Source organism: Vicia villosa, unplaced genomic scaffold (assembly GCF_029867415.1).
Source record: "Vicia villosa cultivar HV-30 ecotype Madison, WI unplaced genomic scaffold, Vvil1.0 ctg.000747F_1_1, whole genome shotgun sequence".
Lineage (NCBI taxonomy): Eukaryota > Viridiplantae > Streptophyta > Magnoliopsida > Fabales > Fabaceae > Vicia > Vicia villosa.
Genome location: NW_026705336.1, coordinates 382,439 through 454,527, shown reverse-complemented (window position 1 = coordinate 454,527; position 72,089 = coordinate 382,439). Strand labels below are relative to the sequence as shown.

The following is a 72,089-nucleotide window of genomic DNA, read 5'->3' as shown; positions in this document are numbered from 1 at the left end:
TTAATCCCCCTCCTTGTAAACGAGTATTTGGCATACAATCGTTCAAAGAAAAGGAACAGAATTGCCCTAGTCTCTACTATGTAACAGTGAGTTACAATATCGACTTAAATAGTCCCCGACAACGGCGCCAAAAACTTGATCGCGACTTTACGTGTCTATTAATCTGATGACTGCAAGTGCACAGTCGTGTCGTGTAGTTTTAAAAGATATCGAATCCACAGGGACTATGAATCGACCTACCGTTATCTAAGGTTATTACGTAAAGCTAAGGCTAAGAATACTTGGGTTGTTTCTAAGTGAAAATTAAAATATTAACTCTAAGAATATAATGATAAACGGATATCAGTATGTATTTTGTCTAACTTAGGTGATCTGAAGGTCCATTGGCTATGGTTCTTATTTAATTAAAAATCTCTATTAACTATGTTGTTTAAAAATCCTCCTCTCAAACTCTCGCTCTGTTAATTTAGACTACTATCCTAACTCATAATGTACGCTCTCGCCATCCCATTAGATTTAGAAAAGCCTTTTGAAAACATCATATTTAATAAAATGCTCACTTCATGAAGACGTTACCTACTTAAATCTCCTAGTCTCAAACTCTCGCTCTGTTGACTCGGATCATGCTAGTATTCCCTAATGTACGCTCTCCCTGTCCCGTGTCGGGTTTAAAAACACTTTTTGAAAATAAATAAATTCTAATTAGTTTTAATACGCTCTCGCCGTCCTTAAAACTAATGTCCTGTGTCTACTATCCTGTTAAAAATCTCAAACTCTCGCTCTATTGATTTTAACTTTAGTTAGTTCTAAAATCTCAAACTCTCGCTCTATTGATTTTACACCTTTAGCATAATTAATTAGACACAAAACCAGAAACGAGTGATATTTAATAAAACATATTTAAGCCAACTTATTTCGGATCCCTACGGTTAACTTACTCTACATACCGATATCTCAATTAAATTAGCCAGACATATTGATACGGTTAAACATGCATAAATTGGTTCGGTTCATAATAATAAGCATATTAGTGGGCATACAATATATCATGCAATAATAATTAAAGCAGTAAATAGAAACCTGAATAATAAAATCTGAATTAATTAAACTTGGAATCTTCGAGTACTCGAACTTCCACTACAGGTCGGTTGGATCGTTCTTCAGAAAATTATTCGGCGTAAAAATAGTAAAGCAAGGAATAAAAAAACTAAATCTAACGTAAGGTTAGATCTATTAAAAGTTCACAACAATTTTCGATGTAGAAATTGCTGTGAGAAAAGAATAGCAGGAATTAAATTGCAAAGGAAATAATGTAATCAGAAAATAAAAACGGCAGAGTTTCGTTGCAGAAATTCGGACCATTTTCAAATACTTTGCCTCTAGTATTTATAGGAATAAGTTTGCAAAGTACTTCCCACTTTTCAGTTTTCACGTTCCTCCTTTTTCTCCTTAAAGCGCGCGTCCACGTGACCAGAAAAGAGTCGTTGGTTGAAAAGGGGCTTGAGACGTGCGTCTCAAATGACTACAATCTAGGAGACGGGCGTCTCCTCTTTTTTACGTGGCAAGGTGATAAGTACCAAAATGTCGATATTTTGAGTATGTAAATAGTGGCACTTATCGATACTTTTGTTAATACCGTTTGAATAATTCCCCATTTTGTGTATAAATACGTATACTTTGTGAATAGTTGTATTTTCATATACTTTTATACCATTTGATAGTTTTTCCTTTGTTTTTATAGGTATTCATGCTTATTGGAGCCTTGAGGAATAAAGTGTCAAAGGCACGGCTTCGATTTTGCAATTTTGGTGAAAGCCCGCTTAGCCACCATCAAGCGGACTTCCATAGGCTCAAAATAAGGATGACCAAAATCATCATTTTGGGTTCCATTCATTCATTATTGGATAGAGCATTGAATAAGCTTTCCAACGTTTCGAACCGGGTGCAATTCGGAGTTACGGTTCTCGAGTTATGGCGAAAACAAAATCTGATTTTTAGCAGACTCCGCTGAGCGGAGCTCCAGCGGAGCAAATCAGCGTCTGGATGCAATTTTGAGTCCGCTGAGCGGAGGGGGTCCGCTAAGCGGACCTGCTAAGACAGCAGCTCGTTAAAAGGGGCCAAAATCACATTTTTAGGTTATGGGTTGGGTATTTTTGAGTCCCAACACCATCAACTTCATTCTTAGATCAAAATTAGCTTAGAAAACAACTTCGGAGGTTGCATAAGGATGATCGGGGGTGGATTGAGCGTCGAACGGAGCTGACAAACCGGGAGATTTTCGGTTCATTTCTCTTCTTCTTTGTGTATTTCTCTTTGGTTGGGTATGTTTGTATATTTACTTGAATCTTATGTATATTTACCGATTATAATGTTATATTTAACTTGCTTTACGAATCTGTGTTGATGTTATCCTGGATTTTTGCTCTATGCTGGGGATTTGGGGTGCTTTAGAGATAAACTTCTTGAATCCTTATCTAGGATGATTATCTGTTGGTTCTGAACTCTAGAGATAGATTTAGAGCTAGCATTCACCGATTGTATCTGTACTTAATGCTTTCGTGTTTGAGCGGCGCGCGAGAGATCGCCGATGCGAGAACACGGATGTTCTCGTGACTTCGCGTTAGAGATAACCTTAGTTGTGAGATGATCTCGTTTGTGCTCCAGAGATGGACGCTTATGTGAGAGATACGTGATAACATAGATGAGTATTGTAGGTTGAGTATAACGGGTTGGTAAGTGTATGTTTGTGAAGAGTGAATATATTTGCATTCCTGATAAGTTATTTCTCTTCTAAGAATGTGTTTATTCTTTTCCTGTTTATATCTTTGTTTACTTTTTGCTCATTCAATCCCGAGCTCGAAACCATAGAAACTATTGAATGGCATCTCTCCATCTCTGTGGACGATAATTCTTGGATCAATATTTCCAAATCTTGTTTGTTGCTTGCCCTATATTGCATTCAACAAAATGGCGCCGTTGCCGGGGATGGTTGTGAATTGCATCGCAATAGTTTTCGTGGTTTTGAGCTTTGTATATAACGTATATATTGTATAGTTTCAAGTGTATATATTTACTTGTACATGTTTACTTGTTTATGTTCACCATATAGTTTCTTGTATATGTTACATATAAGTATACTTTTATTGGTGAATGTTGGTTAAACATGTTTATCTCGGATGAGCTCTTTAATAGCAAATCTTCACTTTTCAACTTGTGAATCCAACATTCATTAACTTTTCTCTTTGTGTATGTTAATAGTTAAATGTGTTTCATGTTTGTATATATGTGTTTGTTCATGTACATATTTGTATACTTGTGTTTTCCTTTATGTTCGTTTAATCATTGTATATATTTTTACCCGTAACGTTTGTTGAGTGGTTGGTTAGGACACTTTCTTTAGGCTTGTACGGTGAGACGTCACCATGACATGACGAGAGGAAGCTACTTTCCAAACAACGAAACAATAAAGGCGTCGAGCTAACGACGTAAAACAAGCGCTTGTTGGGAGGCACCCCAACGGTTGTAAATGTTGTTTATATTTTTGTTTAAGAGGAATTTAGGTGAAGTGGTGTGTGATTGGAACAGCTGGTGCAATTCTGATTTTTCTGAGTTCTGATGTGCCCGCTAAGCGAGGTCAGCTCCGCTAAGCGAGCATAGCAGAATTTTGTTTTTCTGCTCTATACCAGTGGGGTTCCCATTCCACCTGGTTCACTCATTTTTCCCACTTTCACCAAGGCTATTAGTAGTAGATAATAGTTTTATTTTTCTAATTTTTTTTATTGTTTGTTTTTTCTCGAATTTTGTCGATAATTCGAAGATTTTTGAGGTGATTCTCCAAAGCTTGAGTGTTTCAACTTGCGGATGTATGGTAGGATATTATTTTTGAAGTTGTATCACCCAAGGTAATTATTTATCGCTTTCTATAGCATAACATGTTTAGGAAACTTTTCATTTGTACAATTACCATGCCATTCATTCTTTTTGCATTACTTGCTTATTGATTGAATCACTTTAGTTCCCAAACCATAAATGTGAGGAAGCTTTCCATTGTTTACATATGCTGGAGGCCACAATCTTTGTTTTAACTGGATTTTATTATGCTTAATCTTTTGTTTATGTTGATTTTATGAAAGCATGAAAAGGATCAAGGCATTTTGATTCATTTTGAGCACAACCACCATAACCAAATAGTCAATTCACCTTGTGAGTGTGTGATCATTTGTTAACCCTTTTGAGCCTTTTTGTCAATGTCCATGTTGTTTTTGCTAAATGCTTATCTTTGAGTGTTTAGTTGTCATTTTTGCATGGATGATTGATTCTTTGTTTTCTTGAACCCTCAACCATAATTTTTGGTATGAATTTTTACCTTGCCTTAAAAAGTAGGGAGTATTCACATGATGATGTGGTTGAATTCAAGTTGGGGAGAGAAATGGTTGTGTACTTATTTGGTTGTTGCTATGAAATTGAAAAGAAAAGAAAAAAAATGTGAAAAGAAAAGAAAAGAAAAAGAAAGAAAAAAAATGAAAAAGTTTTGAAAAACAAAAAGAAAAGAGAAGCTAATAATTGTGCTAATAAGTATTGTGATTGGTTTAGGAAACTTGTGTTTAAGGAAGAAGTTTAATCGAGATTTTGTTGTTTGAATCTTTGGTGGATTGATCACTCCCTTAGGTTTAGGCAAGTTTTTGTTTCGATTAGCCTTAGGATATATCCCTTGTTTGTTAACCAAGCCATATTACAACCTTGAAAAGCCCTTGTGATTCTTGCTTTTATATCTTCAATATGATTTTTGGATGAATGCATAATTTAATCTTTTGTTTGCAAGATTGTTGGATGAGTGTTAAAAGTCCTTCACCTTTGTGTGTTCTTCATCCATTGATGAATTTTTGCTAGGTGTGATTCATGATGTGAGCTTGTATTGTTTTAGAATGTTTTGTATGCTTTTTGTACTTAGGATTTGTTTCGTTTACATGTTGTCGTTGTAGGATAGTGGTAAGTACTTACTTTGTTTATACGTTTTTGTGTTGAACCATACATTTGTTTTTGTTTTTCAAAACTTGTTGATTCACAATTCTTTGGTTTATTACTTTCAATTCTTTGATTTATTTGACATTCATTGAGGACAAACAAAGTTTCAAGTTGGGGAGAGTTTGATAAGTGCCAAAATGTCGATATTTTGAGTATGTAAATGGTGGCACTTATCGATACTTTTGTTAATACCGTTTGAATAATTCCCCGTTTTGTGTATAAATACGTATACTTTGTGAATAGTTGTATTTTCATATACTTTTATACCATTTGATAGTTTTTCCTTTGTTTTTATAGGTATTCATGCTTATTGGAGCCTTGAGGAATAAAGTGTCAAAGGCACGGCTTCGATTTTGCAATTTTGGTGAAAGCCCGCTTAGCCACCATCAAGCGGACTTCCATAGGCTCAAAATAAGGATGACCAAAATCATCATTTTGGGTTCCATTCATTCATTATTGGATAGAGCATTGAATAAGCTTTCCAACGCTTCGAACCGGGCGCAATTCGGAGTTACGGTTCTCGAGTTATGGCGAAAACAAAATCTGATTTTTAGCAGACTCCGCTGAGCGGAGCTCCAGCGGAGCAAATCAGCGTCTGGATGCAATTTTGAGTCCGCTGAGCGGAGGGGGTCCGCTAAGCGGACCTGCTAAGACAGCAGCTCGTTAAAAGGGGCCAAAATCATATTTTTAGGTTATGGGTTGGGTATTTTTGAGTCCCAACACCATCAACTTCATTCTTAGATCAAAATTAGCTTAGAAAACAACTTCGGAGGTTGCATAAGGATGATCGGGGGTGGATTGAGCGTCGAACGGAGCTGACAAACCGGGAGATTTTCGGTTCATTTCTCTTCTTCTTTGTGTATTTCTCTTTGGTTGGGTTTGTTTGTATATTTACTTGAATCTTATGTATATTTACCGATTATAATGTTATATTTAACTTGCTTTACGAATCTGTGTTGATGTTATCCTGGATTTTTGCTCTATGCTGGGGATTTGGGGTGCTTTAGAGATAAACTTCTTGAATCCTTATCTAGGATGATTATCTGTTGGTTCTGAACTCTAGAGATAGATTTAGAGCTAGCATTCACCGATTGTATCTGTACTTAATGCTTCCGTGTTTGAGCGGCGCGCGAGAGATCGCCGATGCGAGAACACGGATGTTCTCGTGACTTCGCGTTAGAGATAACCTTAGTTGTGAGATGATCTCGTTTGTGCTCCAGAGATGGACGCTTATGTGAGAGATACGTGATAACATAGATGAGTATTGTAGGTTGAGTATAACGGGTTGGTAAGTGTATGTTTGTGAAGAGTGAATATATTTGCATTCCTGATAAGTTATTTCTCTTCTAAGAATGTGTTTATTCTTTTCCTGTTTATATCTTTGTTTACTTTTTGCTCATTCAATCCCGAGCTCGAAACCATAGAAACTATTGAATGGCATCTCTCCATCTCTGTGGACGATAATTCTTGGATCAATATTTCCAAATCTTTTTTGTTGCTTGCCCTATACTGCATTCAACACAAGGGGAGTGGGAGACGGACGTCTCCACTCCTTTGCTTGGTCTTCTTCTCAATTTGGGCCTTCTCCATGTTTTAAGCCCAAGACGGGCGTCTTCCAGGAGCATGAGACGGACGTCTCACTTCCTTGAGTGGGCTACGTGCTCACTCTTTTGGGCTGGGCCAGCTGCTCTTTGCACCTCCATCCTTTACTAATGCTTCACCTCCATCTTTTACTTGTCTTTTAAATCGATTTTTCTCTATTTCTTCTTCTTTTGACAAATAGTTTTCAGCACGAACATAATACCTGAAACATCAAAAATACCCGCATAACACCATAATAAAACAATATAAATAAATGAAAATGCTAATAATATTTATGGAATTTAAGCTAAATATATGATATAAATTTGTGTTATCAATGCTACAAACAAATGCAAACAATATACATATGAATATCCTACTCCCATTATCACTTATTAATCACCACATTTGCTTGAAGTCTTCTACACTAGAATGAGATCCTACAACACTAGTTCCTCTTTTAATCTAAAACTCAATATAAATCATCGCCAATATAAGGCCACAACTGTGGTTCCTCTCTGAATCATACATCTCAATATAACTCAATCAATTTCCTATTCATGAGGCACTCAACATAAACTTGGCATAATAATATAATTTATATAATTTCTCAACAATGCTCATCAACAGGGTCAAAACAACATCACATAACCATCAACATTCAACAAGAAATACTTATAACTCAACATAACTCACAATTAACTCTACCATTTTTTATTCAAAAGTTAGAGTCACAAGGCGTACTCTAATTTCAACTAATTTATCCCTTAACAAATCTAAAAAATCAAACTCAATTCTAAACATACCAAATAACTCAAAATCAACTCATTTATTTCTCAAGCTCAAATCTAAACATATTTACATCTTATTTAACACAAATATATCATCAGAAGATTTGGGCATGTGTCCTAAAACATTAACAACTTAACAGCCGCAAAATCATGTTTCTTGCTAGTCATACATCGGATTCGAATTATTATTTAAAATATCAAACAGAGTAGGAATCAAGCAAATGAATATATTTAATAAATCTTGGGAATTACCAAAAACATATTTACATGAAAATAGAGTGGTGTAGGTTGAGGTTTTTGCACCACTGAATGCAGCTCTATAGATGAAATCTACTACAATCAATAATGTTTTACAAGTTACAAACCTGCCTATGGACATTAATAGTGCTAATTTCTAAGACCAGTATGAGGATGAAAATATGAATGAAAATAAAAATAAAAATGAAGGAAAGAAAATTGACAATTGAGTTTGTTCCAAATGCACCTATGCACATAGAGCTTGACTCTGAAGGAAAATTATCAAACACACTAAATTTACCCCAGGCAAAACAAGTTTTTGATGTTGAGGACACTCAACATGTACCATTTCTTTTGGGAGTTCAAGAAGATTTATGTGTCATTAGTAATGCTTGGGCGGGTGATAGAGGTCATGTGGATGGTTTCATGCTAGTTGTCTAAAAGCAACAGAAAAATAAGATCAATAAAGAAGCTAAAAGTGCAGGTCCATATACCTTATCTAACGATGCCCACAACCGTACAAATTTATGAAGTTTGTTTTTCCTAGTTGTTTTCCTTTTAGGGTTTTGGTCTAGTCCCCCTTGTATATATTTTTTATTTTATTTATATTTATGAATTATGGTCTTAAGAAAGGAGTATTTAAGGGTGTCAACATAGTTAGGATATTTATTTTCTCGTTGAAGACGTGATGCTTTTAATCTTATATGAAACTTGAGTCATCAAAGTTTTGATCCCAAAATTTGAATTCCACGTCTCTCTATGTAGAGGAACGCCAGTTTTACAGACATTTCCTCCTTTCCCCCAACAAGCCACATGTTTCCTGGTCAATTGAATTCGATGTCACCTCATCAACAATAGAATTCCTCACATCCATCTTATTATTCTTTGTTGGAGGCCACTTAGGGCTTCAAAGGACGGCAATTGTCATGACAGGGACGACCATGATCATGGTTCCCTCAAACACGGGTGTCCTGTTCATGGTGACCCAGGTTTTAAGACCGCTTAGGTCACTCTGATAAACAGTCAGAGTTTCTTCCTAGCAGAATGTGGCTTGATCCATAAGTGCTTTCTTCTCAATTACAGTAACATGAATCATCCTTGTTGCATAAATAATAAAGACTAATTTAGAAGTAGGATATATCGAGAAAGTCACCCAATTTTTCTAGGTCGCCTTCATACTTAAAAAAATCGTGCACCTTCATAATGCATAATCTCTCTAAAAGATCAACTGCCTCTCTCTCAGTTGCGCTCAACTTATGTGGGTCATAACTCGTAATAAGAACGGGGTCACTAGTCCACTAAAGGGGAAAATAATTATATCATCATCCTCTTATATAACTTCTAGGCAATGGGCACTACCCTAACCCAAACAAATTTGTCTTTATAGCCCTTGTTGTTTAAGGTATATGGAGAAAATATGGCTTGATTGTCCATAACACTTACACAGACCCGACTACCTTTGTACATGCCAATGACGGGAGACCCTAACAGGTAACCTCAAATGCCCTAGAAAAGCCCAAATATTAGATGAAGTTGGGATGAGGCAACATTCAAAGCTTTGAGGAGTTTAGAGTAGAATAGAGTAAATTGGATACCCATGGCAAAGTTGTCAATCACCCCCATAATAGATATAAAATTACTCAATAGGCACGTCGCGAGGCCACCACATGCAAACATTATTTCCTTGGAAGTCGGGTTCCAAGATGATATCGGTCTCATTTTTCAGTGTTAGACAGTTCCAACCCGTCTCGAAAAGTCCTCTACCCAAGTCTCATCAAGGAAAAGTAAGTTGTAACTCAAAACCTCTTTATTCAAAGAGCTTGCGGAGAGCTATATGATGATTTCAAAAGAACCCGGGGAAGAAGACATAGAGTCAGTGTCACTATCATTAGAAGTTCTATCAAAGATGAAATTCTAGTATCAGATATGTGATGTTGAATGAGATGTCATGACACAAATATTTGTGGATAACGATTATGGAACAAGACGGCAGCAGTAATAAAACTTAGTGCAGAAAGATAAACAACACAAGGAATTGTTTACCCAGTTCTGAACAACCTTCCTACTCTGGGGGCTACCAAGCCAGGGATGAAATCAATATACGATAGTATTAATTCGAAGCTAAACTCCCCCGTTTACATCTCCTCACTTAATCACTACCCTTCGTATGACTTCTATCTAAGACTCGCCTAGGTATGAGGCCCTTCTCAAATCCCCACTGTCACAACCCGTGACAAAAAACACAAACAATAAATCGTAGAAGACACTCTTCAAAAACACATAATTCTCAATGCTTAAAAGCTTATGAGAACGACACTACTCTCCTTACTTAACAGCTTCAGAGATTAAACCAGCATTCAACACCTACAGGTTTATGAATGCACACATATGGAACTTTCAGCACAACTAACAAATACGGATTCCTGGAACCCTAAAAATACAAATATCAGTTCCACTTAAACCTAGGTATAGGCCAATCTATTTATAGAATTAGTATTGACTGAATTAGGCCTAAAACTGCAACAAGGAGGCTGCACAAAGTATGTTGCTTGATCTCCAAGAAAATAGGTTTTCCATCCAATATTTCCTAAATTGTCTCCAGTTATAGAGATTGTGAAAACTAACAAATATCTCTGATTTATCTCTGATTGAGTCAATCTTGAATACACATAAGCTAACTGAATATTCCACAATATTCTGTAGCTAACAAATCACTTGATATATCTTGACAGATCAGCTCCAACAAGCATGCCCTAGTAAACATGATGACATACATGTGATGTTGTGACATCTTGTTCAACATGTTGAAAACTGAATGATATGGCTTTTTATTCAACATGTTTTAGCTAGGTTGGTTTTACCAAAATGCATGTCAATCTTGGAGAACCTACAAAAGACGTCATACACCTCTCTCTCAAAAAACTTTTAATCCACTTTTTCCGTAACACGTCTAGATGTTGCCATGCACTATTTCCACAACATATTCCTCTCAAAGACAGATTTAGGGGAAATAACCCTCCCTACTCCTCGCACTCATGAATCAAAACCATTGAAAGTGTTAAGAAAAGAATAAAATGAAGGGAAAAAACTCAATACCTAAAGTAGAAATAAATAAGGAAACTATGTAGGAGTTGAGAGGATTTTGGATCGTGAAGTAAATACATGAAAACTCGTAAGCGAGAGTGTGAAGGGAGAGAGAACTGATTGTGAATGTTTTTGGAAAGAGATAATGAAGGGTTTGGAGTAAAGAACCACTAAGAAGCTTAGTGATTAGGTGTTGGAGTAAAGCGATAATGAAGGGTTTGGAGTAAAGAACCACTAAAGAAACACGTTAGATATAAGAAAGGCCTAATAATTAGAAACTAAGAAGCTTAGTGATTAGGTGTAATAATGAAAATAGAAGTGTTGTGATTCCTAATAAAAATCTATCATGAAACATTAAGTCACTTCCTAAAGCATAAAAGACCAAAAGTTTGTAGGCAGATAAAATATATGACTGACAAATTTAAACAATAAAGTGATCCCGTATAATCCACGCCCCAAATGATTTTCCCATTAAGCATATATCCCTACTGGTCCTCTTGATTAGGGGTTGTGTACATGATCGGTAAAATAGCAAGTGTACTACTTTTTAACCAATGTAGTAATTAAAGTGGAGATTATCCAAGTATCGATCTCGAGGACTGTTGTGACGCTATAAGAGAAAATAAGAATTTGATTGAACAAAAGGATATTGGGTATTGATTTGGGATGATTTTATTAACTTAAAATGAAAGTAATGAAATTAAGTAATAAGTAGATTGATTTGGTACGAGTGTGATGGAATATGCTAGGGTAGATGTATGAACCGCCCTGTGAATCATGTAACCGCTATTTTACGAAAGATTCGTTAAAATGCTTAAGTATCAATTCTCAATATTAGTTTACCCTAATTCCTTAGCTGCAAACCTTTTTGATATTAAAATTCAGTTTTAATTCCTTGACCACTAAATCGCATATCAGTATCTATATCAATACAACCAAGAATAGATGATCACTACGATGAAATCCTTATTCCTAAGTGGTTTACCGGAAGTGTTATAATTCAAAAAGCGTTAAGGTGGTTTGTCCGACCTAATCTTAACCGTAAAACATCACAATATTTTCCAATAAAATGAAGCATGAAACACTTTGAATAATAAACTAAATGCATAAAAACTTTCAATACGTAACTTAATGCATACTGATAAAGGAAATAACACAAGTAATTGTTGACATTACAAGAATTTATCGGTTGATATGATCTCCAATTGCGAGTGCTCTTGAAGATCTTCTTCCAAAACCCTTGCTCTCTCCTTCATTCTCTGTGAATTTCTCTCCTCAATGATCCAAGATCCTCAATCCTCATAAGAATTAGGTTTTAGTAGTGTTGATTCAAGTTCCAAACATGCGAAAAGTCCGAACTACCCTTAATGAAGTCGAGGCTATCAAAAATATAAAAATTGGACAATTTGCTCGCGCTTGCCAACACGGGCCGTGTCCTGTGACACTGGCACCCGTGTTGGCCCTCTGCCAATGCTGCTAATGAAATTTCCCCCAGGCTCCTGACACGGGTCGTGTCCAATGACACGGGCACCCGTGTCAGGCCAATGACTTGCCACATTCCCTGTTTTTCTCCTGCTTCCTGACACGGGCCGTGTCAGGTGACACTGGTTTTTTATTTTTAACTTTGATTCGCATTTGTTTGGCTCTGCATTCTTCTTACGGGTTTTACCACATAAACCTGAAACATAATTACTACCAAAACAAGCATCAAAGCACCTTAAATAGAATGAGTTTTAAACATCAAAGCAAAACACACAACTTCAACGAAACATTAAAAAATAACAACGAAAACTATAAAAGACGGACAATTGTGTTACTGAGCTGATGAGATTGTTGCTAAAAGATTGATGAAAACACAATACAAATGGTGACCGATCAGTACACCCCAAGAAATTGCAATAGTTAGATTTGGAGTCTTGGTCCATATGTAATGATCAGATTACCCAAATGACATTTCGCTTAAGCATCTTTCCCCATTAGACCGTATGCTTGGGAGACTGTGTAGATCCCAGATAATTAAGAGGACGCATTTCCTCACAATGATTGAGAATGAAAAAGAAATGATATAGAAAATTGTGAGTCAGAGGCTACCTTAGGCTAGTTGTCAGCAGACAAGCGTTTAAGGATCATTATCACTTGGCATTAAAACATCCAAGAATATATTTAGAATGTAGTAATTATCATTTATGGACCATACTAATGACTTTAATAGAATCAATCTTTTTTATTGATTACTTCTCTCATTCTTCACTCTTCACTTGAGTGTTTCAATCACTCCTTGATTATAAGATGATTCCACTATGCAAAGATTATGAGAGAAGATAATTAAGAGAGAAAAAGAAAAAGATAGAAATATGAAAATTAGGGTTTAGGGAGAAGAGAAGAGGATTTTATTGAATATCAATTCTAATTGAATTGCTTTTACTCTATACTTTACAATAATGGGGTACCTCCCTATTTATAGCTGAGTTTTCTTGTTCACCAAGCAAACTCTAACTAACTCAACTAATACATAAAACAACTGCTAAGTCCAAATCTTTCAAAGTACACTCCTTCGACAACTACATACTTAGGCAACTGACAAATACATACTTTTACACAAAGAATTACATTTAATACACCGCCTAAATAATTGTGTCTAAGCTATCTACATTCATCATAGTTCTCAATCTCTTGAAGAGTTCGACCTGCACAACCTTTGTCGTGATGTCTACAATCTGATTCTTAGTTCTGCAGTGTTCCAAGTTCAACTTCCCATTTTCTACTTGGTCTCGAAGATAATGGAACCTCATATCAATGTGTTTGCTTCTTCCATGTGTTATTAGATTCTTCGCCAAATTGATATCAGACATGTTGTTGATCTTCATAATCATCGATCCATGGTTTTTCCTAAAATCTCCTCGATCAGGTTCACCATCCATGTTTCTTGACATGCACAAAGATAAGTAGCTATGCACTCTGTTTCACACAATGATAGTGCTACCACTGGTTCTTTTCTTAAGTTCCAAACAATTGGTGCACCACCTAGCATAAACACATAAACAATTATGGATTTCATATCCTTAGAATTACCACACCAAATCAAGATGGTGTATCCCACGAGTTTGCATTCTTTTCCTTCATCAACTTCAAGAAATAAAATACCATAGTCTAGAGATCCTTAGAGATACCTTAGTATCCTCTTTATGGCTTCCAAGTGTGATACCTTTGGCTTTTGCATGAATCTACTCACCATACCCACATTGTATGCTAGCTCAGGCCTTACAAATGTATGTTAGTGATCCTATAATTCTTTTATAATGTGTTGGGATCAACATCATCTTCATTTGAGTCCTTCGATAATTACAATCTTGGTTTAGTAGGTGTCGAAGTTGCATTATAGTCTTCCATCTCAAATCTTTTGAGTATCCCACTTGCATATCTTCTTTGATGCATCATCAGGCCTATACTAATCTTGTACAATTCTAACCAAGGAATTGTGAAATTTTTCCAAGGTCAGACATTTTGAACTCCTTGTTAAGATGACCTTTGAAGTCTTTGATCTCTTTCTTGCAGCTACCTTTTATCAACATGTCATCGACATAAAGATATAGTATAAGAAGTTTACTCATGCTTCTAATGACATATACTCCATGCTTAGTTGTACACTTCACAAATTCATTCTCCCTTAGAAAGTCATCTATCTTCCTATTCCAAGCTCTTAGAGCTTGTTTAAGTCCATACATGGCTTTATGCAGTATACCTTGCTTTCTTGGCTTTTCTTCACAAACGTAACGGGTTGTGCAACATAAACTTCTTCATCTAAGAAACCATTCAGGAATGCGTATTTCACATCCATCTAACACATATACTAGTTGTTCATGTTTGCTAGACCAACAAAAAACTTAACTTTTTTCGATCATATCAACTAGTGCAAAAATTTCATCAAAGTCGATTCCTTCCTTTTGAAGAAATCCTTTGGCTACAAGTCTTTCCCTGTGTCTGGTAACTTCTCCTTTTGTATTCAACTTCACCTTGTATACCCATTTTACATCAATTTCCTTCTTGCCTTGTGGCAATTTGACTAGTGACCAGGTGTTGTTAACTTTGATGGATTTCATTTCCCCATTCACTCACTGCACCCACTTTGAGTTCTTCAATGCCTCAGTCACATTGACTGGTTTAGTATCTGCACAGAAGGCATGGTGTGCCAACTCACCTTCATCATCGACCACATCACCTGATGTAATTTCGCACTCTTGCAACCTCATAGGCAAGTTTCTTGTTCTTTGAGGTCTGCTTGTGCCTACTTGACCTATGACTTCTTGTTGTTGAATTCCTCTGTCAGCTTCACTAGTTGGTTCATCACATAATATTTTCACTGAATATTTCTTGACATTGTCTTTCCAATCCGACTCCTTCAGCCCGTCTGTGATCACATCTTTACTGATCACAACTTGTTTGTTCAAAGCATCAAATAGTTTGTATCCACCAGTAGAATGATATTATATCAATATCATTTGGCTCAACTATCTGTGTGCTATAGATCTAAACACCTTCAGATGACTTAAGTTAGGCTTGACACGATACCAACATTCTTCTAGCATGATTCCTTCTAACTTCTTAGTCAAACATTTGTTCAAGATTGTCATACCCTAAAATTTGTCCTCATATATCTACGAACGCCACTTTATTACGTATAAAAGTAATGACACGTTTGGTAAGAGTGTAAGGTTTGTGGGTGCAAGGTCCCAGGTTCAAATCCCACGTCTAACATTTTCTCTCTATATGTTACTAACTTTATTTCTGTTTTAAATTATTTTCATAAAAAATCACAAAATTGTATTTTTCTATTTTTTTTAATTAATTTTCGTATTTAATTAATTATACATTTTAAAATATTTTTTTTACTTTTTCCATTTTTAATCATAGAAATTGTCAAAAACAATCATATAATAAAAAGATTTGAAAAGATTTGTTTTTTTCTTTTAAAATATTGCAATTTAAGATAGTTTTTTATTTTATTGTTATTTCTAGGAAAATTAGCTAAATATGTCAATAATTAAAATCAAATCAAATTTGATTTAAATATTTGATTATATTGGTTAATAGATTGATGGTTACTTTTTATTTGACCTAACTCTTATATTATAAATAGGACCAACAATTACCAAATTTTCAATTCACTCCCTCACAACTAAACCCTTATTTTTTTTAACACCTTCCACCCCATTCTTCATTCCTAATTCCTACATACAAAACAATTCACCGAGTTTCTTCAATATCTTTTGTTCTTTTTTTTGCTTGGTTCTTGGCCAATGATTTCCTATGAGGCCTCCTCTTCTTCTTCTTCTTCTTCTTCTTCTTTTTTTAAATAAAACTTTTTCTAAAACTTTTTATCAAAACTAAAAATAAACTTTTTGTTTTCAAAACCTTTTGGCCGATGATTAACATATGAGGCCCCTGATGTATGTTTTTATACTAACTTTAGTTTTTGGCCTTTGGCCATTGGCCAATGATGATACTTGAGGGCACCTTTTATCAAAATTCTTATGTTTTTGACATCCTCTTTATTTTCCGAAACACTATCTTTCAACTCCCCTTTTTAAAAACCTTTTTCAAATACTTTATCTAGAATTACAATATTTTTTACCAATGATGATACCTGAGGCCTGTTTTTTTAAAATCATTGTTTTGGCCATTGTTGATACATTTTAGTTTAAATTTATGTTTTTACGTTCATAGTTTTTTTTTAAAAACCCTTGGGAATTTTTGCCCTGTTAGCCATGATCTAACTTTCTGAACCTTTCTTTATTTTTTGGGAAAATTATAAATTATATGAGGCCAACCCTTTTTTATAATATTTTTTTTATTGTAACTATTATCATTACTAATCTTCTTTTATTATAATTATCATTATTACTAACCATTTTTGTTAATTAATTCTATTATTATTATAATATTATTGTTATTATTACTATTATACTATTATTATTTTTATTATATTATTACTATATTATTATTATTATTATTATTATTATCCTATTTTTGCAGGTACTACCTTTGGCCAAAGAGGAGCGGGTTGTAGGAATACCAGTTTATCATTGTTAGGGCATAAAGCTTTTGCATCTTCGAAAACTCCATTGGTCTACCATGGACTCCTCAGACCTTGCCACACTGGATTATACGCTAAGTTTTTTTAGTTTTTTTTTAATTCTCTTTTGTTTTAATTATTTTCTTATTTTCTCTTTTTTAACTAAAACTTTTTAAATTAATTATTTTTTTTAGAAACAACAAAACTCTTTTAATTAATAAAATTAATTTTTTTATTTTAGTAATTAATTTAAATTAATTAGAATAATTAGTTAATAATTTTAATTAGGTTTATGATTTAAATTAGGTTTAGTTTTAAATTAATTTTAGGATCAATAGTTAAATAATTTAATTTAGGATTAATTAATTAATTAGGTAAATTAGGTTAAATAATTAGGCTAATTAGGTTTATTTAACTGTTTCGTTATTTTAATTTAGTGCAATTAGGCTTAGTAATTAACCTCAACTTCAAAAATCATGGATAACCTTAGAAGCCCTCAAGAGGTAGGTGTTGCCCAATAACTATAACCATTAGGTTTTTTAACCCTTAGATTTTACCATTAGGTTTCACCCTTTAGGTTTTTTTTAACCATTAGGTTTTTACCTTTAGGTTTTTTAGCCACTAAGTTAACCTTTAAAATTTAAGGTTTATCACCATGAAAATCATAAATTATCTTCAAACATTGAATTTCTTAAATGCGCAATTTCTTTCCTCATCTAATATTCTGTGATTGTCAAATGCCTTCTATTTTGCCTTTTATTTTTCCTTTTGATTTTGCGTGTTAATTTCTGCCTTTTATTTAAACTATTGCCTTTATCTCAATTATTTAATTTTTCTGTCATTTAAATTCTAGAAGGTGTATAGGTTGCAATTTTTTGTGATGTAATAGTAATTAGGGCTCTTTAATTTCCGCCTTTAATTTCCCGCATTTTAATTTCTCTTCCCCGGGTTTTTGGCTATGTAATCCCCATCCCAAAGCCTTGTAAATAGCGTAGGATATTTATTTTCCGTAATTTATTTTCTGTAAATATATTAACTGCGTGGTTAGTAAAATAGGGAGTGATAACAATTAACTGAATATAGCTCACCTAATGAAAGATAAATATTTGAATCAATCACTATTGTTTCACACACACACACCTTTAAGATAATTCCTCTTAATGTTGCCTTTCGATTAAAAAATAGTCAAGTCCCTCGAATACGAGGATGCCTTAGCAAATGTTGTCCTCAGTTCATTATCATCATCAAAAGATCATAAGTCCCTTCGATGTTGCCTACGAACATATGATCTTGTCCCTCGAGGTTGCCTACAATTAATGATGATAGTCCCTTTCGATTACTAAGGTATCCTCACTGGTTGCCTAAAATGACTATTATATCCTTCCCTAAAGACTACCTGCCCTCTTTATGGTAGGGATAGTCTTATGGCGAACGATAATCCTCGATGACCCTTTTCAAATCCAATGAAAGGACTACCTACCCTCTTTATGGTATGGATAGCCCTTTCAAACAAAAGCCTTAAAGAACAGAAAAATTAAACTTAGGGTAGTTGATTTTGATTGCTTGCTCTATTCAAAAATTTCAAAATTACTTCTCCCACTTCTTTTCAAAATCAATTTCAAAAAGGCTACGCTTATTTAAAAGCTAAATTCCTTATTCAAATCTTTTCCAATTCACACACTACACTTACTTTCAAACAATTCAAACATTCAAAAGTGAGCTAAGCAATTAAGAGCACATGGATAACCATGGATACAAAGGGTGCTTACAACTTCCCTTTGTATAACCTACCCCCGAACTCAAAGTCTTTTTAAAAGGTCTTTCCTGTTCTTTTTGCCTTTCCTAATTAGATAAAATAAAAGTCGGTGGCGACTCTTGCTATCTGCAACATTTTCAAAAAAGTCAGTTATCCCACTGTATTACAAAGATGTATGTTGCAGTCGACACAGTCTCACCCCATAACTCATTAGGTAAATGCTTGCATATCAACATACTCCACACCATGTTCATGATGGTTCTATTCCTCCTCTCTTCAATTCCATTTTGATGTGGAGTGTAGGGTAGCACCACCTCATGCACAATCCCTTCTTTCTCACATAATTAATCAAAATCTTTAGACACATAATCTCCATCACCAACAGTTCTCAGAATCTTGAGCTTTTGACCACTTTGTCTATCCACCATATATTTAAATTTTGTGAATACCTCAAACACATCACTTTTCTTCTTGATCATTTATGTCCACGGTTTTTGGTTGAAATCATCTATAAATGTGACAAAGTATATGTTTCCTCCAATCGAATCTACCTGGATAAGACCAAGCACATCTGAGTGTATCATTTCAAGGATAGACTTTAACTTACTTCCTAAATATTTATTGGATTTATTCTTGTGTTGCTTAACTTGAACACATTCTTCACACACTTCATTTGGAATGACGTTTCTAGTAAACCTAAAACCATGTTTCTTCTTTTTACATCTCTAATGTTTTTAAGTTGAGATGGCCAAGTCTGTAGTGCCATACCCATTCATCCATGCCAGATGTAGTTTCCATACCCTTGTGCTCCGTCACATTAAGTTCAATCTTGTAGGTTCTGTTATGAGACATAGGTGCCTTTAAGATCAATCTACCACATGAGCCGAGAACTCTCATCATCTTATCTTTGATCAGAACTTTGTAATTCTTCTCAATCAGTTGCCATATGCTGAGAAAATTACTTTTCATGCCTAATATGTACAATAAATTAGAAATTACTGACCTTTTGCCATCTTTCCTCATAATCGGAACATCACTAACACCTTCAGCAGCTAGATTATTGTTATTTGCAAATTTCACCTTGTTCTTCATCGAGGAACTTATGTTGACAAACCAATTTTTCCTTTAAGTCATGTATGATGAGCACCCTGAGTCCATGTACCATTGGTCTTTGGGTCTTTCTTCATCTCTCATTTTAACCATCAACAACATTTTCTTGATTTCTTTTATTTTCGGGATAATCACTAGAATAGTGACCATAATTCTGACAATTGTAACATTGAATATGACTCTTATCGGGTTTTTTCCACCACCTTTTCCTCTACCTGCAACACCACCTCTGTGATTTCTTTGGTTTGAGGGTTTTCTCTTATTCGACGAATTTCCTTCTTATTAGTTACCTTTAACATTAAAATTGTTGTAACCTCCTCTACATCTATTACCATTCCATCTTCCTTTGTCTTTCTTTTCTTTTGTTGATTGTGCCTGCAGGGCTACATCACCTTTCGTCTTGCTTTCAGATCTTTCAGTCATTCTTTGTTAATGAGATTCAAGCGTCCCTTGAAGCTCTTCTTTTGTCATGCTTGACAAATATTTAGATTCTTCTATGGCTACTACAACGTGATCGAATTTTGGAGCCACTGACCTCAAGATCTTTGAAGTTATCAATCTTGATGTTAACACTTCTCCACGCGTCTTGATTTGATTCACTAGTTTCGTAACTGTCATACCCCAAAATTTGCCCTTTCATTTTTAAAGACAAAAATCTTCAAGTGCGAAAATAATTGAAGAGGACATCTTAAGCTTCCCAACAAATTCAAAATTATTCTAAAATAATGAAAATTGAGAAAATTATGGCTGGTGAAAGTTGGGAAATTTTGAGTCAATGCATAAAGTCCAAATTGAGCAAATTTATTATTGGGCCATAGTTTTAATCCAATCACCCCTTAAATTGTTTTATTTCAACTGTTTTGATTATTCATTTAAATAATTCAAAATAAGGAAAATAAAATAAATTAAGCTCTCTTAGTGAGGTCCAAGCCCATTTTCCTTTTAACCTAATGTTTTCTTATAAATAACTAACAACCCTTATTTTTAACCATTCACCTCTACCAAATTCTCCATTCTCATACACTAACAATCAACAACTCTCATGATTTTACACCCATCCACAAAAAACCCTTTACCATCGTTTCTGACCGTTACGAATAATCTTCCGTCACTCTAATTCCGGTTGCAGCAGAGTGATAAATTTTCCAGCCTATAAGCCATCCTCGTTTTTCTATTTTATTTTATTTAATTTCTATTTTCATATTTTCAAAAAAAAATCTCAAAAAATGTGTAGCTTCGTTATCTTATTTTATTTGATTTATAATCAGGTTTTATTTTTTTGATTTTATTTTGATCACTTTTCTATTTTTCCATTTGTTTTCTCAACCGTAACATTGCAGTAGTTTATGAACAGGTTTCCTATGGATTGACCAAGTGGAATGAGCTTTATCCCTTGACCTCAAGGGGTACCCCAAGTGTTTTTTTTGGCCATAAGCTTTTAGCTTTTGGCCAAATCAAGGTTATTAGTATTTGGCCAAAAACCTTTTGGTATTTGGCCAAATCAGGTTATTTGTAATTTTCTCCATAATTTAATTTTCTAAACCCCAATTCTTTTCTTGTGTTATTATTATTACTATTATTATTATTATCTTTATTATTAACATTATTATTATCCTTTTTTGCAGGTACTTCTTTTGGCCATTAACCTTGTTTTGGTCAAATACTTTGTTGGCCAATTTCTCATGATGCACCCTCAAGGACCCGCAACACCAGATCCAAACACCAGGTTTTCATAATTTTTTTTTTATTTTTTATGTATTTCAATTTTTTTTTATTCCTTCCTTTCTTTTAAAAAAAACTTTTTTCAAAAGTGATTCTCTTTTCTTTTTTTATTTTTAATAAAAATAAGAAATTCTTTTATAAAATCAAACTTTTATTTTTTTAATAACGATTAATTAATTATGATTAATATAATTAGAATTAATTTAATTAATTAGTTTTAGGTTAATTAGTTTTAGGATTAACATTAATTTAATCAGGATTAGGTTTTTTTGCTAGCAGAGGATTAGGTTTTTTAATTCAATTAATTAGATTCTCAACCAATAATTAATTAATTAAGGGCTTTGATCAAAATAATTAGGATTAATTAAAATCGATTAATTTTAGGGTTAGCACCAACCCTAGTCTAGGTTTCTCCGGCCTTTAGGTTTATACCTGTTAGGTTTCTTAACCTGATTTCTATTAATTGTGGTTAACTTTATCCTGTTTGGGTTTGCATTTTGCCCTGCCTTGCTGGTTTATTAATCGGATTCTATTAACTGTGGTTAACTTTTTCCCCGTTTGGGGATTGCCTTTTTGCCTTGCTGTTTTTTATTGTTTGCCTAATTAATCATAATTTTGTATCTGCTCCGAGGTTGTAATAATTTTATTTTTTTTTAGTTCAATTTTATTGTAACTGTCCCAAAGCCATGTAATAGTTTAGGTTTATATTTCTGCCTTTTATTTTCTGCCCTATTTTTCCCCACAGGTTTTTATTGTAATACCCCATCCCGAAGCCTTGTAATAGCGTAGGACTTTACTTTCCGCATTTTAATTTTCGTACTTTAATTTTCTATTTAATTGCGTGGTTAGTAATTTAGGGAGTGACAAGCTTGCTAATTAAAATTAGTTCACTAATTACAAGATAATATAATTGAATTGAACCACGTGATTGCTGCACAAACGCACCCCTAAGGTTTCCTCTCTTATGCCACCTTCGATCAAAATAGTCAAGTCCCTTCGAGCGTAGGGATACCTTAGCAAATGTTTCCCTCAGTTCATAATCATCATAAGAGATCATAAGTCCCTTCGATGTTGCCTACAAATATATGATATTGTCCCTCGAGGTTGCCTATGATAAGATGATGATAGTCCCTTTTTGATTGCTAAGGTATCCTTACTGGTTGCCTAAATGACTATTATATCCTTCCCTGAGACTTCCTACCCTCTTTATGGTATGGATAGCCTTATGGCGAACGATAACTCTCGATGACCCTTTTTCGAAATCTAATGAAAGGACTACCTACCCTTCTTATGGTATGGATATCCATTTCAAATGAAAATCTTAAAGAACAGAAAGACATTAAACTTAGGATAGGTGCTTTTAATTGCTTGCTCTTTTCAAAATTCAAAAACCTTTTTCACACTCTTTTCAAAACAATTTCAAAAAAGGCTACGCTTATTTATAAGCTAAAGTCCTTATTCAAATTTTTCCAATTCACACACTACACTTACTTTCAAACAATTCAAACATTCAAAAGTGAGCTAAACAATTAAGAGCCCATAGATAACCATGGATACAAAGGGTGCTTACACCTTCCCTTTGTATAACTTACCCCCCGAACTCAAAGTCTTTTAAAAGGTCTTTTCTGTTCTTTTAGCCTTTCTAATTGGATAAAATAAAAGTCGGTGGCGACTCTTGCTATCCACAACATTTTTTTAATAGTCAGTTCTCCCATCGTGTTACAGAACTGGCGACTCTGATGGGGACTATTATAAAAGAGGGGTTACCTTAGAGTTAGGATCACTTTAATTGCTTGACTTGTTTGATTTATATTTCAAGGGTTGTTTGGGTATTTTCTTGTGTGAAAGATCCTACACCCGGATATAGTGTACCTTAGGTATATGGCATGAGACCAAGGAGACTGTACGGCGTATACCGCTATGGTTGATACGGTAGCCATTGTTAGTGTGACACTTTGGTTTGTCCTAATGTTCCTTGGGATCCGGCCTGAGGAAACATTTGGCTGCCGCGTGGTGTCATTAAGCACTAATTTGCCCCTAGAACCTTAGTTGAACTTGACTTTGGCCTATTAGAAAGTAGCGAGATGGATGGCTTTGGTTCCGACTGAATTTGGTTGATACTCGATGCTACACTCATATGAGCTGGACTTTCAGAATGTTTTCGGTCAGCGATTCGATTGCTGAACTGAAATAATGCCTTCGAGAAAGGTCAATGATATGAGCTTCCTAGAACCCGATCTTTATATAGGACAGGTTGAACCAACTAAACTTCATTGGGGAGGGTACTGACCTATGGACTTCATGCAAGCCTCTAAATCTAAGGACACTTGTGTGGCTTGTTTGTGTTTGCTACTAACCTTTTTTTCCTCGCAGGTTTCGTTTGTAGGATGTTGAAGCGGTAAAGCGGCAAGCAACAAAAGATTTTGAAATATTTATCTGGGAAATTATCGTGTCCACAGAGATTAATGCTACTGAATTGTCGTTCGACAGATTCTTAGTTCTTGAGCTTGGGTTAACTGGGTTTTAAGTAAAAACAGAAAATATAACATATGAACATAAAAAGAATTCATTCTTTAGAGAGAAGAAATTTATCAAGCATGCATATAATCTACTTATCACAAACTTAAACCTATCGACCAGTTATGCTCAACCTACAATACTCATCAATATCATCAAGCATCGCTCACATCCTAAGTCATTTCTAACCCAAAGTAGAGAGAACTACTATATCATCTCGGTAACGATCTCTCAGTCAACCTCAACAACACAACAGACATCCATATCATTTGTATCGACGATCTCTCAACCGACACAACTAACACAGAAGCATTAAGCTTCGACACCCATAAAGATTATTAGCTCTATATCTATATCTAAAATCTAGAAACTAATAGATATCCATCCCTAATCAAGATTTGTGAGGTATATGTCTATAAAAACCCAAATCCAAACATAAATGCAAGAAGATTAAGGAAGACATCAATAATGATTTGTAAAGCAAATATATTATACAACACCATGATCAATACATATACATATGTTCAAAGTAAATATATAAACATACCCAAGAAAATAGAGTATACAAATAGAAGAGAAGAAGAAGAACCAAACATTTCTTGGTTTGTCAACACCAACCGATGAGAAATTCGACCTCCGATCATCAAGATGCAACCCCATTTGATGTTCCTAAGCCTCTCTCTACCAAAAAATGAAGGTTGATGGAGTTGGGAACAAATATCCCAAAACCATAGAAACTGTTGAACGACAGTTCGATAGCACTAATCTCTGTGGACACGATAAATCCCGGATGAATATTTCCAAATCTTTTGTTGTTTGCCGCTTTACCGCTTCAACAAAATGGCTTTGTTGCTTGCCGCTTTACCGCTTCAACATAGGATTTGTTTGTCCTTATTATCTTACGACATACCTGATGCATTGCATTCGCATAACATCATGACATCATGACATCATAACATAGCATGATTAACTAACCCTTTCAAGGATCTTTGGAATTTGGGGTGCACAATTGCAGGTGCTAATTATCAAGGACTGAATTCCTATCAAGGGGCAAGAGGATTTATTTTCCTCTGGCCATATGCCTTTCGAATCAAATACTCTATACCTATCAAGGGGCAAGAGAATTTATTTTCCTCGAGCCATACGCCTTCCAATTCAGAAGAACAGGTATTCCGAATCAGAGGCGATGGCCCACTCGATATGGTGAGCTTGATTCTCAAATAAGGACGTTCAAGGACGAAAGCCAAGATTCTTCAGACGAAACTGTGACTAATTCAATGTCTAAATGTCGCAAACTAAATTTCCTAAAGATCCTTGAAAACATTGCATTTGCATTCATAACATCGCATAACAGGTTTCCACAACAGATCTCTCATCTTCTCTCGCGGTTTATTTCAGCACAAATGAATCTCGAGCAATCAGTCAGAAATTTTCAGACTCAGAATGCCCAGTTCCAAACATTGATTCTGAATTTGTCCAAGGGGCAAGACGAGCTAAGAACCTTGTTAACCAAGAAGCAGAAAGATTAGCGTAGGCAACAGGGTGGCCAACGTACTTGGAAATCCAAACCCAAAAGGTCATTGGCTCCACAGCACATGCCATTGTCTCAAGCTTTGCAACACCTGCTCAATCGGAGTCTGATAACTCTACTTCCTTCATCACAAAGCTAGTTTGTTGTTCATACTGACCAAGAAGGGCAGGCGGTCTTTAAAGAGAGAAAGCGAATGCAGATAATTGGCGGTGGTCAGCCCATGGCAATACCATCATAATCACTACCAGCCAAGCCATACATACTTCAAACTTTTCATACCAGAAAAGACTTTTTCACGCATTCTCAATATATTTTTTAAGAAGTTTTATTGAGATCGACAGAGACAACAACAAACTAATCATAGGAACTACCACAAAGATACCAATATTTATTATTTGTATACCAATATTTCTTTTATATATGTAATATACTTTCAATACATTAAAAATTACCAATATTAAGTCTTCTGTTAGATGAAAATATCTATTGCAAAATTCAACAAGAAAAGAATATCTTTACCAAAAGATAATTTAGAAACAAAAAAGCTTGAATTGTCCAAAACAATGGCATCAACTTGTTGAGGAATTTCTCCACGTGCTCTTTCGTACAAAATTGTTTTTATTATTAAATTAAGGTGTGGCCCTACCATGTCCTCATGCATCATTGTCGTAGAGTAATAGTACCCCTAGTGATATGCCACGTGTCACTTTTTAAACCTTTTTCTGATCAACACGTTTGAAGCTTCAAATTCTATCATGATAACCTAACTACTTCATTTCACTTGCACTAACTCTATCTCCGTCCTTACATAGAATTTCAATGACAAAATTAAAAGAAATAAGATCTTATGATATATTGAGAATAGAAAGGTTTTGGGACCAGTCATCTTAGGTCATAAACTTTCTTTTACAAATCAAAGAGTTATTTCTAACCTTTTATTACAAGAAAAATATATAATTTCAATTGTTATTGGTTATAACTATTATTCTAATTTTTTTATATTCTTCTTATAAAATATTTAATATTTTTATCAATAGTAATCACAAATTCTAAGAGTGTGTTTGGATGAGGTAATTAGAAATTTTAAAAGAATTTAAAATTCAAAGCAATTCAAATGATTTAATTAAAATTCATTCATTTTAAATTATTTTGTTTGGATGGAGTATTAAGCTAATTCATTGTTAGAGTTTTTGGGTCATTTTTTATAAAATATAATTTTTTTGGATCAAGTTAAAAAATTGAGAAGTAGAGACTAAATTGTAATTTTTAAAAATTTGAAGGACCAAATTGTAAATTTTGAAAATTATTAAGGACTAATTTGCAAATAAAATTTAAAAAATTAGGGTCAATTTCGTAATTTTGGAAAATATGAGGACTAATTTGCAAAATTTGAAGAAATAATAGTAACAAATACATTTTAGGGAGTATGAAGAAATTTCAAATTCTTTGGTTTTTGGTGTCATTTCAAAATGATTAAATTTAATTTAGATAAAATACTCCATAAATTTCCATCATTTTAACAATTCTTCATTTTTGTATCCAAACAATAAATTTTGTGCAATTACATTACCTCGTTAAAATATTTCATCCAAACACACTCTAAATTAGAGTTTTAATTGTTATTTTAGTTTGGCTATTAGAATTTAAACAATATTAAATAAGTTTATGTTACTACATATTAGTAGTCGCGTAGATATAAATTGATTTTGTTGGATTGAGTCAAGTCCTATTATATTTTTTAACATGTCAAGAGTCTCGTTTAAGATTCGATGAACCATCTCCTATTAAATTTTCGCTATCTGATCACCCATAATTTATTTTCACGTTCTAAATGTCTAATTCTAAACGTGAAGGGGTGCATTAAGAGTATATGCTTATAACTAGGGTAATCCTTACATACAAAATAATTTGAATTAGAATTAATTGTTCAACTATATTTTTTAATAAGTTTAAATTTGAAATTACATATTATTTTTATTAAAGATTGGGATACTTGCACTATAAAATAATAACTAATTTTTATTAAATTAGTATATATTTAATTATAAATTTAAATTTACATATATACATGTTTAATTGACACATGCATAAGTAGAAATCATTTGATAAGAATTAAAAGAATACAAAGATTAAATTTCTTTTCATAGACTATTTGTATATGATAAAAAATACTATTTATATCTAATGTTGAATGTGTGACAAAATATGTTAAAAATTTAACAATACATGAGATATGATTTGAATATATATTATAAAAAAATTGATACACAGATAATTATAAATTAATTTCATATTGTCAACCAATGACAATTATATATCTCGTTATTTATATGTGTTATGTTTTTATTGGCTGATTGGTATCTATGTTTGGCTAAAATATAATAGCAGTAAAATGTAATAAAATGTATAAGTCTTGCAAATATAAAAGAACAAAACAGGTAAAAAAGCAAGATGTTATATGGAATGTAATGACATCAACTCATGACATCGCGCCTGCAGAACTGGAACATGAAGATTCAGTCTGATACTCAACAGATACAGAATATTCTATGGAATATTATGTAATCCTATGTGGCGCAGATTTAAAGGTCAATAGAATCAAGTCAGAATATTGAAGAATCAAATCAGAATATTGAAGATTCAGCAGTTTCTTATTTAGGAGATAAATTAGGAAATTTGTGATTGAAGATCTTTCTTTTAGCAGAAGATATCTGCTGATTTGTAACAGCTAGTAGTGTTGCGATTGTAAGCCCAAGTCCATTTGGGAATAGGTTATAAATAGAAACCTTTGTAACCTAGTTTGAGAGAGCAAACCGTGTATAGAAAGGATGTAGTCATTAGAGTTTGTATAGGTAGACCACCCAGGCTGTGGGATGACTGCCATGTCCTTCTCGAAACCTGTAAGTAAGAGAAGTTATTGTTCTCACTCGAAACCTGTAGGTAAGAGTTGAGTATTATGTTCTTGATTGAAGCTGTGAAGCAAGGTCAAGTTAGTTTTTATTGTTAATTGTTTAAATAGATGTTGCAGGGTTGTAACAGTTAGGTATCACTAGGGAGTGAGCAGAGGTTCTCTTGTCTTAGATGGAGTTCTAAGATAAAGGTTGCATTGGGTAGTGACTAGGTAAATCAGAGGTTGTTTATCTGTAAACCAGATGTTGTTTACATAAAATAGTACTACTGATAGTGAAATCTTCTTCCTGGCTTGGTAGCCCCCATAGTAGGTAGTTAAACCGAACTGGGTTAACAATTCATTGTGTTATTTATCTTCTGCATTGTATTGTCTGTTCATTCTTGGATGTTGTAACATCGTGTATAACATCAGATTCAATGAAGTGTACAATCTGGTTATGTTGACTGAACAAACATGATCCTAGTACTCATGGACTCCTTCTTCTTAGAGGTAATCAAAAATTGTGGATCGTTATGTTCTGCCTTTGCTAAGCTGATAACAGATCAGATGTCTTGACATCCTGAGTGACATCCTGAGTCTATCATACCAGAATTTCAATATGACATATCAGAATAATATATTTTTATTGAATAATAACGTAAAACTTTATAAACGAGAAGGTGATCATCACATTATTGTAAATTAAAATAATTTTATTTAAAACATAATACTGTAAATTAAAATAATTTTATTCAAAACATGTCTTTCATTAAAATATGAATGCATTTTATAGTCATTATTTGTATAGTAATTCATTATAATGTGTAAGTCTAACTAATGTCTTTTGCTACACCTAATTTATATTCATACAAAAATTATACATTTTATTTATGAGAAAAATAGACCCATGAAAAAGTTAGTATTAAAATATATATTTTTCTATCTACATTTCATTTCATTAATGATGTTAACCATTCAAATGAACCTGTCAATTTCATGGAAATGATCACAAAACTTATATATAAAAGCAAGCTAAACCTATATCCACTCATCATAAACCAACCATATATGACCACACATGGCTAGTTCTAATCCTACTAATATCATCAATGCTACCAATGATCACAACACATCTTGTTCCAACAATAACCCTATTAGTACTAATAATAACAAGTTGTACAAAGGTGTGAGGAAGAGAAAATGGGGAAAGTGGGTATCTGAAATTAGGCTTCCAAATAGCCGTGAGAGAATATGGTTAGGATCATATGACTCACAAGAGAAAGCTGCAAGAGCATTTGATGCAGCTCTTTATTGTCTACGTGGTCCTCAAGCTAGTTTCAATTTTCCTAATACACCTCTTACCATTAATGTAGCTGCTCATAACTCTCTTTCACCACAAGAGATTCAAGAGATTGCAGCTAGGTTTGCCAATGAGTACACACCACCAATTGAGTTGAGTAGTACTCCTGAAGAAGAAGAAGATCAACAAGTGCCATTGTTAGAGTCACAAAATGATGCCAATTCTAATTCTTATTCATCTCCTTTTTATGATAATGAGGGTGATTTGAGGAGGATGGATTGGACATTTGAGGATATGTTGGATGACATGAATAATGGAGTTGCTAATGGCTCTCATTTTGGTTATTATGGGCTAGAAAAGATGCAATACTCGAGTGAGATACAATATTCTAATCAACTTTTTGTGGAGGATAGTGTGGACCAAATTGAATGTGAAGATTCCTTTTCAAACCATTCTCTTTGGAGTTGGAACTTTTGATTCTCATGAATGTTTCTTACAGCAACAAAACATCCCACACTTAAACAACTCTGTCTCCCTCTCTCTCTCCATTCTCGTTAATGGATTCTCTACTGCAATTGAACCGTGCAGTGTGGAGTAGAATCAATGAATCAACCTCTTAAGTCTGATGATTCTACGTTGCACTGCACAATACAATTCTAAGAGAATCCAAATCTCTTCAATATCATTTGTTTTTTTTTTAACTTTAATTATAAATAATAATTTATATAAGCTCTTTGACTAAGGAGCAATTAGGAATTAGAATATATGGGCTTTGGAACTGTTATGTGTTACTAGAAATTTTAAATTAGCAAATGTAATTTAAAAGAAACAGTGTATAATTACTCTAAATTTATCATTAAGTTTAGCTTTAAAAAACTTGTGAAATATTTCATATTTTTGTTACTAATTTCTCTGGCTAATTTTAAGTTGTTTTTGAATAGTGAGATGTTGTTTTTGAATGGTGACATATTTCAAGTCTATAGCTAGCTTATTGTTTATCTTTATTCATTTGTTGTTGAGGAAGCATGAGAACAAAAGATGGTGATCATACTTGGCAAGAAAGAGTCTCTATCATATCGACCATACCATACCATAATTAAGTACATTATTGAAACTTTAAAGTGGCCACGTTTTTTTTGTGCCATCTTTCTTCTACTTGTTAGCACTAGCTCGGGCTAAAATAAAAAGGAAATAGTGACACTTGCTAGCAACTACCTAGTACCAATAACTTCTTCCATATATATATATATATATATATATATATATATATATATATATATATATAACATAATTTTGGTGTAGCCTATTTTCCTTTCAATTATATTCTTTTTAATTTTTTTTTTAACTTCAGCCTCTAGTTTTTATTTCTTTTTCATTCTATTTTTTAAAATTATTTTATAAATAATTAAATAAATAAAATTAAAAAATCAAAATATGAAAAATATTGTTTATATTTTTACCCGCTGCATATCGAAGAAAGCGGATAGACATACATTTAAGTGTCCGTCTCGACGCTAGTACATACAAAGACAAAATTTGGATTTGGTGTAGCTTATTTTTGTTCCAATTATACCCTTTTCAACTTTTGTTTTTAATCTCAACTTCTCTTTTCCTAACTCTCTTATATGGCAGTTGGCAGTGTACATATCTCTTTCATTCTATTTTTTACTTTTTATAGATAATTAAATTTAAATAAAAAATAAATACTCAAATAAATAAATAATACCGTTTATATTTTCACCCGCATATCCACTAAAGAAAAAGGACATAATTTAATCTGACCGTCTAAATTAAATATTATTATAGATTATTAATATATTTTTTTTATTTGATTCTGTCAGATTCTCTTTCTAAAATAGATGTAGTAAACATTTCAATTATTTTATTATTTTCTATATAAAAAATTGTTTTTTTCTGATTTTTTATAATGCGTTATAAAATTTTTATTTTTATTTTATAATAGTTTTAAATCTTTAAACTAAAAAATATTGTATCGTTTCACTTTTTAATGAAAACAACCTTTCATTCAACCTCTTTCACATTTGATTTTAGATTATTAAAATAAAAATAATATATATATATATATATATATATATATATATATATATATATATATATATAAGTATAGAAAAATGCAATAAAATTATTCTTTTTTTTGACAAAATTATTCTTTGAAATCTAAAATAAAAAATAAGAAAAAAATTTCGCCATCGAAGTTGGAGAATCAAAACTTTCTCGGTTTAATTTAAATTATGTATTACATTTTCAATCAATTTAAAATGAAACATTTTTATACTCTATGATGAAACTTTTGTTTTTATCAATCTAAAATATAATATATAAAATTGATTTATATACTATTTTTTTTATACAAACTTTAATTTAAGTTATATTTATATTCTTTAATAATAAAACTTTTTATTCTACAACTTTTTTGGTGAAATTTTTAATTTTTAACTACTACCAGTTTGTTATTTTAATTTTATATTTCAAAACACAATTTTATTTTGTTTTTTTCGATATTGAAGAATTTTGTTTTTATTTTAATATCTTATAGAGGTTCAATGAGTGGTGCTCTTTATAAAAAAAAAATTGGAATGATTTTATATTCTATATTTTTAAGGATTGTAATATTCTATAATTTAAATTAAAATGTATGATAGCTCTTCTCAAATCAAACCTAGTTTTTACGAAATTTGTGATGTTCTACTAGTTCTTCTGTTAAGTTAGTTTTACGGTGCGACCTACCACCTTGTCTGGATTGACCTGTTTGATTACGAAATATACATTCAAGAACGCGCAAAAAATCTTGATATTCCTTTCCAATATATCTTAATGGATGTGAGGCAACTTTCCAATATATCAAGCTTCAAGAAAAGGGAATGGCAATATATCTTAATGGATGTGAGGCAACTTTCCTTTTTATTCTTATTTGCGTTGGGTATCATAGTATTATGTATCTTGACATGTATTTTGTACGCACATTAGATGTATATTATGTGACTTCATGTATTTATGTCAATTTTATACTACTTTGATGTATCAGTACCACCATATTAATATTCCAATTATGATATTCTAAATTCTATCTGATTGGAGTATTTTATATATATTGAATTAATGGAATCATGCCATCAAAAGGGGCCGAAACTAAACATATAAACTATGTTGGCATGCTTAGTCACATCTTTCACTTGTCCATAGCTCATAAATATAAATTAAAAAGATAAAAACTTGTACACGAGGACTAAATCAAACCACGAAAAAAAGGAAAAAAAATTAAAACTACGAAAAACGATAACAAGTGAGATTGAACTTATCACTTAAGAATTCATCCTTTATAAAGGATGGGACAGTATTCCACCACATTAACGAAGTAATCGAGTGACCAAAGTTTGCTAAATTATCAACACAAGAATTCTCTTCACGAAAAAAAATATGGGAGTAAACAATATTCACACCAAGTAGACAATTTCCCCCATTTACTACGAAAGTTTCAGATGACTATATCTGGTTTTTCAAAAGCCCCAATAGCAATCTGGGAATCTCTCTCAATCCAAATATTACTCTAACCTTTAGTAGTTGTCATTTCTAAATCCAGAATAATAGTCATAAGTTTTTCATGCAATACTGATGTAAAGAGGAGTTTTTAGCAAATCCTCCGAAGAAATTCGTCATATGATCATGGAAAATAACTGTTGGAATTAAGGTTGTTTTTGTGTGTAGGACAAGTGTTTAGAAATATTGGAGGCTTGAATAGAAACTTGATAAGTAGGAGAATTCTTTATGAAAGAGAGAACTTTGTATTTTTGCTTGATGCAAATGTGTAGGATTACATCTCTATTTATACTACTCTAAGGAGAACTCTAGACACACTAATTCTAGAGAGTTCTCAACTCTAGAGATTCAAAGAGTATTCTAGAGAATTTTACAACTATAAGAAATATCTAGACATTCCAAACACTACAAGAATTCTCTAGAAACACTACCCAAAATTATCTAAGCCCAAAATAACTAAGCCCAAAATACAAATAATTAATTTAGGCCCAAATCAAGTTTATATTTCAACATCCCCCCTTAAACTTGATTTGTGACTCCAAGCATACTCCTTAGCTTCACGAAAGTTTCCAACTTGAGTGGCTTGGTGAAAATGTCGGCAGCTTGATCTTGAGACATCACATACTTCAACTTCACCTCCTTTCTCTCAATGCATTCTCTTATGAAGTGGTAACGTGTGTCTATGTGCTTACTTCTTTCATGAAAGACGGGATTCTTTGCTAAAGCAAGTGCTGATTTATTGTCAACACATATTTCCATAGGATCTTTTTGTGGCATCTTTAACTCCTTCAACAAGTTCCTTAGCCAAACTGCATGACAAACACATGATGTGGCGGCGACATACTCGGTTTCACAAGTTGATAGTGTGACTATAGGTTGCTTCTTTGACATCCAAGTGAAAGTAGTATCTCTCATAAAGAACACAAAACCAGTAGTGCTCTTTCTATCATCCAAGTCTCCACTCCAATCGCTATCACTATAGCCAACAATCTCATAATTGTTAGAAGAGTAATAGTGCAAGCCAAAATTTGTTGTACCTTTAATGTATCGAAGAATTCTCTTTGCCGCCTTGAAGTGAGTTGTTGTTGGAGCTTCCATGCAGCGACGTACAACTCCTACGGCATAGAGAATATCCGGCCTTGTACATGTCAAGTAACGTAAACTTACAACCAAAATTTTGTAAAGAGTTGGATCCACAGTCTCTCCATTTTCATGCTTGCTCAACTTGCTTCCACATTCCATCGGGGTGCCAACTGGATTGGCGTCATCCATCTTGAATTTCTTAAGTATTTCTTTGGCATAACCTTCTTGGGTGATGAAAATTCCTTTGTCTCCTTTCTTTACTTCGATGCCGAGATAATATGCCATGAGCCCTAAATCTGTCATCTCAAATTCATTTGTCATGTCTTTCTTGAACTCTTCAAACATGCTTGAACTGTTTCCTATGAAAATCAAGTCATCTACATACAAGCACACAATCAAAATATCTCCACGTTGCGCTTTGATATAAAGTGCATGCTCATATGGACACTTGATGAAGTTCTTGTCTTGAAAGTACTTGTCGATTCGAACATTCCAAGCTCTTGGTGCTTGCTTAAGACCATATAATGCCTTCTTCAACTTCAAGACTTTTTCTTCTTGCCCTTTTACTTTATAGCCCAATGGTTGCTCGATATAAACTTCTTCTTCGAGGAAACCATTCAAGGAGGCCGACTTCACATCCATTTGATAGATCTTCCATTTATTTTGGGCTGCCAAAGAAATGATCAATCTAATAGTTTCAAGACGAGCAACGGGAGCAAATACCTCATCATAGTCAATTCCTTGTCTTTGACTATATCCTTTCGCCACCAATCTTGCTTTATATCTCTCCACGTCTCCTTTTGCATTCTTCTTCGCCTTGTACACCCATCTTACTCCGATTGCTTTGTGTCCTCGTGGAAGTGTAGTAAGTTCCCACGTATCATTCTTCGTGATTGACTTGATTTCTTCGTCCATGGCGTCTCTCCACTTTATGTTTTCCGCCGCTTCTTGGTAGCTTAGAGGCTCACAATCACCAAAAAGACAAAAGAGGTTAATGTCGTTTAGTTTTTCGGTTACCTCATAAAGCTCTTCAATGCTCCTTAGTCGCGGTGTCCTCTCACTTGAGCTTGTTTCTTCCAACCTTGGTGTCGGTGGTGTAAGATGTTCCTCTATCATTGGTTGTTCAATTTCTTCTTCTTCTTTGATCGGTCACCATTTCTAGTAAGTTTTCGCACCTTTTTCCGACAAGAATTCATGGTTTTGGTAACACTAAGTGGCATTTGCATGTGTTTTAAAGTAAGTTTTCGTATTTTCAATTGTGTGATTTTGTTGCATATTAATACTTTATGAGTGTTACAAAAAGTGTCTTTTTATGCGCCGGTTGATTGTGTTGTGGCCAGGTTGATGCATGGGAAAAATAGGAACTTGTGGCGCGCACGAGTGGATGAAAAGAAGCCGGAAATGCTGAGTTCAGAGGTCAACACGGGCCCCCGTGTGGAGCAACACGGCCCGTGTTGAAATGTGGCTGGAAATGCAATTTTGGACCTAAGACAGAGGATCTACACGGGCACCCGTGTTCACAGACACGGCCCGTGTGAGAAAGTGCCTGGAAATGTGTTTTTTTTAGCCAAGGTACAGAAGAACAACACGGGCGCCCGTGTGCAGCAACACGGCCCGTGTTGATGAGCGCGTGCTGAATATATGTTTATGTGTTTTCTCACTCAAATGGGATCATTAAGGGTATTTTTGGTATTTGGTTTTAACCTGAATGGAAGATAGATTATAAAAACAACTTTAGGGCAAGAGAGAAGACACTTTTTGGAGATCATAAGATAGAATTGCAGAGAAGAAAAGAGAACTTCAACAAGGTTTTGGAAGACGAAGAGATTCAACGGTGGACACCATTGAAGATCAGAGTTCTCTCAAATATTTGTAATGTCTAAACTTTTCAATTTGTGTTTCTTGAATATTATGAGAGGCTAAACCCCCCAATGCTAGGGGGGTGTCCCTGATTTGATCTGTAATAACTCTGGATTTGGTATTTCGTTAATCAAATGTTCGTATTATTCAATTCGATTGTATAATGATTATAATGCTTTCTATATCGGATCAATAAGGATTGTTATGTGGTTAACAATTTGTGGGACTACAATTGTTAAGGTTTGTATACAATTGAACCTTATCGTTATCACCTGGGACTAGGGATACAGTGAGGTTATTTAGAAATTCTTGATAAATTAAAGATTTGGTTTTCTCCTCTTTCTCTAAGGACTTAGGTTATAGGATTGTCAACCAAAAGGTTTTCACTAAGGACTTAGGAAAACATCCTTAAGAATAAATAATTGAATTCTATAAACTTATTAAAGAGATCTTCATCCAGAGGAGTTGTAGATTAAATCACACACCTTACCTTAGCATTATTTCCATATTATCAAAAGCTCAACTTTATTTTCAGCTTATTTAGTATTTTAATCTATTTCGTTGGTCATATAAAACAACACCCTTATGCTCTTTTGTTTAATTGACTTCGTATAATAACTTGTATTGTCTACGCAATCCTCGTGATCGATACTTGGGGTAAAACCCATTATAACTACACCGGTGAAAATATTACACTTGCTATTTTTCCTATCATTCTTCTTCAAAGTAAGGAAGAAAATCATACCTTTCTTCTTGAACACACCAATCCCAACAATCTTCTTCATCGAACTCCTCGTCGCGGCTTATGATGACTTTTCCACTATTTAGATTATAAAGCTTGTATCCTTTGGAGCTTGAGTCGTAACCTACAAACACATATTTCTCACTTTTATCATCGAGCTTTGTTCTTCTTTCATCTGGAACATGGGTATAGGCAATACTTCCAAACACTTTGAGGTGAGAGATCCCGGGCTTCTTTCCATTCCATGCTTCTTGTGGTGTCTTCTCGTGCACACTTCTTGTTGGGGAGCGATTTGTCAAGTAAACTGCACATGCCACTGCTTCGGCCCAAAACTCCTTCGTCATCTTCTTGCTCTTGAGCATGCTTCGCACCATGTTAATTATGGTTCGGTTCTTTCTCTCTGCTACTCCATTTTCTTGTGGCGATCTTGGCACAGTTAGTGGACGACGAATTCCATGGTCTTCACAATATTTATTGAACTCATTTGAAGTGAACTCTCCTCCTCGATCAGATCTCATGGCCTTAATGGAAAGACCACTTTCTTTCTCCACAAGAGCTTTGAACTTCTTAAAGTTTTCAAACACTTCTGACTTCTCCTTCAAGAAGTAAACCCATGTTTTTCTTGAATAATCATCAATAAAGAGGAGAAAGTACTTACTCTTACCAAAAGAGTTGGGTTTGATTGGTCCACAAACATCGGTGTGTATGAGCTCTAGCGGCTTTGTGGCTCTTGATGTTGATTCCTTTGGAAAGCTTTTTCGGAATTGCTTCCCAATTAGACATCCTTCGCAGAGTTGGTCTGGGTGGTTGATGCTAGGCAATCCTCTCACCATCTCCTTCTTTGCCAAACGTTCAAGACCATCGAAGTTGAGATGCCCAAATCGTAGATGCCATAGCCATGAAGAATCGGTATAGCAAGCCTTGAGACACTTTGCCACATCATTTTGAATGTTCAAAAGGAACATTCTATTCTTTGACATAGGTACCTTAGCAATCAAGTTATGTCTACAATCTCTTAAGAAAAGACTATGTTCTTTCAAGTGGATGTCATTGCCTTTCTCAAAAAATTGTCCCAAGCTCAAAATATTATTCTTCATGTTAGGCGCATAGTAGACATTGGATATGAATTGATGACTACCATTCTTCAAGCGTATGAGAATTTTACCTTTGCCTTTGACCGGTATCTTCGAGTTATCTCCAAATGAGACATCGCCAGTTGCCGCTTCATTGATCTCTACAAACATGCTTCGATCGCCGCACATGTGGTTGCTTGCACCAGTGTCGAGGTACCACTTGTTTCTTTTCTCTTCAACTTGGTTTTGACATGCGAGTAGCAAAGTTTCTTCTTCTCCCCCTTTTTCTTCTACAAAGTTAGCTTTCTCTTCAACCTTCTTCGAGAATCTACACTCGGATGCATAGTGACCAATCTTGTTGCAGTTGAAGCACTTGATTTGTGATTTTTCGTACCTCGACCATGAATTTCCTCTTCCACGACCTCTTGTCGCTTGTGGATTCCAACTTCTTTCTCCATTGTTGAAGTTGTTAGAGTAGTTGCTGTAACCTCCTCTTCCTTATCCTCCACGTCCTCGTCCATGTCCACGATCTTGGCCACGTCCTCTTCCTCTTTGGCTTCTGTAGTTTACATAGTTTGCTTCCTTTATGTTGAGTTGTACTAGTTGCTCTATAGCCTCCTTTTGTTCAATTTTTCTCTTTTGTTTTTCTTCATATGCTTGTAAAGAACCCATGAGTTGCTCTATGGTCATGGTCTTTAAATCCTTATTTTCTTCAATGTTGGTAACAATGAAGTCAAAACTTGGATTTAAAGTGCGAATTATTTTCTCCATGACTTTCACATCATCAACATCTTCACCATTTCTTTTAAGTTGATTGACTACGGCTAATACTCGAGAAAAATAATCAGAAATTGATTCGGACTCCTCCATAAACAAACGTTCAAAGTCACCTCTAAGAGTTTGAAGACGGATCTTTTTTACCTGCTCAACTCCTTTGTTGCAAGTTTGAAGCTTGTCCCATGCTTCTTTGGCCGTCGTTGCGTTAGATATCTTCTCAAAAGTATCTTCATCCACCGATTGATAAATGAGGAAGAGAACTTTCTTGTCTCTCTTTCTTGACTCCTTCAATGTATCTTTTGCACCTTGGCTTAGTGAGGCTTCATCTTGCTCCTTGAAGCCTTTCTCAACGACATCCCACACATCTTGAGATCCTAGTAGCGCCTTCATCTTGATACTCCAATTATCATAGTTGTTCTTTGTGAGCATCGGCATTTGAAAAGGGAAACCTCCATTCGCCATCTTTTGAGGACCTTGAAGCTCTGATACCATTTTGTTGGAATTAAGGTTGTTTTTGTGTGTAGGACAAGTGTTTAGAAATATTGGAGGCTTGAATAGAACTTGATAGGTAGGAGAATTCTTTATGGAAGAGAGAACTTTGTATTTTTGCTTGATGCAAATGTGTAGGATTACATCTCTATTTATACTACTCTAAGGAGAAATCTAGACACACTAATTCTAGAGAGTTCTCAACTCTAGAGATTCAAAGAGTATTCTAGAGAATTTTACAACTATAAGAAATATCTAGAAATTCCAAACACTACAAGAATTCTCTAGAAACACTACCCAAAATTATCTAAGCCCAAAATAACTAAGCCCAAAATACAAATAATTAATTTAGGCCCAAATCAAGTTTATATTTCAACAATAACACCACAAGCTTAAGAATTATCCACAATAGACCTATGTATTTCCTTAACCCGAAATATCATAGGGGATTTCTAAAGGACCAAGATAATTTTAGGTGCATTCATTCTAGGTTGGGGGATGTGAAGCTTATAAGAATCAAGAGATCTACTTGTGCTCCATATGTGTGTCCTTTGATAGTTGTTGCACTTATCATGATTGTCATTTGAATTTTCATTATAGTCGCATGCAACATTGGATGTGCATTGCTAAATCGAATATCACTCCTTGTTATCCAAATTGTATGCAAGATATGCATAATAACCTCTAGCACAATATGGTGAACTTGGTTGTTCCAAGACTTGGCTCAACTCTCAAAAATAGATATAAAGGTAGTATGGTCTAAAGATACCCCAAACAAAGTTCCAAATCAAATCCATAGTGCTATAGTGAACCTATAGTGAAGGAAAATATGAGAGTGCTTTCTTGGTCAGCCAGGCAAAGCTGAGAAACCAAAACCACTATACACTCAAGCTTAATTAGTCTTTCATTTGTAGGTGATACTCCATGAATAGTGCGCCAAGCTATAATTGAATTCGAAGGGGGAAATAAACTCATGCCAAAGATGCACGGTCCAATATGGGATCATGCATGATTCGGCTTCCTAAAACATGAGTTTGAAATAAAATGCAGCAAAGGTATGTGACAGATGTGGTAACGATGTGAGAAGAGTCCTCCATAGGAAATACACCATCGTAGTTGATATGTTTTTTATGGGTTTGATCATTTTCTCAAACAACAAGATCCACCTATGTGAATATGGTGTATGTGCATTTTTAGTGACATTGATAAGAACGATGAATTCTCTTGGGGGAATTGGTGCCCTAGATTACATGTACAATGAGCTTAATCTATATTGATGTAGGTATGGATGTTATAGCATTTTTTAGATATTCATGGTTAAGATTATGAGACTGCGTACATAGAAAGTAATTTGTTTTCTAACAATATTTATCTCACATGCATGTTCCATGAGATATGCTTCTACTTTAGATGAATCATATGTGAATATTGTATGGTCTGGTACCAACCCGAGAGATTGTCTTAGTTCTTGTATGTGTAGAATATTCACAAGCACTCATTCGTCTCTGTTTAACCTCTAGTAACTTAAGATCAAAATTTCCAAAACTATTTTGACTATATGGATCATATTGTCTTCACCTTCACATATCACAAGCACTCCAAGCTCCGGTTCTGCAGCAATCTTCACTCAATTCCACTAAAATTAACTTGTTTAAGTCTTTGAACTAATGATAGATGCTATAAACTTTAAATTCTCTTTAGAGAAAACTTCTTTTCTTCTTTACTGGAATTCACTCGCCACAAATCCAATAACCTAATTTTTTATCTTGAAAGCATTCACAAAATCATTAGTACCTCTAATGAATCACCTCACAACAAGAACTCACACACTCATACTCATCAATGGTGTTTATTGTTTGAGGTAAAAGATAAAGTTTTAGAAAATTTTACACAAACCAAATTTTCACTCAAGAAATGATGAACAACTAAAGTTATCAAAGATTCTATTGAAAATATGAGAGAGAAAATGTTTATATATGTGCTAGAGATTGGACATAAAAAACAGTGAAAATGACTATTTGAATCCAAACAACGACTTATGATTAAATTGAATCTAGTGAAAGAATGAGTTGAATCAAGTAGATGGAAAAACACAGATTTTTGTTCAATGATTTGAGTCGTGTGATTTAAATCACGCTTCCAAAACTGATTTCAAAATCAAATTATTCGCTCATGATTCAAATCAAGCCAACCAATAATCCGAATCACATTTTCAAAAACAAAATTCCAATTTCACAATCTTGCTCATCATTCGAAGCAAGCGTTCTTAAGATCTGAATCATGTTTCCCAAGCCAACTTTTAGAAAATTAAATATTTTGTGATTCGAGTTAAAGTCATGCATAATTTCAATCATGCCTTTCAGAAATTTTTGATGTGATCACAAACTGTTGATTCAAATCAACATGCATTGACTTTTAGTCAAAGATCTATTTTATGTACTAAAACACTTTTTATGCATGAAAAAAAAAAATCATTTTTAGAAGATGTTCAAGCGTGCTTATTGTGAGAAACTTTATTACTAAAATAACAAATATAATGACAAGCAACAAAACATCCCAAAGAAATATGGATACCTTAGGAGCAATTTTAGTCTACTGGATATTATATATTTTGGATAATTTAATGCTATGTATTTTAATGGGCATTTTTCTTTTAATATTATTTTTTGTTTTCATGTTAAGGTTAATTGGTGATCTTTTGGTGAAATACAGGTTGAATTATAAGTTGAACATGTATTTTACTATAAAACATTAGTCTGAAAATAATTTCAATGTGTAAAATATATTAATTACACATTCAGATTATAAATTTTAATCCGAACACATTTATCAAAGATTGGGTTTGTTTAAAATCTTATAAAATGGTGTATTTGTTTTAGTTCGAATTGTATAATCTAAATGTGTAAAATATATTAGTTTTATATTCAGATTATAGAATCTGAACTTGATTAACAAAGGAATTTCTGATATGCGGTTTAGATTGATTCAACAATTTGTGCAGTTTTTAACGCAACGACAGTTTGAGTGGACTATAATCCATGTAACTATAAACTTGTATAGATTGATTTGTTTGGTTAATTTTATTTTACAACACAAAACAATAAATTTTTACCAAATTGAAATGAACTCTAACTTAATTGTAGTTTATTACAACAAGAGAAATTTTATTTGGGATCAAAGTCAATGTTACATTGTGTAAGTTAAAAAATCAATTGAATAGTCGCCTCATCTATGACGATACAAGAAGCATGGTTAATATTAAGCATCATCGTTATGCAATCAACTCGAATATACGTGTTTAGTTCATCAATATTCTTTATATTGGTCAATATCATTCCTGCATATCGATCTAGTTAGATGTTCCTTAGTAATATTTGTTCATATCATCTATTCCAACTTAATTTGTTCGATGACATTTGATGGAATCAATAAAGAAACTAGTTTACTTCATTCACAATCTTGTTTCTATTTAATTGATATTTTAATTTATGTTATTTTTGTTATATACAGTTCGTTTGAATTTTAAAATTTGAACACCAAAAATACCCTTCACATTTTAGACTTTGAATAGGATATTTTTATTCCAAGGTGTTCGTTAGAGAGGTGAAGGAGGGGGTTCCACACAAACAAAAAAATTAGTTAGGCCCACACTATTTTTTTAATGTGTAAAGACAACTATTTTTAGTGAAGTAGGATGACGAATCTATATTTTCATGGTTAATGAATGGACAAGAGCGTTTAAGGAGGAGCTGCTTTCTCACTTACGTGATTTTTAAAAACTACTCATGTCAAAATAAATTCATCAGAAGCAAACAAAGTCAGTGACTTTTCTATTCGAATTGATAAATCAGAAAAGATATAGCTTTTTAAAAAGGGAATTTATTTTTCACCGTTTTTTAAATTTATTTAATTTTAGTTCAAAAATGTATTTCTAAATTTATATTTTAATATATTTAGAGATGTATATCAGAAAATATATTCTTCAAATGAAAAATGAGAAAGTATGGAAAAATTTATAATAAAAAATTTATAATAGATAATCATAGCAACTTGATAATACATTAAAACACACAATAATACATAGATAATTGATAATCGAAAAATTAACATTACACATCGTTAAAACGGATAGTTCCGGATGTTGCAACATGTTTATAATATATTTGACAGATCTTAAAATCTTCGCATCCACTTCAATCGGACTCTTTGTTTCATATTAGCGAATTTGGATATGTATCTCCGCGGACTCAACGTACAATTTTTTTTAGCTCAAGAATAAAATTAATGTAAACAATGATGGATGAAATAAATGAACTTTATTTTAAATTGCAGTTACTTTTGCTCCTTTTTGTGTGATAAAACACAAGAATGATGATTTGGAGTCGAAAAGTTAATTGGAAATGAAAGTTGATGATCAAGCAAGATGGAGATATACTCAATTTTCTGCTTGATATTTTTGAAATGTATCTCCAAAAATTTCACTAAATGAATAAAAGATAATTCTCATTGAAAAACATTGAAAAAATGGATTCAGTAATATTTTAGGAGATGCATCTCCGAATACACTTTAAAAATATTCGATTCGAAAATGCGTCTCCAAACTAAATTTTGACAAAAATGATTCATGATGCATTCGAAAATATATCTAGCATTTTTGAATTTTCAAAAGTGTGATTCACATATCAAAGATGGAAAAAAAAATTCCCTTTTAAAAATTAGTAGAGGTTAAGGTAACTCATTAAGAAATGCATCGGATGCAAAGATATTGAAGTAGACAAGTACTAGAAGAGAATCTCTATCCTTGCATATGACCAAAAGTGAATTTTATAGCATCACTTAGCAAAGATTGAAAAAATCTATCGATGTGGTCCAGTACTTCCATCTTTGTAAAAAGAAACATTCCTTCTATTTTTACTATTTTTAGTGCCTACATTTTATTTTCCAAATTAAAAAAATGAACCTACGAGACAACTTTGTTATCCCCTTTAGACACACCCTCATCAAGGTCAAAGAGAATGTGTATGCAAAACCTTGTCTGAATTTGCATAAATCAAAATGATATAAAGAGCTATCGCAGTCGCAATCGGGTTATAAATGTCGATCAAACAATGAAAATGTGAATCTGGCCTACAGCATTTGTTCCGAGCTGGAAGATTGTTTTGCATTGAATCTAATTGGCATGGTGAATAGTTCTATCATGTAATTGAGTTCTATCAGTTACATCTGAGTAAAAAAATAAAAAACAACAAAAAAGGAATTTAACAAAATGAAAATTAGAGTACAAAATTAACAGAAGGAAAAACTTGACGTGGTGTGTTCCTGCTGACTATGCCTCATTGAGACCTTAATGGTACAATTCTACTACAACCCTTCTCTTTGCTTCTAAATCTTTTTCATTTTTTTTCCTCTAAAGATACTTTTTTTCCATTTTTTTTTCAGTTGGACACTGACATTTTCTTCCCATATACAGATACAAGAATGACTACAACATCTCTATGTTCATGGATTTTCACTGTCAAAAACTTGTATACCTCTCCTTTTTTGGCTCAATATATCACAACACGAATCAAGCCTGGCTGTGGTTCGGTGAAATCGAGACCCTCTTCTTCAAGTAGGTAACGCTGTACAGCTATTGGAAGTCTTGCAGGAGTGCGGGAACCTCTGGTATGATGACCGGTACCAACACAGATATAAACCTGCAAACGCTGCTCTGCAGCTCTGGCTGTGCTTCTTAGCACACTCAGTTCGTGTTTCAGCACGTGAATTGCTTCACTTACATGGAGTCCGTGTAAGTCTATCATTCTTTCATGTCCTCTACCATTAACCTGCATCTCTGGACCAACTGGATTCCTGAAAAATCAACACTCACAATAAGGTAGTGTTTGCCATGCGAACAGAACAGCACTGCCTGTCAGTTCATAATATGTTATATAGCACACATACAAACACGGGCACAACAATGACACAACAAAACCAATAATATTTGGAGAAAATATAATAATTGGATGTAATAACATATGTCGGTATCAGACACTGAAGCTTGTCGGACACCAGACTTGCCTTCAATCTGAAGTGTCAGGGCTACAAAGATAATATGTGAATGATGAGAGTCCCGCATTTGATAAGACATGGTCTAAAAATATGTTTATAAGTGGGAGGCATCTCTCACCTTAAAAAGCGATTTTGTAGGGTTGCATAAGGCTCAACCCACAATTTAAGAGCACTAAACATAAAACAAAACTTGTACCATACTTTATCCCTTGTTAACCCGTTTGTTAAATGCTATCTTAAAAACCGACCTAAATAACAAACAAGCAAGTGTTTTTCAGCAGGCTTGGTTACATAGATCAATCGAGTATCAGGTCCTGGCTTAAATTATTGGGTAAGGATAGACCATTTACATCTAAATCAATCTTGGCCTATAGTTGTTGCCAGTCCTCTCTACTGATAGTATTTCTAATCCAATCTTCCATTGTGTAAGTACACACTCATCAAAACAATCTCATATTTACAACACGGGGTTTACTTCCTCGTTGCTTTTTACCTCTAGTTGAATTGGTTAATTCATCTGGTTGAACAGCCAATCGTTAGTGAAAAGAACACTGTTTTTCAAATTTGATAAATGTTTAAAATTACTTTTTTATTTGATTTAAATTATTCGCATAAAGTCATCCTAATTGAGTATTCAAGCATTTGATAAAATTGGAGGAACCTCGACTGAAAGTATTGCTAGCTTCTTTTCTAGACTGGCTTTAACAATGTTGGAAAAAATATATTAGCATTCTCATTATAGCATGATACAGTTTTTGCTTTGACCAATAGTTGCATGGATAGGAAGAGTGGATGGCAATGAGGAAAACCAAACCTTTGGCGGTAAATAGAGTCTTGAGCTTTCCCATGAGCTTCTTTCATATGCATGTTATGCAGTTGCCCTTTAGCACTTAGCTCCTTTGCAAGGGCTTTATTGCCAATAAGGTAAGCTTGTCGTGCCTGTTTTAAAATTATGAACAAATAAACAAAAGTTATACAAATTAGCGCAAGTCCTGCAAAATCCTCTTGTTACACCTCATCCCAATCTAGTATGTAAAGCTTTGTGGTTGAAACTCAAGTAGCAAAAATGTTAGCTTCCATTACACTGGTGCAAAAATCTAAGGTTGAAAAGAATATAGAGCTTGTTTGAATTGACTTAATTGAGCTTATCTACTGATATAAGCACCAATGAGACAGTTTGGGAGAGCTTATGGAAACAACTTATGGCATGTTCATAAACTATTTTCAGCTTATTTCCATAAACTCTTTGTGATAACTTATGGAAACAGTTTATAGATGATAAGACAATTTGACTTTATTTTATCTTGTTATAAAAATAACTTATATACATAAGCACTTGTGTTATAAGCACTTAATTATGCCTAGAAATTTAGGGAAAGCAGATTGATGAGTCAACCATGAAGTGTTAGCCAAAATCATCACACTATATTATCATAAAAATACCCACCAACTTCTCTGCAGCATGAATCAAAGACCCACCTGCTCAAAATATGCATTACGTAAGCGTGCATGATCACGAGCCTCCTCCCGAAATTCAGAATACATATTTGCTGTCATTCAAATTAGTTAAAGAAACCAGAATAAAAGAAAATTGCCTCAAAATGGAAACATATAAATATAAATATTTACCAACAGCGTCACCAGTTTCAAGCCAGACAGGAGCTGGCCGGCCAGAACCACGGTTTTGAAACCTATCCCCAACGTTAGTTCTCCCCTGTCCTCCATTGTAGGCACTAGCAAGAACATTTAAACTCCTACTTGACCCAGTGGAAGCATCACCAGAACCATTTCTATCATACTTCCATATTCCAGAATCCTGAGAAGCCAATTTCCTGACAGCTGAAGCAAAGTCAGTAGCACCTCTAGATGGAAAAGAAGAGCCAGATTTGAACATGAGCAAGTCTTTGCCAGTCGGTAAGTAAGGACTGCCACTTTGTTGAACATTATCTCCTGCATATTTTGCAGTAGTCTGGCCGTTTGTTGGAGCAAGTGCTGGAAAGTCCATTCCAGTCAGATTGGGAGATGACAGAGTCTTTGGACTTGGGTTCTGGATGAAATTATTATCAACTTGAATCTACAAATTTGGAGGAAAAAGTAAATATAGTATACGTAAATGCCCCAGTAAAGAAGTATGCCAGAGAAATGAAAATAGTCAAGAAAGTGATAATAACATCCATAGAATGAAAAAAGAAAAGCTTGAGACATGCTAGCACTACAATATCGTATAACAAGAAATAATAAATAATTATAAGTCCAAAAAATGCAAATAAAGTTTCGATAGTCCCTATCAGGTCCCTTGTTAGCATGACGCAAAAGGTATAAGGATTCAGGAAACCAGCTGGACTGCGTTGGAGTCATCTCACAATTTTATGGGATGACAGAAACTTCCCTGCCAAAACAAGGCACAAGTATTGCTTTACGCATTTAGCTACCATCTATTCAAATTTAATATTGTATCAAAACATATCGCAAGATGTGCATTTCTAACAAATAATTGCATCACAGCATGCTTTATTAAAAACCAAAATTTAACCACAAGTTAGTTGGTACATGAAGATCAAACCCACCTCTAACTGAGTGAGCATCTCAATGGTCAAATGTAAATCACATCCATTGGCAAAGTAAACTTCAGCAAGGCTTTCTGACGCAAAACCAGGGAATAGAGAAGCTAAAAAGTCCAAAGGGTTAAAATCGGTCTCGTCCACAATAGCATTCTCAGTCAAAACATCATTTATAAATCCATGCCTAGCATTGTCATCATAAGCAAGTGCCTCTTGACCGCTGCTATGCAGGTTGTTATTCCCAACCGGTCTATCCCAAGGCTTTGCCAATGAATTCAAAAAGCTTGCTGAAGATGGTTCCTCCCGGTATGTTGAATTGGAAAACCGTAACTTATCAGCAAAGGTATTTCCATTGAGGTGCTGTTGAGATAATTCTTGCTGCTCATTTAGTATATATCTACTTCCATTAGTAGAAGGAAACATTGAGGACTCATTTTCGTCGTGTATAGATAAGCCTGCTAAAGAGAGATTGTTAAGACCTTGAGGTTCTTCTTCTTCCATGATGACTTTGAAATCAGGGGTGATATCATCCGGAAGTTGGCAACGCCAGTAATTGTGGGCTTCATCATCAGAATTATTAGAAACAGATGATTCTGATCTATCTAAAACTGCTTTCCCGAGAGAACCAGCAGTTGTAAGCCTTGTCGTCGCATCTACCGAGCTAGTACTTCCAGATGGCAATGATCTGAGTGAAAAAGGAATAAACTCTGCCGCATTTGGATTCAAAGCAGCCTTGTTTGGAGAGCTCAGCTTTGTGTCTGTCGGAGACCCTTTCTTTGATAAACTCATCATTAACTAGACTATAATATGAACAAAATGACTAAAACACGGATAAAATTCAAAAACAGCCAAAGAAAGTTCCAAACAGCTTCATCCAAACCCTGCAAAATAATTCAATTCAATCATACTTGTAGATCAATAGTATCCCCAATCACAAAATACATGCACACGAAAACGAAGAAAAAAGCAACTCCACATTGAATTCCATCTAATCCGGCTCCGCCACTTGGAATTGCCGAATTAAAAAGCAGTGGAACATGTATAAACAGCACGTGACTAAGTTGATTATCACGAAAGCAACTATAACCGGCCGTTTTCATAATTGTAACTTTGAAATTAATCCCATAAGCTAAATCAACCATTTGTGAAACAGAGTATGAGTTACAACACAACTTAACAGATCTAATTAATACAAAAAATGCACTTGAGAACACTAACCAATTTCAGAACTAGTAAAAAAAACTTCAGGATAAGGTTAAAACCCTAAGTTTCTCTGAACCAAGTAATTAAACAGTTTCCAAGATGAACTTCACAATTGAATTCATAGTTGAATAGTAACTACATAAAAATCCAAACTTCCAAAATTCCCAAATCCCAATTTCATAGAAACAACAAAAACAAAAAGTACAAACAAATCAAAACCAAAGTAAACAAAAAGAAAATGAAAACTGACAAATAACAAAACCTTCAATTATGAAAGCCACAAAAAATTCCTAGATCTTAAATAATTCAGCTCATATAAAAAACCCCAAAAAGTCAAATTAACCAAAATTGAATAAAATTACATCGTAAAAACACAAGATTTAACGAGATTAATAAGTGAAAGATCTGAAATTGAAAAGTGAAGCAAGAAATTTATACCTTTACGAATCAAATCAAAGGGATCCATAAATGAAAATTGCATGAAATCAAATGGTAATAGAGAGAGAGAAAGAAGTGAAGAAAGATTATTGATTTTTCTGGGAATTGGAATAAGGAACTAGCTTCAGTATTGTTATCTGAGTTATCAAGTTTTAATTTTTATTGTTTCTCTCTCTCTCTCTCTGAAAAAACCCTTGTTAGGGTAATACTAACACCAGCACCACAAAAATTGTAAAGAAGACACCCAACCTTTCGCCACTCGATTTGACCTCTTTCTCTCTCTACAAACTTTCTCTCTCTACACTCTCATAGTGTGTTTAATGTTTCTATTTCATTAATTAATTTGCATGATTGGGATTTGGGTAAAAAAAACTCTTACATCATTTTTTTAAGAAAGATTAGTGCCTTACTACTTTATCTTTTTGACTTGAATTAATTTTTTTTTGTTTTTTGTTTTTTTAGCAATAGTATCTGGCTCATTAAATCGACTTATTTGATTTGGGGTCAGTTTTATCATTAAGTAATTTCAGTCTCTTTTTGATTGTAATTGCAGATTCATTAGACCGACTAATTCAATTTAGAATCAGTTCTAGCATCAAGTAATTTCAATCTTTTTTTCTAATTATAATTGTGGGAATCAATCTATGGTCCTCCTTATAGTTTAGTATCAATTACTAAACTAAGTGGTTGGTAATATTTAGTTTTTATATAAGCAATAATATTTATTACTTTTTTACAAATCAAAATATCTAATGCGCGCAAGTTTATGGTTGGACTAAAACTCATAAATTGACATAGACTTTTATAATCTCAATCAAGTGCTCTTGCGTAATATTTATTGCTAATGTGCAGTAATACAGGCGTGGAAATAGGTCGGATTAATTAATAGAGATCTACGGTCTAGTTTATATATGTTAGGTTAGGCTATATTTTTTTAAATAGAAAAAGATTAGACTTTTTTATAAACACATTAGTTAAAAAAAGTTAGGTTATAGGCTAAAAAAAACCTTTTAAATATTTTAGACGGTCTATTTAAGTAAATATGAATAATTTTATTATTATTGTTATTATCAGAATAATAAAGTATTAGTTTTTTGAATTAAAATATAAAAATAAAGTTTAGTTGTTTAGAAAATTTTATAAAAAAAAACTTATGAATAATATATAGGTTGTTTTCATAAGTTCTCTTTAGTAAATAATATTATAAATTTTATTAGTAAATAATATTATAAATTTTATGTTAATAGATAAATTTGAATAAATTAGTGTAAATAACATTAAGTCTAGTTAATTATTTAATTTTTTTAGTCTATTTTAATGGTTGAATTATTTATTTCCAAATGTTCAAATAAAATAAATTTTTATAATAAATCAATGGGACCTTCGGAAATGTCAAACTTAATCTAAATTAATATATCTTTAAAATTTTTAACAGGACAAATTTAAATTTGACAAAGCCTACCTAGACTCGATCTACTCTCACCCTTACTAATACATCTTAAATTATAAAATTGATGTGATTTAATTTATTTTTTTTAAATCTTCCCAATTAGTAATTATGTGCAAATATTTAATTTTAAAGATATAGATTCGGCTTTACCGAATGTCATTTATTTATATTTGAAAAATAAATTTTAATCATCAAACTGCTAGACAAAAAATTGTATGTGTTTGTTTATGATAAGTATATTCCTATGCAATAAGAATCTTTAAGTATATATAAGTGTGAGACCAAAATCTAAAATGTGACAAAGTATTAAGTAAATGTGTTTGATTTTTATATGTTTGAGTTTAAAATTAGTCAAACTTTATAAATTCAACATCTATTAGTTCCAATTGATTACGCTATTTAAAATCGAACATCCAAAATTAAATTACAAGTTATTGAGTTTTTTTTCTTTTGTTTTGCATTAAATTCAATACATGTTACTTGTTCAGTTGTTTGTCATAAACAGTTCATGTCTTTTTTTATAAAAAATTTCATGAAATTTACTGGCATTGAAAAATATTATATTTATAATAAATTTATTTAAAGATTGTGTTTCCTTACATTTTTATCTCTATTAACTATAATTATTAGTTATAAGAGAAGAAAATAACTTACATTTTACAGTGATAAATTAAATATAAATAATGTGTAAAGAAGTTAATTTACAAGTTGAACTTTACAAGGTTACTATTTTATTCCAAAATAAAAACTTAGAAAAACTTTTCTTAAAACAATATTTCATTATTTTATTTCATTTTCCGTGCCTCTTGCAATAAACCAACGTGTAACAACTAGCAACGGTAGACATTTGATAATATTTTATATGAACTTCCAAAGCTATAACATATGAATATTCAACTTGTTTATATGCCTATAAAAAAAATTATTGTTGGATCGAAAGTTATTATCATATAGATAATATCTATAAAACTTAACATCAATAAAAAATTATTTGACATGTAAATGAGATGCATAAAAATTAACGTCTTACAAAATTTCAAGAAAACCGTTAATTTTGAACTTTCTCTTTAGCATATCAAATAATTTTCGGTTGATGTTAAATTTTATAGACATGATCTATATGATAATTACTTTCAATTCAACCATAGATTTTTTTCATACAAATATACAATAAAGAGTTATCAGAAGTGTCATAATATTAAGTTTGACACATTAGTGTCATTTGATCCAGACTATATATATATATATATATATATATATATATATATATATATATATATATATATATATAGATATATATATTGTACATCGTAGATTCCTGAAAAATGATCAGAATTTTTTCAATGTTTTAAAAATCGGACCGGTCATCAAACCGGTGAGGGTACTGGATCACTAGTTCATCGGTCGAACCACTGGGTCACTGATCGAACCGCATGACCAAACCGGATTAAACCGGATAAAAACCAGATTAAACCTGTCATTATAATAAAACTATATAGGTACAAAACCGGTCGAACCGGATCATTCAATCTCTAAAAAAATTATAACTAGCATTTAAAAGCTGATCCATTATCAGCATAATCTATAAATAAGGCTCTTAAAAATCACAAATTCATAAGTTGTACATTAGGTGCTGAAAATACTAATAATCCATATAGTTTAAGGCTCTTAAAAAGCACAAATATAGTTTGCTCAGCACTTAAAAATCACAAATTTAGTGCAAATTTAAACATAAGTATTACACATAACAAAGTAGTACAAATTACAAAGTCTAATTGCAACATAAACTAATTGAGTACTTTAGAACCAAAACACTCAAATTTCTATTAAATTTAGTTCCAAGGAGGTAAAATTATCTCAATGTTGGGATCTCCTTCAATATCAAAACCATCTCCGACAAAATCAATCGCATTTGCAACATCTTCCCCATTAATGATATCATTACTTTGGTTGTTTTCTCCGGAGTTAAGTGGTGCATCTCCCTCAACATCAACCTCATCCAAATTTAATTCATCTATAAAAACATCAATTTAAAGAGTTTAGAAATTGACATATTTTAAGAAATTAAAATAACATAATTGTAATCACAAAAATAAATACCATACTAATATCATTTGAAATAGGTTGGATTGTCATACTAGCAAGATCTTTGCGTAGCGCTTCCACCTCCTCAATGGTCAAGAATGGTGGGAAATCCTCCAACACCCAATTAGAATGATCACCAAGTATTTCAAAATTAATAGGATCATAATTTTGTTTCTTCTTGGTTCTACAAATCATTAAAGGCAATGTCAAACGTAGAACCAAATAAATTTAACAAATCTAACAATAATATACATTCTTAACAAACCAAGAAATATCACATATTCTTAAATATAGAACCATAAAATATTCTTAATAAACCAAACAAAATTGTATATTCTTAACTATAGAACCAATATTCTTATGTCATCAAGAGAAGAACAAAATAGTCTTGTTTATAAACCAAACAAACCAAATAATAGCATATTTCTTAACTATAAAACGGTATCATATATTCTTAACCATAGAATCAATATTCTTATGTCATCAAGACAAGAACAAAATAGTCTTGTTTATAAATCAAACAAACCAAACAATAGCATATTTCCTAACTATAAAACAATATCATATATTCTTAACCATAGAACCAATATTCATGTCATCAAGTATCAAAACAATAGCATATAAGGCATAATAAGTGCAATACATATTTTGTAGCCGTAAATTGTAACGAACATAAACAAGATCGTTAAGCTTTTGATGCTCCAACCTATTTCTCTTTTTTGAATGAATGTGTTCAAACACACTCCAATTTCTTTCACAACCAGATGCACTACAAGTTTGACTCAAAATTCGAATAGCCAGCTTTTGCAAATTCAGCGCTTCAGTTCCATAAGTGTCCCACCATTGATCTAGAATAATGCATGTGAAAAAAATTCGAAAACATTTTAAAATACATATTGACATTGTACTAAAAATCTAAAATGCTTAAAGTTTATCATTTAATTTTACCTGGCAAAACTTCATCTCGGTTTTCTACTGTTGTTGTCCTTCCAAAACTACCTTCCCAATTTTTGAATGAAGTCATCTTAGCGGTTAATTTAGATCGCAATTCCTTACTATCATAAGCATACTTTTCAATGACATCCAAAAGGCCTTGGGTGGTGGACTTGTTTTTTTCATATTCCGGACCTAATCTACAAGATGGATTTAACCAATAACCAGCAGCATGGAGATTTTTCCGAAGTTGTGCATCCCAACGGTTATCCAAGATCTTCAAATAAGGCTCTACTTTCAACTTATTTCTTCTAAACCTCTTCTCAATCTCCTCTCTTGCTTTATACATAGCTCGATAGAGATATCCCATAGCCGACTTATCTTCACTATCAACAATACGCAACACACGTACAAGAGGTTCTGTAATTTTCACTATGTCAGCACATTTAGACCAAAAGCTTGAGTCTAAGACTTGTTCCACAAATTGCTTTTCCTTGACATCTTTGGAATAAGTTGTGGTTGTCCACTCTTTAAATGTTACCATGGCTCTTAGTGCATCTTTATGAGACAGAATACTTTGCAATGCAATGAAATTAGTAGCAAAGCAGGTTGGAGCATGATGGAGTATTTCTCTTCCACCTGTATTTTGTCTCATCAAATACAATGCAAAACAATGATTATATATGTATTTGGTAATTTTTGAAGCATGTGACACTGCCTCACTTACTTCATCCAATTTCCACATGTCTTACAACATCAAATTAATACAATGTGCTACGCAAGGAGACCAAAACAACTTAGGAAACTCCTTTTCCAACAACTTTCCAACAGCAACATAATTTGCAGCATTATATGTAACAATTTGAACAACATTTTTCGGTCCAACATACAACACTACTTCCTTGAAAAGCTTAAACAATGTTTATGCAGTTTTAGAAGCACCTGAGGCATCAACAGACTTTATGAAAACAGTTCCTTTGGGGCAATAAACTAAAAAGTTGATAAGAGTTTTCCTACAACGATCAATCCACCCATTGTCGCTACCGCGAAAATTAACAGAGTTGCCACTAACATCTTTATCCTGAAAAGGAAGGGAATGCCAGCAAACCACAAAACAAAACAACGGTCTCACGACCAAAGAAAAAGGGTAAGGGAGCCGGTTACGCGAGAGGAAGGTGTTAGCACCCCTCGCGCCCATCGTACTCGATGGTATCCACGCTTGTGTCTAAATCTATGGGTGTGTAACAAATCTACGCTAATCTGGACTAAAATGAATGCAGAATGTAGGGAAAAGAAAGGATTGTGATCGCACGGGCCCTACCCCGCTGCCTACGTATCTGATTTTGAGGAATTAGAGGTACCGTAGCTCGGCTAACTAGTTTCTGTTTGTTTTGTGTTTTTAGGTGAACGAGTTACATTCACACTCCGCTGCTCGACCTTTGGAGTCTTACGCTTGGGAATGGAGTGGAAATAACAAACTCTTAAGAAAAGAAAATCAAAGAGTGTGATTTTTATTTTAAAGAATGCATGAGGGAAACCTAAGCTAAGGGGGAAAGCTTGCTACCTATGTTATCATACAAAGGGTACAAGTCTAAACTAAATTAGCAACCTACGGGGAGAAAGCGAAATGCAAACAAGAACATCACACAAATGAGTCTCGCTCGTAAAGCAAACAACCTACTGGCACTAGCCAAGTAGTAGAAAAGCGGTCCCGCCATAGCCAAGGGGAGCGGATCACCCGAGTCAACCAAGCATTAGACCTCGCGAAAATGATCGGGCTATAGACAAGAGGAGCGAGTCCCTCTCAGCAACCAAGCCGTCACGGATCCAAAAGGAAAATGGTGCGTGCGTACACTTAGCATCAATGTCGGTCAACATGAGCTAAGAAATGTGGGGATACGATTGCATGGACCCTTTACCTGACATACTTGTTAGTGCAACATCAAGGGAGGATCGAGTTCGGGAGCATTTTTAATTTTCGGGACATTCCTTTGAGCAACACACCTTTGTGGGAGAGACACCACTTCTCCACCTAAAACCTTAAGGTGATAGGTGAGTGGGTTCTCCCACTTATATATGCTTAAGTCACCATACACATTTTCAATGTGGGACTATTATCCACACTCACACTTGATTCTCAACACTACCCCTCAAGTGTGAGTCTTACACAATGTTCACCCTCAAGTGGAAGTTTCTCTTCCACATACACTTGTATTCGTTGACTTCAACTACATGTATCCGTTGATTCTCTTCAACTACATGTATCCGTTGAATTTCAACTACAAGTTTTAGTCGGTCCCTTTTTTCTTGAACCAAAGGCTCATGATACCATTGTTAGCGCAACATCGGGGGAGGGTCGAGTTCGGGAGCATTGTTAATTTTCAGGACATTCCATTGAGCAACACACCTATGTGGGAGAGACACCACTTCTCCACCCAAAACCTTAAGGTGACAGGTGAGTGGGTTCTCCCACTTATATATGCTCAAGTCACCACACACATTTCCAATGTGGGACTATTATCCATACTCACACTTGATTCTCAACAATACTCGATAACAGGATCTTGTGCTAGTTCAGAAGCAAGTAACGTGTAGCGTGCGCTTACTGAACTCGATGAGACTGGGCGGGGGTTGATTGTTAACCCTTTCCGCATGCCTTCCATGAGGACTTAACGGAGTGCCTTTTAGGTCTTATTACACCGTGACTCCCTGCCGTAAAGCACAAATATAAACACACCAACAAAAACAGAGCCTCTTTCGAGGGCTTGGCCAGATGAATGCCTAAGTCTTACTTCTCATGTTATAGGATGATGCGAAAAGCGGTAAAGTGAGAGAAAGATAAAATGAAACGGGATCAATACCAAACGGATTATGATCCGTAAGCTGCAGCAGAATAAGAAAGAAAACCAGAGATCCCGCAAGCGAGCAAGCAAAGCAAGAGAAAATAGTCAGCACACCGATTAGCCATGTAAGCAAACAAGGGTCGACGTCGTGAAAATAAATCACGCGTCAATGTACGCATCGAGCTTAATCACAATACACCTGCAAGAGGAAACAAGCAATCCAGACAAACAAGTATAAAGTGAAAGGTGTGTCTCCAGGAAGAGAACACGACACGAGGAAGTGGAGTTGTGTCCCGCAAATAAAGCGGAACACAAATGAAATAAGCATCATCGGTAAGCGCCTTTCCGAATTCCTTGCATACTAGCACACAAGTTAGAGATAACAAAACATCACAATCGGAATTGCGTTATTGCATTCTAATCTAAGAGAAAATGAATAACTAATGCAAATATGAAATGAACAACAAAATGTCAAGGGGAAAACAAATATGAATAAACCACAATCAATCAATACCAATCATCTCACAAGATAGCACGTTTCACAAGCTTTCCAACAATATAAAGAACGCGCAAATCGGAGTTACGAGTTAAAAGATATGAAAGATTAAAGTTAAAAAGTAAAACAAGCAAAAACACAGCTCTAGGTCGACCTACCCTCAACCTAGGTCGACCTAAATGGTCCAGAAACGAAAGAAACAGCTCCAGGTCGACCTAAACTCATCCTGGGTCGACCTAAATGGTCCAGAAGCAAACATGAGGGTTTTAGGTCGACCTAAACTCAGTCGGGGTCGACCTAAATGGTCCAGAAGCAAACATGAAGGTTTTAGGTCGACCTACCTTCAGCCTAGGTCGACCTACACAGGCAAAAACAGCAAAAAAACAGCTTTTCGATAAAACGAACACAATGCGATCCATCACTAACGACCATCAATCGAATAACACTACAACATGCAATTTTAAAAGCCAAGAGCATTTACATTGTGCAACATGTAGGATTCAATTCATGCATGAACATTAACATCGAATGATACACAAACAATCGACGCGTCGGTGTCGCAACATGAGCATGAATTAGCAATTATGAGCATCGAAATCAAGATCAAATTATCAAACACTTAGCATGCGATTTCTTGTGTCATAAGCAACATGCATGTATCATCAACAACAATTCACCGGTAAATCTCGAATTCAATCAAATAATCAAGATCAACACGAATCATTCAATCAACAAACAATTATCATCAATTATCATAGATCCATCATTCGCAATCAAAAATCATCATGATCAATGTCGAATTAAGCAACAAAATCAATGATCTAGCAAGGTTTGTAGTGAATTTACCGGATCAAGCGACGAGAATGAGATCAGATGAACACGAACGCGAACACGACGCGAACACGAACGAGATCCAAGAGATGAGAGAGAGGGGCACATGAGATCCTTGGAGAGGGAGAGATACGCGCGGCACTTCAACCGGAGGAGAAGATCTTGATTTGTGCTTTGATCTTCATTTGTTCTTGAGATTTGATCTTGAATTGATGAAGATTGATGAAGTTTTTGTGAGTTTTTGTGGTTTTGATCCAAGAAAATTGAGAGAGAATTGAGAGAAAGTGTTTTTTTCCAGAATTTTGGTGAATTGAAGTTATTGAAGTTCCTTCCTATATTTGTGAAGAGCAAAAGTTTATATATTGTCAACGCGAAATGTCCCAAATGCCCTCGGTGCATCTCGTTTTGACTCGTTTTCAAGGAAATGTGACTCGGCTCTGAATTCGAAAACAAAACCAACGCCATTGCGAAGATGACCAATTTGTGACTCATAGCCGTGAGAATCGTCTCAATCCGATAAGCGATAAAGAAATTACGCGCGTTTGAATGACGAGAAACGCAGATTCATCTGGTGCGACTGTGTAGAATTTTGTGAGTACTGCTCAAAGAACTCGACAAAACTCCATCTTTGGCTCGAAATCTGAACAAGCATGTGTGACGATGAATCGAAGAAGTTATGAATTTTCAGACTTGTCGCGACATACTCGAAAACACATTTTCCATTGAAAAATCACGACACTCTTCAAAATGCTGGGCATTTTCGATGCATAATTGGTCTTTGGTATGAACATATGAAATCTCGGGAATAATGACACGGAGCTGCAGTTAAATTTTCGAGGAAATTGGACAAGCGGATTGTGAGATATGAATTTTCTAAGGCCCGAAAACCTATATTCAACACCATTTTCCACTACAAAAGCTCCAATAATTTGTTGATTCGACCACCTTCCTTAAAGAATTGGTTTCTGAGCCAAACATAAAAGTTTCTGAGCCACGCGGGAACCAAGCTCATATCACCTTTCAGATAAGACTTATGAATTTCTTCGCATTTTCACCGTATAAATCAATCTTCACATCACATTTCCTTAAAACCATGAAAACTCTTCATTATTTTTCTTCCTTTTTCGAATGAAGAAATAAACGTCTTTGATAACTTATAGCTCAAATAAAGAGGGCAAATTTTGGGGTGCAACACCAATCTGCCATAAGAGTACAACTTGTATCCTTCCAAATAGAACGATATTGCTCTATCTGTATCTTCACGTCATCAACCCACTTATTTAACAAATTACCACGAAGAGCATGCATGGTAGGAACTTTATATCCAGCACCCATACAACAAAGAGCATCAACTGCAGGTTGAAAATACGGTGAATTTGCAGCATTGAAAGGAATAGATGCATCAATAAACCACTTGGCAATAGCAAGATCACACTTTTCTATCACTTCTTTACTTTGCATCACACTTTTTAAAGTAGGCTAAGCTCCCGAAGTTGTTCTTGGTAAAAAATAAGTACCAATACGAGCGTCATTCTTTTTAGATGCACCAATTTGCAATTCACCTCCCTCCGCAGTAAATGACTCACTTTCAGCCACATCCGAAGCTTTTCTTTTCTTGCTCCGCTCATTGAAATGTTGTTTCATCTGGAAATGAATTTCAGCAGACACTTTCTTACAAATTTCAACATTTCCTACTATTCCAGCCAAGTGTTACTTTACCCTATGAATTCCACCTCCACCAAAAGATTTGTGACAGTACATACAAACAAGAGATTTTCCATCAGGACTTCTAGTACAATGTGCCCAAGCTATATCAGTCTTCCCTCTAACATTATTTTGAACTAAACTTTGAGCTGAAGATGCTTCTTGTGATGGTGGTTGTGATGATGGTGTTTCAGAAGATGCCATATTCCTGTAAACATTGAATGATATATGCTGAAAAAAATCAGGAAGTTGCACACACATATTCTTTAAACACAAAGTGGAAGAGTAAATATTTGTAGTAGGTGTGACTAGCTGACACATAAACTACATACTAACTTGGTGATGAAGGTTATCACTTATCAGTCTTTTCTCCTCTGTCTAGAACCTACATAAATTATAAACATGTGATGAATTAAAAGTGACTTTAGCAGAACCTACATAAACATGTCACTTATATGAAACAATTATATAACCATGGGAATTAGGGATTAAACAATTATGTCCCTTAAAAATTTAGTTTAAAATAATGTTACTACAGACCAAACTATCATCACCACTGGTGGTTACCTTTAAAAAATTAAAACTATAAAAACCTCTTGTTATTTTTTCACATATCCATCCCTTATCAATACTGAACAGTTACTACAGACCAAACCACACGCATGGCTGAACCATAAAACTCACATCCTTGTTTTCCCATACCCAACACAAGGTCACATGCTTCCACTCCTTGACCTCACTCACCAATTATCTCCACTCCCAAAAATCTATCAATTAGGCTTATGTGCTAATATGTGTGGATACTTAGTGGTAAGCTATTGACAGCTATTACTTGGACATAAAACTCACATCCTTGCTTACAACTATTAGCCCACCGCCACTTTCCTTGGACACGGCTTAAGCTTTTATATATCATATGTAAAACATTTTCCTTTGTATAATCTTATTTTAAGTCATATAAATAGAGACATACTCTTTCTATATCAATACATAAAACACACTCATCCAATCTATTCTTCTAATTCATAGAGAATAGAGAAACATGAAGCCTTCAATCTTAGCATTTTGCATCATTTTTTTAGTTTTCATTTACAAAACTATTGCTGCACCTGAACCAGTCCTTGACATCTCAAGTAAGAAAGTCATTCTAAACCCACCCTAACACAATTATCCAATGGTTTAACGCCCATCCTAGCCCCCTGTTGCTCTAATCTAACAAAGCCATATGTTGGTGTTTCAATCTAAGGAAATTAGCAATCTAATATGGTCAGAAATCATAAACTAACCTCAATCCTTTCTGACATACAACCAATAGCTTACTTTCAGGATTGGTGATGGCGGAGCGGTGGCGAGGAAGAGAACAGTCGGCGACGGAGATTTTAGCAGACGGTTGTTGTTCTTCGTAATCGTATGCTTATTTGCAGATGGTTGAGTGTGGTATGCGTGTGGGCCGTGGCTGTGTGACTAGAAATGAAAGCATAAAATATTTTTTTTAAAATTTAAAAAACTCAAAACGACGTCGTTTTGAGAAAAAGAAAATTAAAAAAAACAATTGAACCACCGGTTTTTCCGGTTCACACTGGTTTCCTCCGGTTCAAAGACACGAGCGATCCGCCAAGCGAACCTGGCCGGTTACCTCCCTGGTTCAAGATCCAACCGGCCGGTCCGGTCCGGTTTTTACAACACTAAATTCTCTCCTTAAGCATTTCATTTATATGAGCCTCATGTTTGAGAGAGTTGTGTATCTTTCAGATTATACATCTCAAAATCCTGATATTATGGGTGGCAAAATGGGTCTGGCAGACATGTCTATTTTACCCACACTTTTTCACATCATGAAGTAATGTTTTATACGCAAAACATGCTAGATTTATTAATGCGTCGGACAAGATATATCGACTTAGCCCCGATATGGGTCAATCTTTGGTTTATATATGATTGAGATACGCATTTGTGACTGATTATGGACACCGGATAGGAGGATCGCCTCCATCAAAGCCTGGTTCCCATTTATCATTAAGAGGTAATGATTAGCATAATCAATCACAATAAATGGCTTCAATTGAGCCTTCTTGCAAAATGGATCATAATCGTTATTGTCATACCCCAATTTTGACCCTAAGATCATCCAATCATTTGCATTTCAATCATTAATCAAGATCACAATCTTGAGGTTTGGTTTTTTGCTCTGAGCTTATTATGCCTTTGGGGGAATTACCAAGCATCCATAGTTGTTTAATTTATGAATATTACTTCATACTAACCAAAATAAAAAAATATGCATTTTTGTTGTTTTTGTTTGTTTTTACATGTAAAAATCGATCCAGAGCCGAAGCAATTCAAAAAAGGAAATTTTTTGGAAAATTGACTAGGGAAATCAATTTACTCTGTAGGGAAATCGATTTCCAGGGACGAATTTTGAAAAAAAAATAGACAACATGACATAATTTTGGCACTAATCACATATCTTTGATCATTTTTTATCATCAATAATATTCCACATCACTACCATAATTAATTCTCTTCATAAACCCATTTTTAATCTCATTTTCACCAATTAAATTCACATTAGCTTCTTAGAACAATTACCAATTTGCCACTACCCTCATTTCTAATTCTATAAATAAAGGTCTCCTCTCATTCATTTCACAAGCTTTTGATAGCCAAACTCACCTTGCAAGAAAATCTCTTGAAGCTTTTGATAGCCAAAATCACTCTTGCAAATTCTCTCTCAATTCTCTCCCAAATCACTCAAAGCTCTTATTTCACAAAAATTTAGTGAGATTCACATTGAATCTTACTAATCTTTGAGCTAAACCTTTCCAAATACTTTTTCCTGATCCATTCTTGGTCGATCAAAGCTTGCTGGAGATTGTTCTTGAAGAAGTAGATTTCAATTGGTAATTTCTTGATCCATTTTCATCCTTCAAGATGTGATACTTTGTGGATCTTGATTGTTACATTTGTATGGTTCCTATGGTGGTAATTGCTCATGGTTTGATGGAATTTTTGTGCTCAATCACAATCAAGATCATAAGGTGTTTGATTATATGTTTGATCAAGGTTTCCTCTCTTTTGATGTTGTTTTTTTTTTTTTTGAAATTTACATGCTAGAAATCGATTTCCCCTGGGGGTAAATCAATTTCCAGTGCTGTTTTTGCGCTAGATTTGAAAACTAAGTGCAGGAAATCGATTTCCCCAGGTGGTAAATCGATTTCCTGAAGTCATAATGCAGTTTTTTTGCTTTTTTTGACTTGTTTTAGTAACTACTCTTCTTCTACTTCTTTCTTTTGATGTTTGCTTTGAATTGTAAACTTAGAGGTCTAATTCCTCTTTAAATTCAATGTACTTAGGGTGTTGATGAAGTTGGATAAACATTCATTGATTCAAATCTATCATAGCATGAATTGTTTAATTCATTCTTGGTGATTTGAGATAATGATATGTTTAGTGCTTTAATCCACAATATTAAGTGATTGAACTTGAAGATGAAAGGAACCTTGAGTATGTGATTCCATTTTCTTCTTCATCTTTTTTGTTTTGGTCGATAAAAATCTTTGATATCATTAGAATTCTTTCGAGTTCTTGATGAAGATTAGACTGTTACCTCTTTTTTTTGTGCGGCATCGCTTTCAGAAAAAAATATTCATATTGTTTCTCTCATGCATTAGCACTCTAATTGTTATTGACCGGCGTCGTTGTAGGGTGACTTCTATATAAGTTACTTGGCGATTGCTTAACATAGCGCTACATTTTCCCCGTATGGAAAAAAGATCAAATGACAGAGATTATTTGACAATTGATTCAAGACTTTTGAAAACTTATCGTATAGAAGCTTTGATTCTATCAATCTTCTGATGAGTTTTCATTAACTTTGAACCCAAGTTCATTAATCACTCACCATTGATCACTAATTATTATTAATAATAATAATAATAACAACAATAATAATAAATAATAGGGTTAATAGTAATTTACCCCCTGTAATATGAGCGTGTTTCGGTTTACCCCCCACCGTTGCCAAAGGCAGGTTTTGGCAACGGTTTTTTTGAAAAAACCGTTACCAAAAGGTAAGGAGGGGAAAAACAAAATTCGCTAACATTACAAGGGGGTGAATTACTATTAACCCTAAATAATAATAATAACAACAACAACAATTATAATAATAATAATAAATAAAGACAGCAAAAGGCAATTGCACTTACTAAATTAGGTAACTCTCACCCGATTATTCAGCCATAAGGCGACTTGATCCCAACTGTCTAAAAAAAGATAAAATTGTGCATGAATAAAGGATCATTTAATCATAGTAAGTCGGATTGCCCTTAATTGCTCGTCCTTCCCAAAAGTTATACGAATCTAGAAGAAAAAATTTGCTCAACTCTTAACGTCACAAAATATGAATTAGGAATGAATGTAAAAAAATGCCTTAAAGTTTATCAAAATTGTGTTTTGAAGTGAAAGAGGTAGGTCCATAGACTTATTTCTAAAATTAAGGCGGAGTTTTATCTCTTGAGGGAGGTTTTAGTAAGCGTTTTCATAAGAACTTTAAATTAAGGCAAGTACCGAATGATCTAAACCTATGTTGAGGAAGAAAATGGATTACAATTGATTACTGTTGAATATGGCTCATATTGTTGAGATAATTATGGATTGTTAAGATACACTAGTACAAAAAGAGATATTTACACCCATTTTTTAATACATTTTACACCCGTTATTAAAGGGGTAAATTTAAAGGGTGAGAAATGTCTGGAAAATGTACACTCGTTTTAAAACGGGTGTAAATAGAGGGTATATTACACCATTTTTTAGAAAAAATGGGTGTAAATTGTTACATATATATAAATTTAAACCAAAAGAATTACACCTCATTTGACTAAAATCGAGTATAAAATGAATCATGCTTACTATGAATGTCAACAAATTTATACCATATTTTCATTAATTAAGGTGTAAAAAAATAGTATATCACACCCTATTTTAGTTATCATTAGTGTAAAATATTTGATAATTCTATTATATTTAATTTCAATAAAAGGGCTAAAACATCTCCCGGTTGTATTGGCCTTACAGTTTCAGATCAATTGATTAATGGCATTTATTTAAAACGAGCATTAGTCATGCATGTTTTATTTCAAACTGTGGATAATTTTGTAAGTAATCAAACATCCAGGTGTTCAACATTAAGTTGACACAATAAATCTAATCGGTAAGTTGATTAATCTGCATTATGAGAAATATGCCAGAATCAGAAACAACTATTTCAGTAGCACAATACAGATGCAATGATCACACACAACAAAAATTCAAAAACAATAAAACATCAATTTAGTTCCGAAACTATACTCTTTAACTTTTTATCAGTAGGTGTGTCAAATACAACTATCCCGCAACATCAACATCCAACCAAAGACTCGGAACATAATGCCACTCAATAATCAGTTAGATAACATGTGAGAGGACACTATTCCAAAACTCAGACCATTTCCAATGGTAGTTTCTTCTATTGAGTTCTCCACATGTACCATTAATTTAATAATTAAATATGCCATGTCATAATAGAGTTGCATTGCAATGCAACAATTAAAAGATTGTAGTACCCAATCAAATTAAGTTATGAGGTAAAGTTGTGGGACCCGTATCAGATTTTTATTAAAGTTAAAATTAAATAAATTCTTTTAATATGATGTGCCTTAGTGGGTCCCATAAAAAACTCAAATATAAGTTGCACCACTGGAGATGCTCACATAAGTCATCATTACATTTTTTCCACATCCAAACTACATAATCAGTTTACACGAAAGTGTGTTTCTCCTCACTAATTCCACACAACAGACCCTATTTTCATCACAAATTATAAAGGCTTACATCTCTTTGGTGCCAAAGAATTCATGAATATTAAAGTGTTCGAAGAATAAGAAGATGAAGAAATGTTCGTAACGGTGTTGTGTTAGGTGCAACATACATTTGTGAATGGTGGTGGAAATGAGAGTAGAAGCGGTTTTCGGTTTTAAGATATACTCCCTCCGGTCTCAATTATAAGCAAACATTTAATTTTTAGATTCATTCAACAATCAATGTATTTAGTCTAATAATAGACTAAATACATTGATTGTTGAATGAATCTAAAAATTAAATTTTTGCTTATAAATGAGACCAGAGGGAGTACATACGCTATCGATAAAGTACGTGCTTATGAGTTTCAACCAAAACCATGTTTCTAATTTGATATCAATAAAGTGATTATGAGTTTTTCTCTATGATTTTCAACTTCATTTTAGGATTTTCTTCAATTGACAAAGAGCATACTTTTTAGCCAAAATATATATTCTTTTTAATTTTGTTTTAATCAAGAGAGTGTTTTTAATAGTTACGAAATATTTTGGAAACAACATTTTATTATTTTATTTTTAGTAATAAAAATATAGGTTTTTTTTTTTAATTTTATCAAAAAAGTATTTTTAAATTAAAATTTTCACCATATTTCTTATTTACACCCGCTTTTAGTATACCGAGTGTAAATTTTAAAATTATATTTTTTTTTTGCACTAGTGATAACTATAGGTTATTGAGAGAATAACTCATATTGTTGAGATAATTATGGATAGGGATAATTGTTTGTTGAGGGAAACTAGGGATTAGGGTTTTAGATAAACCAAAACCTCGTATTATATATATGGCTTGTAAAACTATAATCTATAAGCAATTCATAAGACATAATAAAGGTAACTATGACTACTCTATAGTTGCAGTCGTAGGTAATTTGGTCGAGCTGCGTGAACAAAGCTTTTGTATGTTTCTTTCCACTCTGATCTATATTCACGTTAGCGTTCTAACAATTGGTAGTAGAGCCTGGTTGCTTAGGTGGGAGAGCAAAAGTGGATTCGAGTGTGGATCAAGGCGAGTAATGCGGGGGACTCACACTTGTGGAGGAGATTGTTGGGTTTCAAGTGTGAAAGTTGTTCAAAGTCCCACATCGACTATGAATGAAGGAAATGTTAGATTTATAAGAGAGTGTGGTGTCATTTTTTTACCTCCCCGTTTCACTTGGGAGGACGGCACGCTAGACCCTTCACGCGGAATTTGGAAGGAGAATGCGCCCGTGGCGGGATGAATTTTGTTTTAGTTCTTCCTACGATATCACACGAACTTTTTAATTATCCTACGAGGAGGAAAGGGGAAAAAGATCTCAAATAAACCCTAGGAGTTTGCTAAGTGTGGGGATTCACCTAGACTAGAAATTCTGGAGTCCGGGAGGTCGGTTATACATAGGGAAGATTTTAAACATATCCGTAGTACTCTACGGGAACCTTCTCTGTGTCTATGTGTTTGTGTTTGTTGCTGATTGTCATACCCCAAAATTTGCCCACAATATTCAAATATTCAAATTATTTTAAAATTGAATTTTTTTTATAAAATTTTGAGGTCATTCACATTGACGTCTTGAATTTTATAAATATTCAATTTAAAGTCTATTTTAAAATATAATAATTTACTCTTAAATTATTTATATTTTAATAAATAGCAAAATGCTTTCTCATGCTTCATACACTTCCAATTGACTTTTATTTCAAACAAATAATATAACATAGTTGGTAAGGAGGTAAGGCTTGCAAGTACAAAGTCTCGGGTTCAAATCCCACTTCTAACACTTTTTTTTCTTTTTTTTCTAACTATAGTTTTAATTTTATTTTTATTAAAAAAATCACAAAAAATCATTTTTTTTATCATTTTATTTTTAATTTTCGCACTATTTAAATATGCATTTTTTAAAATAGTCAAATTTTCACTTTTATGTATTTTCTAGTCAAAAATCATCAAAAATCATAAAATATTCAAAAAAATCCAAAAAAAAAGTTTTTAATCTTATTTGTCCTATTTTTAGCACTTTTTATAACTTAGAGAACAAGTCAATCTTATTAAATTAGTTTGATTTAATTTTTTATTAAAACAAATTGATTTTTGGGCTTTGATTTGGTCCATAGTTTTACTATAATTATTTTTTCTAACCTAATTCATGAGATATAAATAAAACTAACAATTACAAATTTCTCAATTTACTCTCTCACAACTAAACCCTTATTTTTTTTAACACCTTCAACCTTATTCTTCATTCCTAATTCCTACCTACAAAACAATTCACCAAGTTTCTTCAATATCTTTTGTTCTTCTTTTGCTTAGTTCTTGGCCAATGATTTCGTATGAGGCCTCATCTTCTTCTTTTTTAAAGAAAAAATCTTTTTCTAAATCTTTTTATCAAAACTAAAAATAAACCTTTTGTTTTCAAAACCTTTTGGCCAATGATTATCATATGAGGCCCTTGATGTATGTTTTTATACTAACTTTAGTTTTTGGCTAATGATGATACTTGAGGCCACCTTTTATCAAAATTCTTATGTTTTGACATCCTCTTTATGTTTCGAAACATTTTCTTTCAACTCTCTTTTTTTAAAAAACCTTTTTTCAAATACTTTATCTAGAATTACAATTTTTTTGGCCAATGATGATACATGAGGCTTGTTTTTTTTTAATCATTGTTTTGGTCATTGTTGCTACATTTTAGTTTAAATTTATGTTTTTACAATCATAATTATTTTTTTTTTACTTTTGAGAATTTTTGCCCTTTGAGCCATAATCTAACTTTCTGAACCTTTCTTTAATTTTTGGGAAAATTTAGATTATATGAGGTCAAACCTATTTTATAATATTTTTTATTTTATTATTGTAACTATTATCATTACTAACCCTTATTATTATTATTATTATTATTATTATTATTATTATTATTATTATTATTATTATTATTATTATTATTATTATTATCATTATTATTAACATTATTACTATCCTTGTTTGCAGGTACTTCCTTTGGCCATTAACCTTGTTTTGGCCAAACAATTTTGCTGGCCACTTTCTCACCATGTACTCTCAAGAGCGCACAACACCCAATCTGAGCTAAGTTTCTTTTTTTGTTTTTATTTTAATTGCATGAAATTTTTTATATATATTCCTTTCTTTTTTTATTATTAGTATAATTTTTTTCTTTTATTTATTTTTATTTATTTAACCAAATTAGTTTTTATATATAATAATTTCATAGTTATTTATTTTAATCGAAAACTCGTTTTTTAATTTTATCAATAATTATTTTTAAAACAATAAAAAATTTTATTTTTGTATATATTTTTAATTAATTAATTAATTGAAAATTAATAATTAAAGTTTTTGTTAACCTTGATTCATTTATAAACCTTAAAATCTTCAGGCAGGTGTTCTCCACTAACGCATTGTTAGGCCTTATAAACCTTTTGGGTCACAATAAGTTTTCTTAAATAACCCTTTAGGGTTCGTAAACTTTTTAGGGTTTATAATCAATTAACGTTTAAATCAGTTAATGCACTAACATTTCTCTTCTTCATGTCAATTCTTTTCAGGGTTACCATCAGGGTTCGTCCGCCTACGCGCCACGCCAGATCAAAAGCTAAGTCCCTAATTTGATTATTATTTTAAATATTATTTTTGTCCTATAAAATAAATTATGATTTACTTTTAAATATCAATGAGTCAGCCATGCACTCACTGCATCCTTTTTCTTTATGCCCATCTTTTAGGATTCATCACAATCTGGTCAGTGTCAATGCTTCATGCCTCAAGGCTAGCCTCTGCCCATCAACCTTCATCCATCAAAGATAAAAGTTTGTCAGACTGCCAAAGCTACGTTGGTAACCCTAAACTCTGTCTTTATTATTACTTATGTCAAACCCTATTAAGGGATCCGCTGGTTTCATTGTTCCCTTCCCCGTATTATTATGTAACTGTTCCCTGGTTGTATTGTTTGGCCTTGAAGGCACTTAAAACTGTTATATTATATTTACTGCGTGGTTAGTAATTTAGGGAGTGCAAACCATGAACTGAACATAGATCACTTAATTACAAGATAATTTTCTAAATATAATCACGTGATTGGTGCACACACGCACGCTTTTGGGTAACCTCTCTGTTGCCTTGTTGCCTGTTGCCTGTTGCCTGTTGCCTTGTTGCCTGTTGCCTTTGTGTTCTTGCAGAATAAGCCACGTCCCTCGAATATGAGGATACCTCAGCCATGTTGCCTCGAATAATAATGGTCATACGACCCTAAATGATGCTGCCTTCGATACACAATATGACCTCGACCCTCGGAAGTTGCCCACGAAAAAAGGCTGAGGTATCTTCTGGTTGCCTAACAAAAATGGCTTATTCTGATCCTTGCCTTAGGCTACCTGCCCCTCTATGGCATGGGACAGTCTTATGGCAAAGGATGCTTCGATGACCCCTCAACCTCCAAACGAAAGGCTTCCTGCCCTCTTATGGCAAGGATAGACCCTTTCATTCTGAAAGGCAAAAAGAGACCTATCATCTGAGTTTAAGGTAATTGCCCCTAATTGCCTTGCAATGCTCAAACTTTCATTATATTCTTTCTCATAATTTTTCAAAAGGGCTACGCTCATTTACGAGCTAAAGTCCCTATCTCTTTCATCTACATTTTCTAAACAAACGAGCAAGCAAAGCAATTAAGAGCCCATGGAAAACCATGGATGCAAAGGGTGCCTTACACCTTCCCTTTGCATAAATTACCCCCCGAACTCAGATTTCTTAAAAGGTTTTTTTTCTGTTTCTTTTTGCCTTTCCGAATTTATTTGGATAAAATAAAAGTCGGTGGCGACTCTTGCTTACCGTACATTTCGATTATTAAAAAGTCAGTTCACCGTATTACAGAACTGGCGACTCTGCTGGGGATTTTTCGATAAAAGAGGGGTTACCTTAAAAGCTTAGGATTCACTTAATTGTATTCTACTGTTTGCTTTGCTTGCTTTATTTTTCAGGGCTGTTTTGGGAATTAACTGAAGGACGAATCCTATTCCCGGATTCAAGAACACTTAAGATTAGGAGTGGCATAGTCATGGAGACCCCCCTTGTGCATGCTTGGGGTTGGTCAAAATGAAGTTCACACTTGAGTTAGGCCTCCACTGGTTATTGTGTACCTCTTTTGCATGAGAGAGGTTTATGCATGTATCTTTGGGTGCGTCGGAGCTCAAGGACCTTTAGTTACCCTTAACCCATCCTGGCTTTTAGGAACGTAGTGGGAGGGCTATTCTTGGTGCATGCCAAGTTATGGTCGCTACCCGATACTACAGCTCAGATAGGTTTCTTCCTAAAGTTTCATTGCGTGGTATGCATTTACCATGTTCGAGGGTGCTTTAGAGGGGGCTGACAATTCTGAGTCACTTGGTAGAACCTGTTGCTGAAATCTCCTTATCCATAGAAATACCCTTGGGAAGGACACCTGATCAGACTCCATGCAAGCCTTAAGCCAAAAATTGTGTGACTTGTGTGACTTGCGTGACTTGTGTGACTTGTTTGCGTTTGCTACTAACCTTCGTTTCTTTGCAGGTGTTGTTAAAAGGACTTGTTTGCCCTTACTATCTCACACTATGCCAAATGAACTTCATTCGCATAACATCATGACATCATGACATCATAAGCATAACATGATTAACTAACCCTTTCAAGGATCTTAGGAATTTAGGGCGCACAATTTCAGGTGCTCTTATCAAGGACTGAATTCCTATCTAGGGGCAAGAGGATTTATTTTCCTCTGGCCACGTACCTTCCAATTCAGAGACTCAGTACCTATCAAGGGGCAAGAGGATTTATTTTTCTCTTGCCATGTACCTTCAAATTCAGAGGTGTCCCGAATCAGAGGCGATGACCCACTCGATATGGTGAGCTTGGTTCTCAAAGAAAGACGTTCAAAGACAAAATTCAGAATTCTTCAGACAAAGACGCGACCAAACCCTTTTCTAATGTTGCTAACTAAATTTCCAGAGATCCTTGAAAACATTTCATTTGCATTCATGACATTGCATATTTCTAACTTTGTTTTCAGGTTCCGCCTCGGCAATCATTCCTCTCAGACATAATCGAGCTAGAGATTCATTCTGACAAGCCTTTACATTCCAAAACTTCGTCAAATAACTCATCGACTCTAACGAACAAGCATTCTCTATCAGATATGGTCTAATGTATGACCCGTTCCGGTATTTCTCAATCAGATATGGTCTAATGTATGATCCGTTCCGGTATCTTCAGTCAGATATGGTCTAATGTATGACTCGTTCTGGCATTATTCATCAGATATGGTTTAATGTATGACCCGTTCTGGTATTCTCCTTCAAATATGGTTTAACGAATAACTCGTTTTGATATCCTTCCTCAGATATGGTCCAATGTATGACTCGTTCTGACATCCTCC

The 72,089-nt window shown here is 33.8% G+C and overlaps 3 protein-coding genes across 6 annotated transcripts; 1 reads left to right on the top strand and 2 right to left on the bottom strand.

The window, feature by feature from the left end:
* The first annotated feature begins 29,395 nt into the window (after nucleotides 1-29,395).
* LOC131630897 (ethylene-responsive transcription factor ERF018-like) lies at nucleotides 29,396-30,094 on the top strand. The gene has a single exon (XM_058901639.1). The coding sequence runs from the start codon at nucleotides 29,396-29,398 to the stop codon at nucleotides 30,092-30,094; it is 699 nt and encodes a 232-aa protein (XP_058757622.1).
* A 14,341-nt stretch (nucleotides 30,095-44,435) lies between these two features.
* Nucleotides 44,436-49,765, bottom strand: LOC131630918 (polyadenylate-binding protein-interacting protein 7-like). Of its 2 annotated transcripts, XM_058901662.1 has the most exons (6): nucleotides 49,453-49,763; nucleotides 47,818-48,692; nucleotides 46,880-47,324; nucleotides 46,730-46,800; nucleotides 46,065-46,189; nucleotides 44,436-45,049 (listed from the first exon to the last, which is right to left on the bottom strand). In XM_058901662.1, the coding sequence occupies exons 2-6, from the start codon at nucleotides 48,601-48,603 to the stop codon at nucleotides 44,746-44,748; spliced, it is 1,731 nt and encodes a 576-aa protein (XP_058757645.1). In that variant the 5' UTR covers nucleotides 48,604-48,692; nucleotides 49,453-49,763; the 3' UTR covers nucleotides 44,436-44,745. The 2 variants fall into 2 exon arrangements, with proteins under 2 accessions (XP_058757645.1, XP_058757646.1); XM_058901663.1 differs by lacking the exon at nucleotides 44,436-45,049 and having other exon boundaries at nucleotides 46,077-46,189; nucleotides 46,698-46,800; nucleotides 49,453-49,765.
* Nucleotides 49,766-52,601: 2,836 nt separating this feature from the next.
* LOC131630890 (uncharacterized) lies at nucleotides 52,602-53,592 on the bottom strand. 3 transcript variants are annotated; one of them, XR_009292541.1, is made up of 2 exons: nucleotides 53,003-53,592; nucleotides 52,602-52,916 (listed from the first exon to the last, which is right to left on the bottom strand). XR_009292541.1 is itself a non-coding variant. In XM_058901633.1 (2 exons), the coding sequence occupies exons 1-2, from the start codon at nucleotides 53,180-53,182 to the stop codon at nucleotides 52,735-52,737; spliced, it is 357 nt and encodes a 118-aa protein (XP_058757616.1). In that variant the 5' UTR covers nucleotides 53,183-53,592; the 3' UTR covers nucleotides 52,602-52,734. The 3 variants fall into 3 exon arrangements, 2 of the variants coding, with proteins under 2 accessions (XP_058757616.1, XP_058757617.1); XM_058901633.1 differs by having other exon boundaries at nucleotides 53,008-53,592; XM_058901634.1 differs by having other exon boundaries at nucleotides 53,041-53,592.
* Nucleotides 53,593-72,089: the final 18,497 nt, after the last annotated feature.

What these genes read in the sequence shown, in the direction of transcription:
- LOC131630897 (XM_058901639.1), top strand. Translation starts at nt 29,396, where the DNA reads ATGGCTAGTTCTAATCCTACTAATATCATCAATGCTACCAATGATCAC.
- LOC131630890 (XM_058901633.1), bottom strand. Translation starts at nt 53,182, where the DNA reads ATGATTTGTAGAACCAAGAAGAAACAAAATTATGATCCTATTAATTTT. An exon ending in ACCTATTTCAAATGATATTA is followed by an intron (nt 52,917 to 53,007) that starts GTATGGTATTTA and finishes ATGTTTTTATAG; the next exon opens with ATGAATTAAATTTGGATGAG.
- LOC131630918 (XM_058901662.1), bottom strand. Translation starts at nt 48,603, where the DNA reads ATGATGAGTTTATCAAAGAAAGGGTCTCCGACAGACACAAAGCTGAGC. An exon ending in TGAAACTGGTGACGCTGTTG is followed by an intron (nt 46,801 to 46,879) that starts GTAAATATTTAT and finishes TTTGAATGACAG; the next exon opens with CAAATATGTATTCTGAATTT. An exon ending in GACTCTATTTACCGCCAAAG is followed by an intron (nt 45,050 to 46,064) that starts GTTTGGTTTTCC and finishes TTGATTTTTCAG; the next exon opens with GAATCCAGTTGGTCCAGAGA.